Raw genomic sequence first — 72,089 nt, 5'->3', positions numbered from 1 at the left:
GAATGGAACAACATAGGTATTCATGGTTAACACTCTTTGCGTTATTTGTTCCCTAGCTGGGTTGTATCAGTGATCATACAAATTTATCTGGCTGAAGGTGTTGGCGTCTCAGGGTAAACATATATTTTCCTGACGTTCTTTGCTGTCTCACTCATGTCCTTTTATATTCTCCTGGAAAATCTATGATTATAATTATTTCCTTATTTAAAGGAGCTTGAAAGTCATTTCTTCATCTCATCAAGTCCATCATGGTTTTCAGTTCCTCTGGTTTGGAACGAGTGCATCAGATATCTCTCTTCTTATCACATTGACAGCACGTCATGGATAAAATATTACATACAATTATAACATGGTGTGAAAATGCAAATACATATTAACACGTCTTGTGTACAAGAAAACACTCATCATAACATGACACATCATATATCATGATTCCTCAGTAGGTTTAATTGTTAAAATTGCAATCAATTGGAGAGCCACATTAATTCTGGTCTTTTCAAACAGGATCGGTATAAATATTTAGCTACTGCAAATGTAGTTGCTGCATCTCTAGTACCGCTGCAGAGACTCTTCAAGGGTTCTAATCCCATAAAATAATACTCTAGATTTTAAATAGGCCTTTCTATAATCAAGATAAAACTGACACATCAAAAATGAGTGCCCTTTGCTTTTTCTCAGAGTTTTCCAATAACAACATTATCGCTAACTTTCCTGTCCCAGTTGTGTTGTCTGACAGCCAGTGGCCAAGCTTACATTTCATAATAATGACTGCAGATGTTTGGGTTTCACCACATCCAGATATCTTTCATAGCCAAGATCCAATTTCTTGCTCCAGTTAATAATGAGGGATGTTGTGTTCTGGATTTTGTTAGCCACTATTTGATCTTCTAGGGCATGCAATTTGGCTTTGATAGTTTTAGTGCCTGCAATGATCAGTTCATGATTTTGCCAAAATTCATCATTGCTCAGCACTTTTCATATATTTTTGATATGAATGTACCATGGCAGGGGAGTTGCTAGGTCTGTAAAAGACCCGGGGCTAAGCTGATGTCGGAACTGTTGGGACTGGGGGCTAGCTAGTCTTTTGGCTGTAGCTCCTGAGATTCTATTCGGGGCTACAACCAAAAGATCTGGGGCTATAGTCCCCTTAACCCCCCCAAGCAACGCCCCTGTACCATGGCATTTCCGCCCCTGTCGTGCCCCAGAACACCCTTGGCTGCTTCCCTGTATGTTATGAGAGTCGGCCTACTTCACAATTAAACCCAGTATAGTAGTGGTTTCATCTTAATTATACGGCATATGCTCTGCAGATCAACTTCTTGGAGTAAGGGTATCGTCAGGGTGGATGATGATATGAATCCATTTTCTATCACAGCTAATTCCTTGCTATTCATTTTACCGTACAGCTCTGCTGCACAAAGGACCGCTTGTCTAGTTTGTAGCGATAAGCCTCCATGGATATTGTTAGGCAGAATTCTCACAAATGGCTGTTTTCCCTTACCTAATGAGTCCCTCAGCAGCTTTGCTGGAGTTCTAGGATTTATTTTTTTCACCTTGTAAGAGTGTGAGCCTTTTTTCCCACTCTTACATGTGTTTTGCTGTGTGTGTTTTCACTTTTTGTGTGATCTTGAGCACTGGAGCCTCACCTACTCCATGGCCTCATATTTTCATGTGTGTTACACAGCACCTTCAGTGCAGTGACACAGGGTTGTCTTTTAGACTTCCCACCGACTCCATTTTCTGGGGCTGACTACTGTCCCCCAGAAAAGGGTAAAGTTGCCATTAACTTTACTTTAGTCACTTTAAACCACAGACCCAGTACACCCCATCTTACATGGAGTATTGGAAAGGGTTAACTCTTACCCCTTTTTGTCTGTGTCTCTTGGAGCACTGTTTCGCTCCCTTCACATTAAGACTTGGCTGGTGGCAGTGGTAACTACCCTAACTTTTCTACCGCAATTATCTTATAAAAACGTGGTACTGTTTTAGGCTATTATATTAGCCTCGAACATAAACCCGCTTGACCAAATACATTTTATTTTGGCTCCGGCTGGGTTTATTCGCCATTTCTTTTTGTTAAAGTCTTTCTCGTGTTTTTCTCTGCACACCAAACCGGGGATGATTCCTTTGTTCGCTGTCTTTTCGCGGGCTTCTGCACCGAAGCTCTCCTTAAGGCGCCTGAAAGTCTAGGTAGGCAGGATGTGATGGAGGGTCTTCGGACCCCTGCCACGGGTTCCCTTGGTAACCCAAGTCACACTCCTGTTTGATTGGCTAAGGGGACTGTCCTTGCCAGGACAGCCACCCTGCTGTGTGATTGACAGCCAGGCTGTATGAATGGGGGAAAACTGCATAAAAAGCAGGTCTCTGGGACTGGAAAGGCAGAGTCACCACTGGAATGAAAGAACCAACGAGGAACTGGAAGAAGAGGACCCCTCCAACTACTGAACCGCCCTGCTCCACGTCTGAATCTTCAGAATCCGACGACAGAGAAGATCCTCCAGGAAACTTCTTCCCTTGAGCTGGTGGGACCAACCAGTTCACCCAAACTGCAAGCCAGGACCCCTCCTCTGGTCGAATTCGCTTCACAGAGCTACAGTGGGTGGGATAGCCAGGAAGGTCGGACCCTGCTTGGGTTTTAAGGAGCGCACCTTTTATTTGTTGTTTTGCTCTGCTGCTGGCTTCTTCCCTGGGTGGCGCAGGTCCCTCCAGTCTTCCTACTTCGTGTCAGTCCGACAGTCGCTTCAGGAACCGTGAGCCTGCAGGAACCACCAGGAACGTCTGCCTCAGCTACAGCTCCCTCTCCGTTTTATGGTACTGTGCAAATCCGGTTGTCCGTTTCATTCAACCGCGGTGAAAGTGTTTGAAATCTATCTCCAATCCGAGGGCTTGTCCTTCTCTTCTCTTTGAACTAGCTTTTCTATCAACCAACCTCGTCCAGAATCAGTGCCACAAACTTTATTGCGAACTACCCTGAACTGTGTGATCTTGAGCAAAAGACATTTGACCCATTGACTTTGGCCTTAAGCCTTTTTCTAGCTGATCTCCTCTCTGAAGTTCCCCTTTTTCAAATGCCCTGAGTACTTACCTGTTGGTTTGATTTAATTTCAAATAACTCTGCCTTTCCCTCCCTTTTAAATTGCTGAAGTGCCATTTTGCTCCCACTTCATTTTGTGAGCTTAACTTATCTGGAATTTAAGGGAAGTTGTGTGGTGTATTTATGATTGTGATTTTTAACTTGCTTATAATAGTGAAATGTTATACAACTGTTGAGTAACTAAATATATATTCTTTTACTTAGAAACCTTGAATCAGTGTTTGCCTGAATCAAAGTAATTGCTGTCCTTTGTGTAACTATTTGATACTGCTCACTTACTCTTGAGATAAGTGTGGCTGCTCTGCTATTGCTACCACTTTAACTGTGTAGTACAGGCTTGTACCAAATGTGAAATGGTACTGTAACTTGTAGTCTTAATTGTGTGTGGTGTTCCCAAAGGGTACTGCATATAATTCTGCCTAACGCTGGTGTACAGCGGTGAGGATAAAAGTATAGTAATTACACTTAAGAGTGCTGCTAATACCTTGGATCAACTAACCACAAGGCTAACATCTCTAAAAAGCTAAATGAATCATATCTGATATGGAAAGCACAGTTCGGAGACCCTCCTGAGTTACACTGCTGATTATTTAAGAAACATGTGTAAAGAAAGGAAACTCTCTGCCAATGGCAAAAAGATTGAATTAGTTGAACAGTTGTTAAATGTCATGGGTATCAGGCAGGTAGTTGGAGCACGCTGGGTGGAGGCTTGGCAGGCCTGGCATAGGCACACAAAGAACCCATAACAAATCCCTCCGTTCATTCCTTTCTAATGTTTGTAGTAACTTCCTGGTTACCACTTCCTGTTGCCAAACAGGAAGTGCATGATAACTCATGAGCTCTCTAGTGTTTGGGTGTGGCTGGCTATATAAGCCACACCCAAGATTCTTCCAGTGCTTCGTGTTGCTTACTGTGAGCTGTAGCAGCAACACACTTGCCGTGCTCTGGATCAGCCAGCATCTGCTTACCTGCTCTGGATCATCCTGTTTCTCCTTCCCTGCTCCGGATCATCCTGCTTCTGCTTACCTGCTCCGGATCATCCTGTTTCTGCTTACCAACTCCGGATCATCTTGCTTCTGCTTACCTGCTCTGGATCATCCTGCTTCTGGTTACCAGCTCCGGATCATCCTACTTCTGGTTACCCGCTCCAGATCATTCAGCTTCAGCTTACCTGGTTCTTACTCCACGCCGCAGCTATCTCCAATCAAGAGGGGACTTCTACACCGGCACCTGTAAGAACAAAGAAGAACAGTGTTAACACGTGCACATCAGTAACGCTGCACATACTCACCGAATCTTCCCCTGACGCTGGAATCCAGGTTAGTTGCACGAGCGCACAAACCCCTGTAAGAAAGAAGAGACATTATTCATTGCGCTCGCTCTAATAATGCGGACACTTATTTCACTGCGCTCTCTCTCTCTCTCTCTCTCTACGCGGTGCATACTTACCAAAAGCCTCCGACCAAACTTACCTAACCACCAAGTCTCCAGTAGCGCTGAACCCGGACTCGAGGCGCCAATACCACATAATTTCTCCTGCAAGGGAAAGGGAGAGACATTACCAGGCGTGCTCGAATTGAAGGTGCTGCGCAAACCTACCAGCATCTAGCTTCTACACGCAGCGCTACTCACCCACAAAAATACTGGCAAACAAAGACAATACGGACAATTTTGGACACTCAACATTCTCCGCACAACGTTCACTTGTGGGAAAGAATTTCTTGCCAGTGAAGAAACTGGCGCCTTGAACTCTTGGCCTCTCTGTGAAGGCATAAAACTGCGTTTGGCATCTGAACTCAGCCTACAGACATTGGCACCAATCACATGAGTGAATCGCGCCCCTGCGAAATGCAGGATGGCGTGCACAGTCTAGTAAAGATCAAGGTAAGCCCATAGGGAGACATCACAGCACACAGTAAAGAGAAGGGAAGGGCCCAGGGGAATCGGGTGAATTCAGGTCTGAGTGTACACCTTGTATTTGACAGGTATTCCTCCAGGGGAAACAGGGGAAGTGAAGACTTGGGGTCAAGGGAGACTCGTCCATAGCTCCTGCAGAGACACAGGTGAGTGTGACAGAACACAAAGCCATTCTCAATACCTCTGCCCGAGCGATGGAAACCTCGTAGGTAGACCAGTTTTCCCTATTGTTAGGTGAACTACGTGCCGAGGTGCATGCAGCCTGCTCAGAGACAAATGCCTTAAGGCGCGAACTGGTAGTCAACAGGGACAAAACAGACGATTTGGCAAGACAGCTCCTACATACCCAAGCTGGTCTAGCACCCCTACCAGGTCGAGTTCCACAGGGTCAGCCTACCGTGGCACCTGTAGCCACACCCGTTCAGGTATTGCTTCCAGGCAACATCCCTTTAGCACCCCCGGAACGCTTCTCTGGGGATACCAAGAAATTTGGAGCGTTCATGAATCAATGCCGGCTACATTTCATATGCAAACCAGACACCTTTCTGAACGACCAAGCTAAAGTAGCTTTTGTCCCGTCCTATTTAGGAGGGCACGCGGCAGACTGGTCTGTCCCGTTAGTGCTTAGGGACGACCCTTTACTGAGAAATTACCCAGGTTTTCAGCGTGAAAACTATTTGCCCATCGGACTCGAGGTCAGGCCCTGGATGATGAGCTACTCTCTCTGCGACTGGGTGGTCAGGATCTTATCTCATATGTCACCACATTCAATCGCTTAATTGCCGAATCAGGTTGGCCAGGAGGAGAAACGAATAACGTTATTTTATCGAGGACTGAGAGGAGAATTAAAAGATGTCTTGGTGCAAGTAGTTAATCCTCCCGAAGATTGCAGTGAATACATCGACCTAACTATGCAACTAGACCACCGGTTACAGGATCGCAAGGCCTACTGAACCAGATCAGAGCATAGACCAGTGTATGTCCGACCAAAGGAAGCGTCCCACCGACAGGCCTCAGAAATACACTCAGAGCCCATGCAATTGGGTGTTCTCAGGGGACCACTCACCAAGGCAGAGAGAGAACGGAGGCGTCAGGAAAAACTTTGCTTATATTGCGGCCAGTCTGGTCACTTCCTCCGGAACTGCACAATTAAACTCCCACAGAAGACAATGGGGGTACTAGATAACACAGGGGAAGACACAGGTGCGGTAGCGGAAAACACCAACGCCCGGCTGATGTAGTGGTCGGTCTGTTGAACCAGGAACGGAGCACTCAGATCTCACATTTCAGTATTCCTGTGGTTTTGGTAGACCCTTCACAGCCCACCCGAATGCATGCCCTCAAGGCTTTCATAGACAGTGGGGCTATTGGGAACTACCTGGACATAAACACTGCAAAGACCTTAGGATTAGCATTCCACCGTAAGGACATCGCAGAAAGTGTGACAGCTGTGGATGGCACACAACTCCTTTCGGGACCAGTAACACAGTGTACTTCCACCATAACCTTAATCTGCCAAGATGGCCACAGAGAAATTATTAGATTATTAGATCGCTGCACCCCAATTCCAGCTGATTCTTGAGATACTGTGGCTAGAGACGCACACCCCAAAGATAGATTGGAGAGCTCAAACCTTACTCTTTTCCACAGAATGCGCCTCTTGTTACGACAACAAAGGGATCAAAGGAAGCCCATTGTTTGCTTCACAGGAAAAGTTAGCAGGTTTAGGCTTGGTGGGCACTTTACCAGAGGAATACCAGGAGTTCCAGGATGTGTTCGCGAAGCAGCAAGCTAATACACTACCACCACATCGAGTTTACGACTGCCAGATAGACCTGCACCCAGGGACACAAGTACTATGCAGCCGCATTTGTGCATTAACCGAGGAAGAAAACACTCATCTACGGACCTACTTGGATCCATACCTGGCCAATGGCTTCATTAGACCATCTAAGTCACCAGCCGTCTCCCCAATCTTCTTCGTACCGAAGAAAGAGGGGGACTTAAGAACGTGTATTGACTACCGGGCCCTAAATCAAGTCCCCATAAAAAATAAGTACCCGTTACCTCTGATACCAGTACTCATAGACCAGGTGAGACAAACGAAGATTTTCATCAAGCTAGACTTACGCGGCGCATATCACCTGGTACGCATGAAGAAAGAAGATGAGTGGAAGACTGCGTTCCGTACCCGCTATGGCTTGTACGAATACCAGGTCAAGCCCTTTGGGCTTTGCAATGCCCCGGCTGCGTTCCAGCATTTTATGAATGGTGTTACGGGAACTCCTTGATGTCTGCGCAGTCGTCTACATTGATGACATTCTGATCCACTCCACCACTCCACAAGAGCACGTAACCCACGTTCGAGCTGTACTCCACAAACTGCGTGAAAACCAACTGTACGCAAAGCTAGAAAAATGTTCCTTCCACGTCACCGAGGTGGAGTTCCTGGGATATATACTGACACCGCAGGGGATCAAGATGGTCAATAGAAAAGTGGAGGCAATCCTCAGTTGGTCCTCACCCACGTCTGTAAAGGGAGTACAGAGTTTCCTAGGGTTTGCAAACTTTGATCGATGCTTCATACCAGGATTCTCACATATTGTACATCCAATAACGTCCTTGCTGCGCAAACACCAAAAGTTCGAATGGACACCAGCGGCGTAAGAAGCTTTCCGAGCTCTCAAGGAAAAATTCACCTCAGCCCCAATTCTGCAACACCCACAGCCCGATTTACCGTACATCATGGAAACGGACGCTTCAAGCATTGCCATGGGGGCTGTATTGTCTCAACAAAATCCTGAAACCGGATGCCTTCACCCCACTGCCTTTTGGTCAAGGAAATTTTCCCCAGCAGAATTAAACTATGCAATTTATGAGAAAGAACTCCTAGCCATCAAAAGTGCACTGTGGGAATGGCGACATTACTTACTAGGAGCAAAACACATCATCGTAATAATAACAGATCATCGGAACGTGCAATACTTACGCTCAGCAAAAGCTCAGTCTTCTAAGCAGCTCAGTTGGGCCCCATCCTTAATGGAATACGACTTTGTAATCACCTACTGCCCCGGAGTTAAGAACGGGAAAGCGGATGCGTTATCCCGCATTGGCACAGGAGAGGAAGTCTACAATGCCACTAACCCGGTGGAGATTATACCCAGCCATAAAATTCTCGGCCTCTGCATCGGCCCATCTCCGTTAAATACTCTGCAGGAACCAATAAAAGAAAATATGTCTGAAGAAGGCGTACTGGCTTGGGACACGAAGGGAGATCAGTTCACCATTCAAGACAAAGTACCATACTACCAAAAACACCTCTACGTTCCAACTAAGGATCTTCAACAAGCAATCATATCAGACTACCACGGCTCGCTGTTAGAAGTCCATCCGGGTATAGCCAAAACCATGAAGAAAGTAAGCAAATCTTATTGGTGGCCAACTTGGCGAGAAGATATTGCCACCTACATAGGCACCGCGAGGTGTGTGCACAATACAAAACATCCAGGCAAAAACCAGCCGGCATCCTTCAGCCAATCACCATTCCGCCAGCATCCTGGCACACAGTATCAATGGACTTCGTCACTGATCTACCTTCTAACTCAGGTTATAATACCATCCTCGTAGCAGTGGACCTCTTCTCCAAAATGGCTCATTTCATAGCTCTAAAAGGTATTCCCTCAGCTCAGACCCTGGCGCAGGTTTTTCTAGACCGAATCGTCAAGTTACATGGAATCCCTACCATAATCGTTTCTGACAGAGGCAGCCAATTTGTATCTCGTTTTTGGAAAAAAGGTTGTACCCTGGCAAGAGTAGAAGTTCGTATGTCTTCTAGTCACCACCCTCAAACGGACGGCCAAAACGAGCGCACAAACCAGACCATGGAACAGTATTTGCACTGTCTATTACGCCAAACAAGCCAAAGCTGGACAGAAATTCAACATCTCGACACATTCATCAACCCAAGCAACACCCTTCTTTACTATATGTGGTCGAAACCCCAGAATGTCGGTCTATGATCTGCCAGAAAAGATTGAAATGCCTGCAGTAAAGAATCTACATGCCAGCATCATGAAAGCAGCTAGAGAAGCCAGCAGGGACCTACAGCAAGCCAAAGAAACACAGAAAAGAAACACTGATCGCTATCGACGAAAAGCCCCAGATTATCAAGTGGGAGACTCGGTCTGGCTGGCAACTAGACACATTGCTTTAAAGGGTCCCAAGAATTTTCAACCTAGATACATCGGCCCGTATACAATAGAAAAAGTAATTAATCCAGCAGCCATGAGACTGGCGTTACCTCAACATATGCGTATACATCCTGTATTTCACGTGTCACTATTAAAACCAGCACACCCAGGAACCCGAACTTCCACACCTCCCACACCCATACAAGTGGGTGAAGAAGCAGCACCAGAATATGAAGTAAAGAACATATTAGATTCCAAACAAGTACGAAAGACAGTGTATTATTTGATGGACTGGAAGGGGTACAGACCCCAGGAAAGATCATGGGAACCCAGCACGCACGTGCATGCCCCCCGATTCGTGTGGAAATTCCATCGGGACCATCCTGAGAAACCAAAGCCCTCATACACACCATTGGGAGGGGTCTTGAGGGGGAAGACTGTCATGGTATCAGGCAGGTAGTTGGGGCAAGCTGGGTGGAGGCTTGGCAGGCCTGGCAGAGGCACACAAAGAACCCATAACAAATCCCTCCTTTCATTCCTTCCTAGTGTTTGTAGTAGCTTCCTGGTTACCACTTCCTGTTGCCAAACAGGAAGTGCATGATAACTCATGAGCTCTCTAGTGTTTGGGTGTAGCTGGTTATATAAGCCACACCCAAGATTCTTCCAGTGCTTTGTGTTGCTTACTGTGAGCTGTATCAGCAACACACTTGCCGTGCTCTGGATCAGCCAGCATCTGCTTACCTGCTCCAGATCATCCTGTTTCTGCTTACCTGCTCCGGATCATCCTGTTTCTGCTTACCTGCTCCAGATCATTCAGCTTCAGTTTACCTGGTTCTTACTCTACGCCGCAGCTATCTCCAGTCAAGAGGGGACTTCTACATTGGCACCTTTAAGAACAAAGAAGAACAGTGTTAACACGCGCACATCAGTAACGCTGCGCATACTCACTGAATCTTCCCGCGACGCTGGAATCCAGGTTAGTTGCACGAGCGCACAAACGCCTGTAAGAAAGAAGAGACGTTATTCATTGCGCTCGCTCCAATAACGCGGACACTTATTTCATTGCGCTCTCTCTCTCTACGCAGTGCATACTTACCAAAAGCTTCCGTGCAAACTTACCTAACCACCAAGTCTCCAGTAGCGCTGAACCCGGACTTGAGGCGCTAATACCACATCATTTCTCCTGCAAGGGAAAGGGAGAGACATTACCGGGCACACTCAAATTGAAGGCGCTGCGCAAACCTACCAGCAGCTAGCTTCTACACGCAGCGCTACTCACCCACAAAAACACCGGCAAGCAAAGACAATACGGACAATTTTGGACACTCAACATTCTCCTCGCAACATTCACTTGAGGGAAGGACTTTCTAGCCAGTGAAGAAACTGGCGCCTTGAACTCTCGGCTTTGCTGTGAAGGCATAAAACAGTGTTTGGCATCTGAACTCAGCCTACAGACATTGCCACCAATCACATGAGTGAATCGCGCCCGTGCGAATGCAGGATGGAGTGCACACCCTACTAAAAATCAAGGTAAGCCCATAGGGGGACATCACAGCACACTGTAAAGAGAAGGGAAGGGCTCAGGGGAATCGGGTGAATTTAGGTCTGAGTGTTCACCTTGTATTTGACAGGTATTCCTCCGGGTGAAACAGGGGAAGTGAAAACTTGGGGTCAAGGGAGGCTCGTCCATCGCTCCTGCAGAGATACAGGTGAATATGACATTAAAGAACCAAAGTCTGGGGAGTGGGTCTGAAATACCTGACTCCCTAGCAAATGTGGAAAGTATTGAAGATGATAACATGTCTGTTGATGAGTTGGAAGAAGCTGATGTGTCTCCTAATGTAGGCTTCACTGCTCCCTTGCCCGCTCAGCAACCTAAACCCTTGTCCACTGGGACCCCCACAGGTCCTACACTTAGTCCTGAATTCATTGCTCTAGAGAAAATGAGGCTTGAACTGGAATTAAAAAGTTTAAATGCTCAAACTGATCAAAAACACCAAGAACTTAAACTCAGAGAAATGAAGTTGAATCATGAACTTGAAATGAAGAAATTGTCTCTTTAGAATGCTTCTCTACCAGAGTCTTCTAGGTCTTCCAGTCCTAAGAGACCTTGTATGCTTAAAGAATTTGCTGGTATGTATGAGGTTAAGCTTGATATGTTGGATTGGTTAGCAATGTTTGAATATAACCATGGTATTCATGGTCTTTCAGGGAATCAATTGCTTCCCTGGCTCTTCTCTAGTCTACCCACTGTTGCATCTGATGTTGTGATGGAGTTGGGGGAGGTGGATAGGATGGATTATGAGTGTGTGAAGCCACTTTAATTGCTAGGTTTGGGAAGACCGCTTTTCAATACCTTAAGAGGTTTAGGACCCTCAAAAAGCATAATGGTACCCCTTGGGCTACCTGGGTATGTGAGTGGTTGAAAAACTTAGATGGTTGGATTAAGGGTTACAGAGTAAACACTTATAAAGGAATGAGAAATCTTGTTATGTTGGAGTCTATTTTTGATGTCTGCTCTCCTGAGCTCAGACAGCACTTGGCTGATTCTAAGGAGATAGATCCAAAGAAGCTAGCTAAGGCTGCTGACTTGTGGGTTTCCAACAGGGCTACTCACAAGGATTGCACAACAACACAGGCTCCAGTTCGAACTGCAGGGGAGACGCTGCTGTAACGCGGAAACGCTACCTTATATTTTGTTGCACTGCAAGTGACAGCGGAGCACGTGAGAAATCGTTAATTAATCACTTACCATATTCTGGTTCTCAACTGAATCAAACTTCAGCCTCAGTGGAAGGGCAAGTGCCTGAAACACGTGTCAGGCTACTTCAGCTTTCATTAAAAATCACTATACCATTTTGGTCTTAATTAGTGTTGTTGCGCAGTGTGCTTGCAAAACTTGCTTTTTGTCTACTTACCTGGCGGAAGATTTGGCAAATCCCGCCCCCTGCATCCACCTGCAGCATCTTTCACCACACCCAATTTAACAGGTCCTTGCGCCGAACCTCGTCTCTTCCCCTCTTGCCAACCCAGCTTCTCTACTCACAAGGATGCTGGGGCTACTCAGAAAAAGGATGAGGGGAAACAGCCAAAGAAAGACAACAAAGAGAATTCTAATACCTCCAATCCAAAATAGGGCCACTAATAGCAACATAAGGGTAAACCCCAAGGGAAACCAAATCAGGCTAGTACACCATCTGACCCCAAACCAGATGGAGGTCAGAACAAACCCCCATTCATCAAAACATTTGGGAAATGCTATGTTTGTGGGTCAACTGACCATGTGAAAGGGGACCCAGATGTAAGAGTAAACCTTCAGGGGTCCACACTGTCTCCTTAGCCTTCTCCCCAGAGGAAGAAGTACCTATGGCAAGGGGAAACGTTCACCTACTGGCTGATGAACCAATGAGAGTCCCAGCTAGTGTTTCTTTAGTGTCCCTGGGCTTGCGGGAACAACATAATTTAGATGTCTATAATTCCATCCCAGATAATACTAAAGAGTATTATAAAGACAGTGTTCTTGTGAATGGTCAAGAAACCCCTGCCATCAGAGACATTGGAGCCAGCATAACTGTGGTGGATGAATCATTTTCCAAGGTGGAGGATGTTGCTAAGGCACCCAAACGCCTCACCAAGTTAGCTGGAGGCCCTGTGCAAATGCTTCCCCAGTTACCAGCTCTCATCCAGTGTAATGATATGACTGTCAAGATACCTGTTAGTGTGCAGAGTGAAGTCCCTGGGAGAGTCCTGTTGGGTAATGACCTTAAAACTCTTGGAGTTGTGTCAAGTACCCCCAGGCCTCCCAGTAAAAGGAAACAGGAGCTCACAAAGTCTGCAAGGGAGAGAACCTTGAGAGGCTCTCCAGAGGAGTTGATAGAGGAAACTATCACTCCCACTCCACAGGAGTTGCTCACTGCTATTTCTAGGAAAACAGAGGCAAAGGGGAAACCCAAGACCTCCAGGAAAATGTCAGACAGCACCCCTGTACTACCAACCAGGACATCCCCTAGATTGTCCAAAGTCACACTTGTGACTTCTCCACCTGCTGAGGCAGAGTGTGAGGTGCAACCTTGTGTGGTTGAGCCAGCATCTGAAGAGTCAGATCTGGAAGAAGACACTGTTTTAGTTGGAGATCTTGACCCTGCTGACCATCCTGAGCTGCATTCGTTACTGGCAGAAGGTGGCCCAACAGGGCAGCCTTTAGCAAAGGACAGAGAGAGTGTCCTACTCTCGAAGGTCTTCGACAACAGGCTGCTAACGAACTTGATGGGCAAGAAGTTGGGAAGCACAGGTTGAGCTGGGAAGATGAACTCTTCTACAGTGAACTGACTGAGTCTATCCCTGGGGACTGCAAAATAATTGTAGTGCCCCTTGCTAACAGACTCCAGTTCCTACAGTTAGCCCATGAGATACCTTTGGCTGGTCACTTGAGTTTCAAGAAGACCAAGGAAAGGCTCTCTCTCTCTACTTCTACTGGCCTAAGATGGGTTCAGAAGTGTACAAATTCTGTAAGAGCTGTCGCACTTGCCAAACCTCTGACAACAGTGGAGCCAAGAATGTGGCACCCCTGGTGCCTCTTGCAGTGGTGGGAGTTCCTTTTGAGAGGGTGGACATTGACATTGTCGGTCCCCTTGACCCTCCCACATCTTCAGGGAACAGGTTTATCCTGTTGTAGTAGACCATTCTATATGATACCCAGAAGCCATACCTATGAGAACTGTTACAGCTCAGGCTGTGGCTAAGGCTCTGCTTGGTATTTTTACCAGAGTAGGGTTTCCTAAGGAAGTGATATCCGACAGGGGATCCAACTTTATGTCCCACTACATGCAAGCCATGTGGAAAAACTGTGGTGTCACTTACAAGTTCTCTACAGCCTACCATCCACAGACAAATGGGCTGGTAGAGAGGTTTAATCATACTATAAAGAGCATGATAGGTGCTTTAGAAGAATACCTTAAAAGAAAGTGGGACCTTCTACTGCCATGACTTCTCTTTGCATATAGAGAAGTCCCTCAGGAGGGAGTTGGTTACAGTCCCTTTGAACTTCTCTATAGCCATCCAGTCAGAGGTCCTTGGCCCTGATCAAGGAGGGGTTGGAGAGTGCTCCTTCCCTCAAGCCAGTCAGAGTGACTGCCTATGTGATAGGTCTCCAAAGGAGAATGTCACACATGATGGCAGAAGCAAGTGATAACTTAAAAGCAGGTCAGGCTCTGGTCAAACATTGGCATGACCAGAAGGCCAACATGGTTGAGTTTACTCAAGACCAGCTGGTGTTAGTTATGGTGTCAACAAGGGAGAGGGCCTTGCAGGCAAATGGATAGGACCCTTCGAGTTTGTGGGCAAACATGGAGAGGTGAACTATTTTGTTGACTATGGCAGACCTAAGGAGGCTCCCAGAGTCTTTCACACCAACTGTTTAAAGTCGTATGTCTCGAGGCCAAAAGTAGGAGCTTTGCTTCTAGCTTCAGCTCAAGAGGAAGAGGGGAGTGAACCTCTACCTGACCTCCTAAGAGGCCAACCTTTAGATGAACAGATAGAATGAGTTAATCTCTCTTCTCAGCTGACTTCTGAACAACAGGAGGAGTGCAAAGTTCTGTTGTTTTCATTTGCCTCCCTGTTTTCACTAACACCAGGCTTGACCCCTTGGGGCCAGCATGATATTCTCACTGGTGACTATTTACCTGTGAAAAGCAGATGTTACAGAATGCCAGAACGTGTGAGATCCCACATCAAAGGAGAGGTCAACAAGATGATTGTTCTTGGGGTTATAGAGCCCTCTACAAGTCCATGGTCTAGTCCAGTTGTTCTAGTACCAAAGGCAGGATCCAAGGAGTTGAGATTCTGTGTGGGCTATAAATGTAGTCACTTAGACTGATGCCCATCCTTTGCCAAGGACAGATGAACTGGTGGATAGACTTGATTCAGCCAAGTACCTCAGTACGTTTGATCTGACGTCAGGCTATTGGCAAATAGCCCTGACAGACCATGCCAAGGAGAAAACTGCATTCTCCACCCCAGCAAACCTCTACCAATTTAAGGTAATGCCTTTTGGACTAAAGAATCCACCTGCTACATTTCAAAGGATGGTTAATCAAGTTCTGAATGGGATGGAGGACTTCTGCATGGCATACTTGGATGACATTGCAGTGTTCAGCCCTACATGGAAAGAACATATTGATCACCTGGGATATGTTTTGCAGGATCTTGAGCAGGCCCATCTGATCATAATGGCAAGCAAATGTCAAATTGGTCAGAGTAAAGTGGTCTACCTTGGTCATGACGTAGGAGGAGATGAAATCAGGCTATTGCCCAGCAAAGTACAAGCTGTGCAAAACTGGGCCACCCCTACTACTCAAACCCAAGTGAGAGCTTGAAATGAGGAATGCACTCAAGCCTTTGAAAGCCTGAAGAAAGCCCTTTGTCAAACTCCAGTCCTAAGAGCGCCTGATTATCACCAACCCTTCATTGTGCAGACAGATGCCTCCAATATAGGTATAGGTGCAGTCCTTAGTCAACTGGATGAGAAAGGTAGTGTGTCACAGGTTTCCCACTTTCTCACCTGAGTTTGCTGCTTGCTGGAGTTCTTGGGAGGAGTCTTCTTCCGTACGGTTAGGGTTTTGTACAACCCCGTACGGCCGTCTTCGGGTTCCAGCGTTCATTCAGCTTCTACATGAAGGGTCAATTGGAAACTCTAGGTAGTCCAGGATTCGAAGAAGGTGTACTCGGAGGCGGGTACACGGAGTCCGGGAAGCAAGACAGGATAAGGAGGAAGGAGGATAGTAGGAGGAAGTGGGGGGTCCGGGAACCAGGAAACAACAGAGTTCAGCAAAGGCGAACTACGGAGCACACGTCTAGCCACTGCAATCAGTAGCGTTGAGATGCGTGGGGTGGCCGGGGCGTGGCTTCTTTATAGAGCGTGCTACGTCATACGCGAAAGCTGGTAGGCAGCGTTCTGTGTTTAATGGCCATGTTGGAAGTACAGCAGAGTGTAAGCCCCGATGTGTCAAGGACCAGGAGTTCCAAAAAGGGCGTGTCCGACGGTTCATGACATAGTGTATTAAATCCTCCTGTCCCTTAGTCTGGGGGGGGGTGTTAGGGAGAATTCTCATAAATGGCTGATTTCCCTTACCTAATGAGTCCCTCAGCAGCTTTGCTGGATTTCTAGGATTTATTTTTTTCACCCGGTAAGAGTGTGAGGCTTTTTTCCCACTCTTACATGTGTTTTGATGTGTGTGTTTTCACTTTTTGTGTGATCTTGAGCACTGGAGCCTCACCTACTCCATGGCCTCATATTTTCATGTGTGTTACACAGCACCTTCAGTGCAGTGACACAGGGTTGTTTTTTAGACTTCCCACTGACTCCATTTTCTGAGGCCGACTACTGTCCCCCCAGAAAAGGGTAAAGTTGCCATTAATTTTACTTTAGTCACTTTAAACCACAGACCCAGTACACCCCATCGTACATGGAGTATTGGAAAGGGTTAACTCTTACCCCTTTTTGTCTGTGTCTCTTGGAGCACTGTTTCGCTCCTTTCACATTAAGACTTGGCTGGTGGCAGTGGTAACTACCCTAACTTTTCTACCGCGATTATCTTATATAGACGTGGTACTGTTTTAGGCTATTATATTAGCCTCAAACATGAACTCGCTTGACCAAATACATTTTATTTGACTCCGGCCGGGTTTATTCACCATTTCTTTTTGTTAAAGTCTTTCGCGTGTTTTTCTCTGCGCACCAAACTGGGGATGATTCCTTTGTTTGCTGTCTTTTCGCGGGCTTCTGCACAGAAGCCCTCCTTAAGGCGCCTGAAAGTCTAGGTAGGCAAGATGTGAGGGAGGGGTCTCCGGACCCCTGCCATGGGTTCCCTTGGTAACCCAAGTCGCACTCCTGTTTGATTGGCTAAGGCGACTGTCCTTGCCAGGACAGCCACCCTGCTGTGTGATTGACAGCCAGGCTGTATGAATGGGGTAAAAATGCATAAAAAGCAGGTCTCTGGGACTGGAAAGGCTGAGTCGCCACTGGAACGAAAGAACCAACGAGGAACTGGAAGAAGAGGACCCCTACAACGACTGAACCGCCCGGTGAAGGTCTGCTGCAGGTCCGAATCTTCAGAATCCGACGACAGATAAGATCCTCCAGGAAACTTCTTCCCTTGAGCTGGTGGGACCAACCAGTTCACCCAAACTGCAAGCCAGGACCCCTTCTCTGGTTGAATTCTCTGTACAGAGCTACAGTGGGCGGGATAGCCAGGAAGGTCGGACCCTGCTTGAGTTTTAAGGAGCGCACCTTTTATTTGTTGTTTTGCTCTGCTGCTGGCTTCTTCCCTGGGTGGCACAGGACCCTCAGTCTTCCTACTTTGTGTCAGTCCGGCAGTCGCTTCAGGAACTGTGAGCCTGCAGGAACCACCAGGAACGTCCGCCTCAGCTACAGCTCCCTCTCCGTTTTATGGTACTGTGCAAATCCGGTTGTCCTTTTCGTTCAACTGCGGTGAAAGTGTTTGAAATGTTTCTCCAATCTGAGGGCTTGCCCTTCTCTTCTCTTTGAACTAACTTTTCTATCAACCAACCTCGTCCGGAATCTGTGCCACAAACTTTACCGCGAACTACCCTGAACTGTGTCATTTTGAGTAAAAGACTTTTGACCCATTGACTTTGGCCTTAAGCCTTTTTCTAGCTGATTTCCTCTTTGAAGCTCCTCTTGTTCAAGTGCCCTGAGTACTTACCTGTTGGTTTGATTTAATTTCGAATAACTTTGTCTTTCCCTCCCTTTAAAATTGCTGATGTGCCATTTTGCTCCCACATCATTTTGTGAGCTTAACTTGTCTGGAATTTAAGGGAAGTGATGTGGTGTATTCATGATTGTGATTTTTAACTTGCTTATAATAGTGAAATGTTATACAACTGTTGAGTAAATAAATATATATTCTTTTACTTAGAAACCTTGAGTCAGTGTTGGCCTGAGTCATAGTAATTGCTGTCCTTTGTGTAAATATTTGATACTGCTCACTTACTCTTGATATAAGTCTGGCTGCTCTGCTACTGCTACCACTTTAACTGTGTAGTACAGGCTTGTACCAAAGGTGAAATTGTACTGTCACATGTAGTCTTAATTGTGTGTGGTGTTCCCAAAGGGTACTGCATATAATTCTGCCTAACAGACATATTTAGGGCCCCGTGAATTTTGGCATACCATACGATGGCCCCACTGTATCTTGATAGTTATCCCAGCTTGCTCTACTTGTTTCTTCCACGTTCCATTGGTAGTCACTCTCTTGCCAAGCTAATCATAGGTATTAACTTGTTCTTATCTTTCGCCATTTAATTTGTTTGTGATGGTGGGTTCTTTTTCCCGTCAGAACCATGGTCTTCGTCAATGGGCTGTTCATTTGAATCCCATTATTCAAACAAAACTGCTGAAATTCTTTTTCATGGTCAGGCGGAGTTAGTGAGAGGAGTGCTGTATCATCAGCTAACATTAGATTAGGGTATTCTTGCCTACATCGGGGCTTAGGTTGGTACAGCCAGCAAACTATTCATCACCTCATTAATAAATTAGAAGAAAAGGTTTGGGGCTAAAACCAATCCTTGGCGTACACCATTTTGGATCTTGAATGTGTCAGTGGTTTCTCCACCAAGTCCCCATTTTACTGTTGCTTCATTTCCACTATATAATAATAGAATAGCCGAAAGTAATGACATCAGGATTTCCAAATCATTGAAATGGTTCCATAGCTTGTTCCTAGGTACACAACCAAACGCCGTCCATAGGTCGATGAACATCAGACAGAGGTTAATTTTCCTAAAGGCCACACATTTCTCTATGATTAAGGTCAACCTCAGACATTGGTCAACTGTACTCACCCCTCTTTTAAAGCCTGCCTACAGATGATTGATCAGGCCCATCTCCTCCATTCAGGATTCCAGTTTACCCAATACTGCCCATGTAAAGTTCTTTCCACCTGAATCCAATGGTGAAATTGGGTGAAAAGGGGTCGTGCCCCCTTCAACCCCTTCTTATAAATTGCAACAATTTCAGTGTTTATACAGGACCTGGGTATTATACTGCATTGGGCTATTTTGTTTCAATAGCTTCATCAAGAGCGGGGCCTCGATTATGGGCTCAGACTCGAAGAAGCTTGTAGGCACCATGTGGGCCCAAGCAATTTATCAGATTTCTGGTTCCTAATGGCTTTGCATACCTCTTCCACTGTAAAAGTCATTGGTTCTCATACATTTCTAGGATGTGTAGTTTCAAATTGTTCATTACCAATGTTGACCTCACTATAAAGTTTACTAAAATGGTTTATTCACACCACTTCTGGGATATTACCATGCTAGATTGCTTTCTCTTTACTTCTGGCTCGAGCTTATCAAACGCCAGAATCTACAACTATCGTTATTATCGATAACCCTCACTGAGAAAACTATCCCATGTTTTGTCAGTGTATTCTCTCTTTTTCCTATTGATAATGTATTTATATTCTCTTCTTGCCAGTAAAATAGTTGTCGCTGGAATCCCTGGCATCCCTGCAACATTTGTGCAACCAGGTACAATTCTTTGTAGATGCCAGTTTAATATCTTTCCTGGGTCTGGTTACAAGGGGGGTAAATGCTGTCCATTGTTTTAGTATACATTTTGATTATTATTTCACTGCATATTTCCTCCATGTCACAATATTTACAGCTATAATGTGTAAGCAGGAGAACAAAAACACTCTAGGAGGATTCCTCTCTGCCTAGTGTTTAAGTTGTAAGACACGTTTAAAAGGCCTCTACCCTTAACTAGTAAACAGGGTTTCCCTTAAGTTCTCCTGACCTTTTTACTGGTACACGAGGCACAGCAACCCCAGCTAAAGTTTGAGAAGGTTATGAAGGTGGTGATAGGAAGTGCTATGCCTTTCCCTTGACTGATGTCATCTCATGGAGTGGCAGGGGCGGACACCTTCACAAGGTAGTGGATGATGGGCTTGGGGGTGTTATGGTGAGAATCTTTCCGTCACTCCCACTTAGTCGCCATTTCAGGATAGGGAACAATCACATGAAGCCAGTTAAGGCCATAGATGACAGATATGGAATTTAAAAGAAGTCTCTACAAGTGCCCAAAAAGGCACACTTTTTGTGTTCCTGCCTCAGGTAAGTTCAATGACAGCCCCTCTTTAAAAAGGATGAACCCTGCAAGAGATGACATTTGGTGAAGAAAACATGGATTGATGCTACAGCACCTGGCACAGTCTCATGATATATCTCATGTTGTCATAGCAGTTGCCTAATATCTTGAGCAGCCACCACTGTTCGGCCCACTGTTCCCCTTCCTGCTCTCTGGGCTTATCCCATTGGCCACCCTCTCACAGGAGGGTCCAACATATGTTCCCTGCCCCTCTGTGATACAGCACTGCATCGTTCTTTCGCCTGTCATTAATGTCTGCTCTGGACCAATTCTGGCCACAAAAAAAAGGTGATGGCGGGAAGGTTTTTTATTAATCACAACCACAGGCACAGCTCTGGGCAACCCTCCAGACCATCGTTTTTCAGCCTGCCAAGCCATTACAGAAGGGGAAAAGCCATATGCAAATCAGGCTTGGTCCTACCCCAGAAGGGGCAGTCCAGCTCGAACTGCTAGGTCACATCCCTTCTGCACGAGACCACAAGCATCCCCAGACAGAGCTACTCCTCACCGATGAGGCCCAACAAGGCCGAAACATGTTTGGGGATGCTTGTGGTCTCGTGCAGAAGGGATGTGACCTAGCAGTTCGGGCTGGACTGCCCCTTTTGGGGTGTGACCAAGCCTGATTTGCATATGGTCTTTCCCCTTTTATAATGGCTTGGCAGGCGAAGAACTATGATCTGCAGGGTTGCCCAGAGCAATGCCAGTGGTTAAGATTCATTCTAAACCTTCCAGCCATCACCTTTGTTTTTGCCTCTGCCTATTCACAAGAGAAAAGAAAGGTTTGTCTGATTTCCACCCTCCTCACGTTTGTTGAAAGTATCTACAGCTCCTGCTGCTTTTTTGCTGCCCTAGCTCCCTCTTAGGGCTCGACTTTAGCTAGCACTGTCAACATTCCACCAAACAACCTCCTCTTAAACAGTACACCTCCTACTACAGCGCATCCAGTTCCTCCAACCTCTAACTTTCCCCTGTAACCTCCTGCCTTCTCAGTATGCCTATATCTCACCACTCTCCACCAAACACGCCTCTCCTGCTCCTACTTGAGCCATCCACACCTGAAAACGGTCTGGGGCTGCCTTTATAACCCAATTCCTCCTTCTCTAAGGTGGAGTCTAGGGAACATTGCTGTGCATGGATGTGTGGGCTGACTTGTTTTTGGATTGGCTCATGTATTTAGAGTCAGCTGGTCTGTGAATGTCTGGGCCAAGGGTTATTTAAAGGTCAGTCATCATTTTGGATTTCAAACTGCGGCTGACTACGTAAAGGTGAAGTACCCCAAGACAATCCAAGAAATAAGGCAAAAGTAATCAAAAATGTAACGCACAGCTTGAAAGAAAAACTGCGTTTTATTTGCAAATATGGCCCGGAGAATGTCAGACATCTCAGTGGAATTGAACTGAAAACCCAACTCAACACGCTCATTCCGGGCTACAATATTTATGGTGGAAAACAGCAAATTAGCATATTCTCTAAAGGAAACATTCATTCTAATTCTAACATTTCAATTGGCTGTTCATCACCAAGCTCCTAAAGAACACTTTGCACTTAACATTGTGATTTGAGGTTTCCTTTCTCATGACCCTTGAAATTAACACCCCCAAACATGACATCATTTAGTAGTCAGCTGAAAATGTCACACTCCAATTGGTTGGCACTCTTTATGGTACCATTGATAAGAAAGCTCTGCCCGGATTGGACTGTGACACCTCAGACAACTCGGGCTGTAGCATCCCACAGAGACAGACCAATCATATAGTAAATGGAAGTCAGTGAGGTCATAACATTGTTGCATCTCATGGAACACCACAATCCCTTCCACATAATAGATGCTTTGGCCTTCTGGACCTTGCACCTGTGACTCCTGTCTCGAGACATGTTGCCAGCTCTGGATCTTACTTTCTAGTTATCTTCTCACAAAGAATAGCTGTATAAAAAATACATGTGTGCGGCCCTACTCCTGGAAATTAATTCTTCCTATTTGTTCATTTCACCAAGGCACTTTAACCTCCAAACCAAATGCCCTGCTCTTAGTGGGAGCACTGTTCTCACATCCTAGTCCTTCAATTTCGCAATCCCACTCTGTGTTGTGTTTCTTGTGTGTCTCACTGTGTCCTTAACAACCATTATGTATTCATTAGACTATTGTGTGGGAAGGCACCTGCTGTCTTGAGTCTCATTTCAGGCTCCTGAGATCTTTCTCCCTAGCAAAAATGTGCTGAACACCGTTCTGCATGTCTTGCCATCCTGACCTTGGTTGCTTGGAGATTTCTGTTCAATAGCAGAAATAAACCTTCAATTAAATGACCATCGCTTGAACATTCGGCCCTAGCACACTAGAATAGGAAAATCTAAAGCCTTTAGCATGGGTGAAATTTAACAATGCAGACATCTTGCTCAGTACTTCATCGAACAACTACCCTTTACTAAAACTCAACCTACACAATTCAAATAAATACAAACTACATAACCTTGTCCAATACTATAAGTGTCATAAAAAGAATATAAAGGAATACTTTTTCTGCATGTGTTTTTTTCTATGCAGCTTTCTGAAGTGTGGCAAAACTACATCTAATCTGACTGCAATGTCACACCACAGGAAACATGTGACACCTACGTCCCTACCAGGGCTCTGAGGCTTTGCTAAAAGAGTTTTGTTATCTTGTACTTGGGCACACCTTTAGGACATTAGACTTGCATGTTTACCCTCCCATTTAGTTAATTAATTAACTAATAACGCCTCCTCCTTCCTATCACAACCATCCTTTGGAATCCATATCTTTCATACACCATGTAAGCTTTCTATCTGTGCTGTGCACCCCTCAGTTGTACAAGTCATAAAAGCACAATCTCCACCGGCATTACAATCAGTGTAATTCTCCGGATCTGGAGGTGGATTAGTCAGTGTCGCCGGAGGTCCAATGGGATTCCCTATCTGGATCATACAGTGTTTATTTTCTCCATTCCACTTATCTGTCTCTGTATGAACATGCCTGGAGAGGGGTGTGGCAACATCATAAGGATTCTCAATGTAACTGACATCATTGCTGTCCCCCTAGTCCAACCTTCCTTGCAGCAACCCAGAACAATTTTAAATGCAGAAAGAGCAACAAGCACCACTGCGAGGAGAGGAGGAACTAGCCCTTTTATGATATTACTCAACCAAGTGGGCACCCAAGAATCTTTTTTCGAATGTCAGTCATGTTTGACCACCCTGCTGCTTTTCTTTTCCATAGTGACATGGAGTGTGTGCAGTGCATTGATGGCTTCAGTCAGGCTTCCATTCTTGGTGTCATTTGAGGGCCCAAAAGTGCAGCAGGGGCTGCCAATCTTTGCACACACTCCTCCTCTCATAGCTGTAATGAGGTTGAGGGCATAACGATTCTACAGGGTGGTCAATCTTACGGCTCTCAGTTCTTCCATTATTGCCTATAAACCACACTTGGTACCTTTCACTAGCTGCAACAACTCCCACCTAGTGATTTGCAGTCATTTAGCATTGGGTGCAGTCTGGTTGCCAGGTGCAACGAGTGACATAAAAAAGGTTGCAGTCTTGATGAAAAGTTAGATCTCTGCAGGTATTTCTGCCATTCTACCAGAGGATTCCTGTGAAAAAAATGTGCTGTTGCAACAGCTTCTTTCTAAGTTCGGGGACTGCCTGGTCCTCTTATGGTACACATTTATAATAGCAGGATGTTCAGCAAAAGGCACAAGATCGTAATGCGGTACTGTCAGTGCTGGTAAGTGCTGGGTAACAAGGGAGCAAAAGCTGGCGCAATGTGGTGGCTAGTGGGCATACCCTGTTGGTGTCCTTTAGTGCAGCTGTTCCTTGTTGTAGACTCGAGAGCTCCATTGTTCTTGTGCATTTTCTGTTCATGCCCAGTTTAACGCTACCCCTGGATCTGAAACACAAGGAATATTGGTAAGTGCCTGTATTTTAACTGGTTGCTTATTTTCAGGATAGTGTTTGTACATTACGTTCCCATAAAATAAAAGAAGTTTTGTACATATGCCTAGCTACGTCTTCTGAAAATCCAACCAGTCCCTCAGCCCTACATCCAATTAGCCCTTCCACTCATCCTGAGAGAAAACAGCACCCTCTATATGCAATTGTGGTCTCCCCTAGACCAGGGAAACACATGTCCTGTTCCATTTTCGCAAGAAAGTATGTGTTGTGTTGTATATGACAGCTCCTCTCTCCTTGGTTGCTTTGTTATTAATGTAGTACAATATCCTTGGTCTCTTCCTTTTCTGCCATTTTCTTTAGTTTGATGTAACTATCTTCATAAACAACATCATTCGCTTCCACCAACTGTACCCAAACCCTGTGTCCCTGGAACAACCCCCTATCCCTGCATAAGGCCAGGTGGAACAAACAGTGTGCTGTCTGTGCTGTTACTTCCTGTGGAATAAAGAGTTTGCATGTTTCTGTCATATGTGGAATCAGGGTGCAGACATAGCATGTTTCATTTGCTCTCTCTCTTCCCACTGTCCTCATGTGGTTATACAACATATTGTTGGTGTCTGTTTGATGCTCATCCCTAGTGCTGCTCAAGACCAATTCTGAATCAAACATATCCCGTTTGTTTCTGGCCATGGACACATTATTGTCCTCTAATACATCTTCATCATTAATACCATATCTAACAATACCACCCCATGCATTTTTTGAACAAAAGGAAAGGAAGAAAAAAAAGAAAAAAGACAACAATTAAACATAAAATATATTTTGTGATTCCTCCAGTGATATTCTGCTGTGAGGCTGGGAAAAAAAGTCTGGTCGCCTAAAAACTCAAAAGAAGCTAGCTAAAAAGGTCACAGCTAACTGGCCAAAACTTCTGTTGTATACTCCCCTTGTCTTCTCCTGGAAGGGGAGGGTGTTGCCTTTGTCATTCTGGACATCGAAGAGGTGGCACCATGGTCGGAAACCAGCAACCTTGACTGCAGCTGGTGTAACGTATGTCACCTTGAAGGGCCTGATACAGTATGGTTGGTGCCACTTGCGTGTGCAATTGCGGATACAAATCTTGTCTCTGGGGTAAAGTTGAGGTTGCTGTCATTTTTTCTTGTGGGATTGGTGCTTCTGTTTTTGATGCAGGTAACCAACTTCAACAGGGTTAAACCTGCCGGGATATGAATTTAGGAGAATGGGTAAGTTCCCTAGGAAACCCTGAAACTCCTCCCCCAATATTTCTGCTGAATTGTGAGCATCTCAGGCTGTACAGACAGGAGTAAGCAGTGCTTGCCTCATGCCCATGACGATCTTATGTGGGGTCAGGTGATGATCGGAACCAGGTTGGTTCCGTAAGACAAGCGAAGCTAAAGGCAAGCAGCGGAGCCAGCTCTCGTGAAGTTTTTCACACAACTTGGCAAGGCATTCTTTTAGTAAGCCATTGAGGCACTCCACTATCTTTGGAGGTGCTATGCTGAATGCCCAATAGGGATGTGATTTATTTGAAGACGTTGTTGAAAAAATGTGTCCCATTGTTGTACCAGAATGCCTCGCAAATGTCCCATTGTGGACACACCTTGCACACGAGAAATTTAGCTGCAGATTTGGCATCAGGTTGGACACAGGGACCCACTTCAAGTCAACGGGAGAATGGGCACATCACAACAATCAAATAGTAAGAGTTATTGCATCTGGTAAGCATATCTACAAAAGCTATGTGGAGGTGTCGAAAAGGCCATGAATGGGGGATCAATGTTGCCTTAATTGTTTTCAACATGTGACCGGAGGTATAACATTTGCGAGTGGCACAATTAGTAAAGAACACTGCCACGTGTTCTTACAAATTTGGAATAAAACAATCCTCTTGGAGATCTGCTGCAATGTACTCTTTGGAGGTGTGTGCTGGGTAATGCAATTGTTCAAGGGCAATTTGAAGTATTCCTGGGGTATGACTAGCTTCCCTGAAAAATTGTGTCTCCATACTAAATCTGTGGGAGATAGAGAACACCCTCTCTTTGTCCATAGTTCTTGCTTTTGCTGAGGGGCATGTGCCTGTAACTCTATTATCTGTGCCACAAATGAGGCATTGTAGGGTTGAGTAATTTGTGCGTGCTGTCGTGGAATGTTTGTAAATGTGGGAACATTTTCTGCAACACATGGTAAATATGCTGCCTAATTTGCTGCTATGTCTGCTACATCATTGCCTTGAGATGTAAAGTCAGTGCCTTTGGTACGGGCTGCACACTTTACAACTGCTAATGCTGAAGGAAGGGGCAGTACTTATATTAATCTGTTACAAAGGAGTGTGGGAGCCCCTCTACTGAGAATGAAAATGGGTAAAACACCCTGGTCTATGGAATTTCTTCCACTCAGGTGGGTCTACAACCATGTTTTAGCTCACTGAACCCTTTACAGAGGAGACATATCCATCTGTCCATCTGCATATCAGTCTGGTCCCACCCACAAGGGCAGTCCAGCCCTCTTCTCTTCCATATGGACATCCCTGAATGCAACGTTGATGTGATCATATGCAGAATCTGAATAAATGGTGGCACAACATCCTTTTGCTAGTTCTACTGCTGTTAATAATAAGCTTGTTTGCTAGTGCTGAATAATAATAATAAAATAATAATAAAGTGTAGTGCAGTGGTCATCTCATTTTTGACACAACCTCAAACTCCCTATCCTCATATCTTACCCCTGCTGCCCTGTATGTCGATAGCCAGTGTTCTGATCGATCATTGAAGACCTGTCAACGAAAAGTATCTCTCCGTCCTCCAAAGGGTCTTCCTTAACATGGTGGATATTATCTCGAACATCCTGACATGTAGCACAATCGTGTAGATACTCAGCTTGATCTACTGGTTCTGCGAGAAATGTTGCTGGATTAACATTGTGGCACGTTACTGTATTATTTGAGGCATTTGACAATATCACCTTATACCCTAAAGCTCGTGGAGTGGTAAGGGCATACTTGGATTTTTCCAAAATAGCAAACACTGTGTGCTCTACATAAAATGTTACTGGGCAGCCCATTGTAATAGTGGATTCTTTTTAACAGCAAATGCTCCTGCTACAACTGCTTGCTCACATGGAAAATGTTCCTGCATAACTGGGTCCAAAAGATCACTGTAATAAGCCAAAGGCTTGTGTCCCTGTGAAGCTTTCTGGGTGAGGACAGCCGTCATCACTTGATCATTAGAATGTGAAAAAAGGAACATGTTTTATTGTAATCTGGGGTTGCTAAAACAGATGCATTGTAAGTGCATTCTTTAGTTCCTTGAATGATTCGAGGATCTGAGGTGTCCAAAGTATGGAGCCCTTTACTTTCTGTGCTTCCTTTAACCCTTGTATGAGAGGCCTGCTTTAAGTAGAATAATCAACAATCCAAGACCGACAATAATTACATAGTCCCAAAAACAGTTGCATCTCCTTCACAGTGTTCAGCTGGGATATGCCTTGCACTGCTGATACTCTCTCTGGGGATAGTCTCGCCCTGCTGAAGATGTTATTTGCACTAAATACACTACCTCTTTCTGGCAGTACTGTAACTTCTCCTTATCTACATTGTACCCCTTTTCTGCCAATATTGTCAGGAGAGACCCTGAATCATTTTTGTATTGCTCTATTCTGTGGTATTACACACCAGGAGGTCATCAACATACTGTATCACTGTGCTTTCGGTTTGAAGGTTCCCTAGGTCCATTTGTAACACTCTGTTAAAAATGCTTGGGGATTCACAGTACATCTGTGGTAAACAAGTGTGGTGGAACCTTTGTCCACGTTAGGTAAATGGCATGAGATTTTGTGACTCTGGGTGCAATGGAATGTGAAATAATGCATTCTTTAGATAAATTACTGTAAAGTAAGTTGCTCCTGTGGGTATATTACAGAAAGTGGTGGCTGGATTTGGCACCACCTGGAATGCTGCTTCTACAATGTTGTTTAAATGACAGAGGTCCTGCACCACCCCCCAAGACTCCCCTTTTGCTTTTTTCACTCTGTATATGGCTGTGTTATAGTAGGATTGTGATGGCTGTATAATGCCCTGTCGCCACAAAGCTACAATGGTGTCATACATTCCCTCATCTGCTACCCGTGAGATGGGGTACTGTTTGACCCTGGGCAAAATTGCCCCTGGTTTCAGTTTGATGCGGATGGCCCCAATTTCTTTCAAGAGACCCACATCATATGAGGATCCCTGGTCCATATTTTCTTTAGGTACCCTGTTCAATTCCTCATTTAAGTGTGCTGATAATATCTTTGTAAGAAGTATTTTCAGGGGAACCTCTCTGTGTGTACAACCACCTGACATGGTATGCAAATCTCAAACACCATCTCCTCAACATTATCGTCATCTGTGAAAAGCTGTCTGTCAGTCAGGTCCGTCAATTGCTGAGTTGGCTGAATGCATAGAACAGTGCGCTACTCAATGCCATTGTCATCTGTACCATACAAAATCACGTTGTCTTCCTTTGTTATTAATGCTTCAAATTGTATGGTAATAGTGGTGCATGGTGCTACTTCCTTGTGTACTGCTGGTCTGAATAACAATTCTGTGGATAATCGGAATGTGTGGTCCTTAATTCTGAGCAGCCATCTAGGTTTTTGCACACTGTAGAGGTATAACTCTGTGTGAAATAGTGCACCTCGCAGAGTGCTCTAAGCGCAGAATGCTTGTGTGATTGCAGTGACACATTAGAATGTTTTTATAAAACTACTGAGTATTGACATGCTGGTCTTCTGATGACAATAGAAACAGTGGACCTGGCAAGGTGCAATGAGTAAGGGTGAAGCAGAGCTGTGGGGTTGTATACAATTGTCTGGGCTACAATATAACACTGCACTGTCTGAGTAACAGGCAGAACACTACAACAGTACTGCACTTACTTTGTTGGATGTGAAGAGTAGGTTTCTTCTGGGTTTTATCTTCCAGCAGAGACGTCACAAGCTTTTAACAGGCGGTTCTTCACTGCAATTGCAAAAGAAGGACGTTAGTTGGTATGTGTGCTAATAGTACTGTAATAGCAGTAGGAGAAGACATTGTTTTAGACTGTAGGAGGATTTGTTGGCAGGAAGAGTTAGTGTGCGTGTGCAATTGTACAGCACTGCATATGAGTGGGGACTTGGGAGTATTAGCATTGTTAGTATGGGGGCTAGTGCTGCAGTGATAACTGTGCACTATGGGGCTGGAGTTTTGAAGTGTGTGAGATGTTTTTGAACTATTTCTTTTGGAGATTGATTAGTGGAAGTCATAGTAGAGTGAGAAAAAGGGCAGAAAGATGTAGAGATTGAAAAGGAGAATGTTACTGTGTGTGGAATTTTGTTAAGTTTCTCAAACATAGATGCTCAGCTACATGAGTGGAGACATTCTTTTCAGTTGTTTCATTTATTTATCCAAATTTGCAGATAGAATTGTTTGCAATGTACACATGCATTTCTTTGCTTTCCTTCCAATGGTGCATTTTGTCAATTGTGCAATGCATGTATTTGCCATGCTTTCCTAATATACATGCAGTTTCCCGTTTTTGTGTGCATTCTGGGCATTTCACATAGGATATGTCACTTGCATGTGCTGTGCAAATGTTCCAAATGTGTTTTTTTTATAAAACAAACAATCACAGGCAGTGGTGCTGAAATTGAAATATATGGTTTGCAGCTGTTATTCTAGGGGGTAGTACAAGACAACTGTGAAAGCAAACAGCATTGTAAGTAACTGTCAGTTGATGTGAGGAGATGGTACAAATGACAGTAGGATAATTGAGTAGGTTATGGAGGGCAAGTGGCAGGCACCATGCAATCTATGTACTTGCTATGCGTTGGTAAAATACATGCAGTTTTCATTTTCTGTGTGTAGTTTGTGTTCATGGAAATAGATGTGGATGAATCTGGAAGTAGAAATCTTGGAGAGTTTTACAGTACTTTTGGATGCAGGTGCTTGGGAATCATAGGAGACCTGTGCTCTGAGTGTTGAACAGTACATCTGCAGTGTTGTACTGAGTTGGTAGAGTTAAATGTAGACATCCTGGATGTGATTGGTGAATGGTTGTGGGACTGCTTACCAGTAGCCAATGAGAGAGATCTGCAAAATGTGAAGTGGAAAAGGAAGAAGGGCTGCCCCTGTGTTATGGGGTCCGTGGACACCGCAGTTGTTCGCGTATCACACTACATCCCGGTGCTTATCAGAATGCCTGGCATGGAAATGGGAGTGTACTGTGGGGATTAGCAAATCAGGTGTTAAGGGTGTGCTTTACAGGAAGGGAGGGTAATACTTGTTTTCATTGCTGTGTTGGTTGTGTGCAGTGAAGATGACTGGACTTATTGTATGGATAGTGGGAGATTCCTTTTTTTGTGATCTGGAGAGGTATGTAAAGGCAAGATGTGTTTCTGCAGATTGTGGTTTTCCAGGCTTAGAGGCTTAATGGTACAGTGTGCCTGGCTGCAATTTGCAGGCACTGCTTGCTCTTTGTAGATACATGGCTACTTTTGGTAGCCTGATGTTTCGGTGTTAGGGAGAATTCTCTGTTTAGGCTGGATTTCCTAACCTAGTGAGTCCCCCAGCAGCTTTGCTGGATTTCTGGAGTTTGTTTTTTCCATCCTGCCAAGAGTGAGACTCTTTTCCTCCCACTCTTGGACATGTATGTGTGTAATTCCTTCGAATGTCAATGTGTTCTATGGGCTATGGGGTCTTTTACTCCATAGGGTCTCATATGTTTTTCTATGTGTGTTACACCGCACCCTATGTGCCGTAACACGGGGGCGTCCTAGCGGACCCCCACCATAGACTCCATACCGGGCACTGACTACCGTCTCCCCGGGCATGTAAAGTCACCATTGGCTTTATTAGACCTAAATTTACTAACAGAACTAGTACAAACCATCTTATTGTGGACGTACTATTAGGGGTACTTCGATTACTCCTGGATCTGTTACTCGAGGGGACGCTGTCCCGTCCCCCCTCGTCGAGTTTTGGCTGGTGGCAGTGGAAACTACTTGTTATGTTCGACCCCGGACATAACCCTATGGGATTCGTCCCATTGTTGGAGATTAATACTTTTCCTCGTTAATCTCCAACGTACCACCGGCCTACTTATCTTAAATAAGTTTATCGGATGGTATTTTCTGCCAGAACTCGGTTTGTAAAATGGCGTCTGTGTTTGTCTCTGTAACTCCTAAACCAAAGGTCGAGCCCTTTGTTCCACTTTTGGCGGGCTCTGTGAAGAGACCCTCCAAAGTGGTGCCATTCTGTCTGGGTTACCACAGGGGTATGGGAGGGGGATTAGGCACTCTGGACCGAGTTGCCTTGCCAACTCCGGTCGCACTCTGGAGTGATTGGCCCAAATGGTGAGCCTCCCCGCTCACCACTTAGCATGTGTTGATTGACAGCTAGGCTGAATGAATGGGGGTTTTCTGCATAAAAGCAGGGCTTTTGGGACTGGATCTTCAGAAGTCGCCACAGGACCTAAGAATCCGACGAGGGTAACGCTGAGCCGACCTGCACGACGACACCGGTGGAGCCCCGCGGAACCGACTCACCACTTCCCGACGACAGAGGCGATCTCCCTGCCAGAGAGTCTCTTCCCCTGACTGGTGGGAACAACCAGTCCCCTTTGCTTTTTATTCGCCTCACGACGCAGTTGTCGAATTGCCCGTGCAGAGCACCTCGGCAACCGGATAGCCACTACCTCTGTACCGCTACCAAAAGGTGGTGCCTTGTGACAGAGCACTCCGCGGCTGGTCTCTTCCCTGGAGGTGCACCGGACTTCACTTTTCTTCGACGACGAGATCATCTCTACTCTTGGCAGAGACCCGACGTGCATCCACCACCAGGAACAACTGCCCCCGCCGGAGCTGCCCTCCACAACAAGGTACCGTGTCCGCCTGGCTCCCCTTTCGATTGGTTCGAGTGAGGTGTCTTAATCCTCTCCTTTCCGTTGGGTCACCTCCAAGCTTTTCTCATTTATTGTTCTGAACTGGTTCAATCTGCAGATAACAATTTGCTACAAAGACTTGAATGCATCTCCACTAGAGACTTTTTGGGACATATCGCCTTGCCTCTCTCCGAGTGGGCCTGGCCTCTGAACTTTATGCTCTATTGTGATTCCTGCCTTCATGCCTTGCATTTTACCCGTGAAGTATTGAACCGTGTTGATTTCGTAACCTGCCTATCTTTTTCTCTGCCGTCCTAACTAATATTAGAGTGCCATCTCGGTTGAGGTATACACCTCTGTCTGTAAATAAGTGATGCCGGTAGAGCCTAGACTTGTCGAAATATTACTAGGGGGATTGATCGTATCTTCTTCGTAGAGTAATTGTGTTTGATTTGTTTGCCGTGAAAGTGCCATAGTGTTTTTGATAGATGTTTCGTTATAAATAAATACCTTAATATCTTTGCACTAAGACTCGTTGCGTGTTTGCTTGTCTTGCTGTGAAGAATTGTCCTATTTTGTATACTCCACATACTGCTCAACTCTTCTTGAGGGAAGTCTGACTGCTCAGCCACAGCTACCAAGTGAATCTGTGTGGTGCAGACTGCTACCAAGTGGGTTCACCGCCAAACACCTGTAGTCCTAAATCTTTTGCAGTGGTCCCAGAGGGAACTGCACAGGTTTCCGCCTAACACTGGTGTACAGCGGTGGGATTTGTATCGAGTATACAGTTTAGAGTGCTTTTCGACACTGTAGGATAACTAACCACAAAACCTTACACAAAAAGCAACTTTCAAAAAAACATGTCTACGATGGAAACTTACAGTCAAGAGTCTTTGTCAGGTGAAAATACCGAGAGTTTGCAAGCTCTCTGTAGGCAAGAGAATCTTTCTGTAAGAGGCAAGAAGTTAGAACTAATAGAGAGATTGCTGGCGAACCAAAGTCTGGGTACTGGTTCAGAGGAACCAATCTCTCCAGCAAATGTAGATGACAGTGATGGTGTTGATCTGAATCGTAATTCTGATAATAGCGATGAAGAGGCTGACGAGGACGGAGAGGCGAATGAAACTGTCTCCCCTGCTCCTCTACCTGCCTTACCAGCTGTGCCTACGGGGCCCATACCAGGTACCACAAGTAACCCTGCTTATTTTGAACTTGAAAAAATGAAGCTCGAACTAGAATACAAACGGTTCTTGGCTCAATCCGAACGAAACCAAGAGCTCGAGTTCAGACGGATGAATGCCCAGGCTGAGCAGAAGCAAGCTGAGTTAAGACTCAGAGAAATAGAACTTAATCACGAGTTAGAGATGAAAAAGTTGTCTATGGAAAATGCTTCTCTCTCCTCTGGTTCCTCTAGGAGCTCCAGTCCCAAAAGACCCCGGATGCCGAAGGAATTAGTGGGTATGTATGAACCGAGATTGGATGTGTTGGATTGGTTGAAACTGTTTGAATACAATCCTGGGCTGCAGGACATCACCGGGAATGCTTTGCTCCCCTGGTTGTTCTCTAGGCTCCCTCCTGTTGCGACTGATGTGGTAATGGAGTTGGGGGTGCCGGATAAGATGGATTACGAAAGTGTGAAACTAGCTTTAATAGCTAGATTCAGGAAGACCCCTTCCCAGTATCTTAAGAGGTTTAGAACCCTCAAAAAGCATGATGGTACCCCTTGGGCTACCTGGGTGAGTGAAGGGTTGAAAAACTTAGAGGGATGGATTAAGGGTTACAAAGTGAACACTTATGAGGGTATGAGGAATCATTTTATGTTGGAGTCTATTTATGATGCCTGTTCTCCTGAGCTCAGACAGCACTTGGCTGATTCAAAGGAATTGGATTCCAGGGAGATAGCTAAGGCTGCTGACTTGTGGGTTGCCAACAGGGCTACTCATAAGGATTCTGGGGCAACTCAGAAAAAGGATGAGGGAAAACAGCCTAAAAAAGACTCAAAAGAGAATTCTAATAACTCAAATTCCAAAGAGGGCCCCAAACAAAACCAGGGTAATCCCCCGGGTAAACCACAACAGAATAGTGTTCCTTCTGGCCACAAACCAGAAGGAGGTCAGAATTCCAGAGGGCATTTGGAACATGCTATCTCTGTGGGGCAACTGACCATATCAAAGGAGATCCAAAATGTAAGGGTAAACCTACGGGGATCAGCACAGTCTCCTTAGCCTTCACTCCTGAGGAGGAAGTCCAAATGACTAGTGCTCACTTTGAAGTCTTTGCTGAAGAACCGTGGGTTCTTCAAGCCAGTGTATCAGTAGAGTCAATGGATCTGGTTAGTAATCAGAATAGGGGTGTGTATGACTCTATACCAGAAAACTCTAAATGTTATTATGTGGACAGTGTTCTTGTCAATGGCCAGGATACCCCTGCCAGGCGAGACTCTGGGGCCAGCAGAACAGTAGTGGACGAAAGCTTTTTCAGGCCTGAGGATGTTGCTAAGGCACCCAAAGGTCCCGCTAAGATGTCTGGAGGCCCTGTCCAAATGGTTCCAATTCTACCAGCCCTCATTCAGTGTAATGACATGACAGTGTTGATTCCTGTCAGTGTTCAGACCGAGGTGCCTGGGAGAGTCCTGTTGGGGAATGATCTAAAAACTCTAGGAGTAGTATCCAGTACCCCCGTGCCTCCCTGTATGGAGAAACAGAACCAAACCAAATTGGCTAGGGAGGCCACCTTAAGGAGCCACTCTAAGCCTGTGGGAACCTCTACTGAGAACCCCACTACAAGCCCTGGTGTTGGTAAGTTGACCTCTGACCCAGGCAAATTTCAGGCTAACATGTTAGGGAAATGGAAGCCCCAACCAAGCTCCATCATTGTTCCCCCAGTTACAGAGTCTGTGACTCCCCCTGCTTCTGAGGAAGAGGTGGATAGACCTACTGGAACCCTAACCAGGCCTCAGAGAACTGGTAATTCTCAGTGTTGGTGGAAAACCAGAAAAGAAAAGTCTAAAGCCAAAAACCTTCAGACTGTTGGACCTTCCACAGAAGACTCCAACCCAATTCCTAGACTTAAGGGGGAAACTCCTAAAGTAGGGAAGGTAAGATCTCAGAGGAAGGAGAAGCATGGACCTTGCTTATCTCCATCCCCTCCAACCAAGAGGCCTAAAACTCAACCTTCTCTCAACAGAGAGGTAGGGAAGACCTCTGGAGGCCCCTCTAGATCTAAGGGAATCCTTTATAAGGACCCCTTGAAAAAGCCTAACACAGGTTCAGCAGTTGTAACAACTTCTGAGGGACTGGTCAACCAGATCCCCTATAAACCTAAAAAGACTGATGTTCCTAGGAAAGTTTGTAGGTCATATAGCTTACAAAGGACAACCTGGAAACCCATTGAACATAGGTCAAGGTGTCACCACCAAAATGCTGATGGTCTCTCTAGGATGTATGTCATCGACTAGAGGTATGAGATTCATCCAGGGGTGGATTAAATCCTCCTGTCCCTTAGTCTGGGGGGAGCAAGTGTTAGGGAGAATTCTCTGTTTAGGTTTCTGCCTAACATTCGGTAATGCACTGTGGAGGAGAACATTTGGGCTACATCAGTACCCCAAGTTTGATTCCTGTATTGAAGTTGTTGGTGGAAGAACTAATTCTGCTTTTCCCTGCAAAGGTGTTTTTTTTTCTGAAATACTACCAAGTGCACAATGAAACAACCCCAATGTCTTCAATCCCCAGCAAAATGTTGGAAGGTGCATTGTTAATAGAGGTATGGGTATAGTTTTATAGTGTGCTGAGATGTCTGTTTTCTCCAAAGACAACATTAACTCCCTTAGTGTGAACTATTTTACCGCAGATGGCGTTTCGCTGTCCATTCTTGGAAATGCTTGTTTCTTTCGGAATCTAAGGGATGCTTTGCAGAGGTTGATGTAAGGCAGTAAGGAGGAAAAGAAGAGAACCCCGCCACAAATACAAAATAAAAGGTGTTTGTTTACAAGCACCTATAAAAAAAGAAACACAGCTAAAGAGGAAATCTCCTACCCTGGATAACCTTTATTTCCCCACCCCCATGAATTGCACGATACACTGCAGCAGTACGCGGACTGCACGCACGTGCCACATCCAGGGCTTTTGAGGATGGCAGGCATAGAAATGGGACTGTGGCGGCCAGGGGATTGGTCAATAAGGTTCACTGGGTGTGGTTTTCAAAGAGAGACTGTGGCAGAAGGTCTGTTTTCTGAGAGGAGTGCAGATGGCTATGTCTTTCAGGAGGCAGAGTGTGTGGATTTTGGAGGACTTGTGGTTACATTGGTTGCAGGTGTATGCAGAGCACTGTGGAGTGGCTGCACATCTTGGATTCCCTCATGTGAATGTGCACTGGTATGGAGTGCGTGGCATGAAGGGGCTGGATTTGCTTCCCCTTTGTGCCAGTTTGGTGACGCAGCATCATCCAGCCATTATTATTGTTCATTGTGGAGGGAACCGTTTAGGCCATGTTACTGGAATCTCTTGTCAGTTTGCGATGAAGGAGGCACTTGGGAAAACCATGGACATGTTTCCAAACTCTCAAGTAATTCTTTCTCGCATTTCCCAGAGACAGATGTGGCTGCGCTCTTCCTCATTTGGTCCACAAATGGCAAAAGCCAGGCGCAATGTCAACAAGGCTGTTTGCACATTTTTGCGCAAAGTTGGTATGTCTTCCATCCACAATGAAAACATTACGTTTCTTAGCACCAACATTTTCCGCATAGATGGCATCCATCTTACTAATGCTGGCAATCACCTTTTTTGGCGCAATATCCAAAATGCTTTGCAGCCATTTTTGCAAGCATAGCAAGCGTGTGTGTAGTAGGTGTTGGCCACTTCAAAACTTGCAAGAGAAAAAATAAAAATGAAAGGAGCCTCCACTTTCTCCTGGAAAAGAATGCAATGGTTACATGCTGGCACCGCCTGCATGCCTTGGAAGTCCGTGGACTACCGCGCTGTCTGCGGACTTCTCGGAATGCTCAGAGGCCTGCACCATTTCATGGGCACTTCTATTTTTAAACTGTGAAAGGTAGCCACTGAAAAGAGCCTTTTTATTTGTTGATTTTTCAGTTTTGGGAATTTTGTGGAATTCTTTAAACACAACACACAATGGAGGCAAGGGCAGGGAGCGTAGGGAAGGGGCACCAACCACAGGGATTAGAAAGGGCAGATGGAGAGAGGAAGATGTTGGGTGCACCTCATCAAGGTAGGGGGCACTTTCCTTCATGGTCCCGGACCGTGGCCTCAAAACCACTCCAGAACTGTTCACCCCTGCAGAGTACTGTGTCGCAGTACACACACAAAACAGTGACCTTTGAAAGGTAAGGATCTACTGAGGTGCGTATGGCCTGCGAGGCTGCTGGAGAAATCCACTGCACCACAGAAGTGTCCCTTGTGGTGACAGGAGCAGATGTCGAGGATGAGATATATATATATATATATATATATATAAGATACATGAGGTATATAATAGGTTATTTATAACGGGCTTAATACCCAGAAGTTTCTAAGCGCGGACCCGGGGATCGAACCTGTGGTGCTCCATGTCGTCTTGCTTCCAGGGTGAACACATTGCCGCTGAGCTATCCTCTCAAGGCTGCACTGGAACTCAACCTACTACCCTGTTCGAAGGGGACAACCCTCCGAACTGCTGCTTTGTGGTTGGATCTCAGGTGTCGCTGCATGGAGGTAGTCCCATAACTGTACAGCCCAAGTTTGCGGTGACATAGTACCGTGCCACACTCATTGCAGCAACCCTTGGTTGCACTAGCCTTGGGCTTACCACCAATGGTGGTAAAAAGCCTCCACACCCAAGACTCACGTGGGCAGTTGGTAGTGGGGACTGCCACTATCTCATTCTCTTCTTCCTCTTCTTCCTCCTCTGCATCGTCATGCCTGTTCCCCTCTCCAGGCCTTTGGGGAGGTGATGGTGGTGTTGGTGGGGGCAGGGGTACTGCTGAGGCAGAGGTAGCCATGGATGCCATTGTCCAACAAAAGGTAGTCTGGAACCAGGAACAGACCAATCTGCAAAACAGCAGGAGCTCAGCATCGTGCCAAAAAGCTGAACAGCAACCAGCAGCAGTAGTCTTGGTCAGCCAGAAACATCAGCAATGCCAATTACAGCCAAGTAATCCAGCAATAGAATGCCAATGATAGCCAAGTGCTCTGTCCTGGCAATCCAAAAACAGAATGAGGAGCAGCACTGGTGTGTGGCCTTTTATAGGGGTGCTGGGAGGCGCTTCACGGACAGTTGCCCTCTCTGCAGACACTTTGAACACCACGTTGGGCTCAAAATGTACCAGAAAGTGTCCAGATCACCAGGGGCATGGTCTGGGACCTCTGCAAGGGTAATGTTTCACAGTAAAAGACCTTGGCTTGCTCAAAAAAGCACCTTTTTGCGGTTTGGGGGCCCAGACCCTGGCCGCGAATAAGGACCGATGCTCAGCATGGGTGCGGTCACATGGTGACGTTGCGGACGTCCATGAATGGGACGGCTGTCTGTAGGAAACGTATTGCGCAGGATCCGTTGTGCACATGCGCATAGGTGTCCTACAGACAGGGTTGGGCTCCCCAAACTAATTAAAAGAGTGACACACGTGCAGCGGACAGTTCTGAACAGGCGCTGTGTTCGTAAGACCCAGGGGATGAGATGCGCCCAGTTGCCCGCCGGACATGGGTAGGGTCCTAGAACTAATTAAAGTACATCACCCCTTTGCGGACATGCTGTATAGGCACGGTGTCCGTAGAACTCTGGGGAGAGAAGCGCATGCCCCCAAGTGTCTGCCGGACAGGGTTGGAGTCCCCGAACTAATTGAAAGTGTGCCATAGCTTTGCGGAGATGTGGACAGGAGCGGAGTCCTACGGACACCGACATTTTGAATGCGGTCTTCCCGGACATGCACAGTGTCTGTGGGACACCTCCATTTTGATTAATTACGGACATCAAAGACAGTTCCACGCTCCGCTGACTCCTAACAGGGCTTTTAAAAAAGAAAACTCACACACACACAGCAACAGTATACATGTAGAACTTTATTTACACACATAAATACACACAATTAGGAAAGGAAAAGGGTAGCAGAAATGGATACATATACAGGGGACTTGGGGTTTACCACAGGTTGGTTATCAGGGGAGGAAGGGATTGAGGTCTCATCATAACGTCTTTGCAAACAGGGAATTGGTGGGATGGTTGGCTGGGACAGGGGGAGGGGTCCAGGTGCAAGTGGGGCAGTGGTATTTAATATTGTCCATTATATGTCTGTATAAATTCTTTCAATTCACCAAAACTGTTCATCAATTGGTCCATTTTTGCCTCCAGGCGCACTAGTTTATTTTGCACACCTCTTGGTTTGGTTTTCTATGTGCCCATGCACTTGTGGAGGAGCTGCTGCTTCTGGCCCATTCCCTTTGTTTCCCGTATGTACTGTTAAAGAAAAAAACATGTCTCAGGTACATGTGAAACAATGTGTATTCTCTTACTTTTCAAACTGCACTGTGTACCACTGGAGTCACTGTCTTCACTCATTTCATCACGAGGGAAATTCTCTTCAAGCCACTCCAGGGTGCTTGCCATTTCTGTGTAAAAAAAGAAAAATAATTTTAACTGGAATTGTCGACAGAACAAACTGCACCGTTATAGGAAAGAAAAAATATAGTGTACTTACCAGTTTGTAGTACAGTTCTGCTGTCACTACTTTGCACTTGTCCCGCTGACAGTTGCTTCTCAGTTTGTATGTAAAGCAGCATTGATGTAATACTGTTGGAAGCACAGGTTATTTTCCTGCTTGGTGCATTCCATTATGTTGCACACTCTATGCAATTGCATTGCTGCTTTTATAAGTACAGAGTTTGTAGACCTATTTCATTTTTCCTTACAATTCACTTATGTGTTGGTCTTTAAAGATGTTCAGTTTCTTTGCTGTATGCTACCATAATGTGAAACAACCCCCGCGCTATTGGGCAGTGTGGATGCTACCCGAGGTCTGCAGACCCTAATGTTATCAGCATGGGTCCAGGGGGTTCAGCATATTCTATGGTACATCTCTACAAATTAAGGGTACCCTGGTAAAAACCTATGAAACTCAGTGAAAAAACGTTATTAAAGGGACGTTATGGTTACTTTGCACTAATAACAACCTATCCATATTATGATTACAAGTAAAGTCGAAAACCCCCAGAAATTCCCCAGTTATTGTAAGCATGACATCACTGGTAACATTTTTTTGAAATCGGGATAAGTTTGAATGGGAAACAAATTCTACTTGTGGCTACAGTCCGAAGTGCTGGACAGGACTGCAGCAAACGTTTGCGAGGAGCATCAGCTAGGACCTCAAAGAATGGTTTTGCAAATCTGTCCTGTTTTTTAAATTTTTTTCTAAAGTGTTAAAATGTAAGTACACAACATTGTGATATAACTTTGGTGCCTGGGCAATGGGCCTGGCCCTGAGCAAGGACAAATGTGTACTCTGATTTGCTTATTGGGGCATGTGACATGGCCGAAGCCCTAGGTTTGAATCAGAAAATATATTCTGCTTGCGGCTACAGCCTGAGGTGTTGTACTGGATTACAACAAGCCTGCGCGAGGAGCATCAGCAAGGACCTGAAATCATGCTTTTGCAAATCTGTCTTGTTTTATTTTTCAAAAGTGTCTAATTGTCAGTACAAAAAATAGTAATATAACTTTGGTGCATGGACAGTGGGCCTGGCCCTCGGCAAGGACGAATGCCCACTCTGATTTACTGCAGCCAGTAGTGTTGGACGGGAATGCAGCAACCTTTGCGCAAGGAGCATCAGCAAGGACCTGAAAGCATGATTTCGCAAATCTCTCTGGTGTTTTACTTTTTTGAAAGTGTCAAAAAGTAAGTACAAAAAATAGAGATATAACTTTGCTGTCTCGGTAGTTGGCCTGGCCCTCGGCAAGGACAAATATCTACTCTGATTTGCCTAGCACTGGCCATTGGTCACATTATGAGGGTATAGTGGACACTTAACTAGAATGCAGAGTATGTACAGTGGATAACGGGGGTGGTTTGGTATTGCTGGGGTCATGGTCGAGCCTCATGCCATAGGCAATTCAACCATGACTTGCATCCCCAGCATGCGCTGCTGATAACGACACACATCAGTATTCGTTGCAAAAAATATGTTTGTTAAAGGATGTTTACAGTTCTTTCACATGTTAAAAGAGGAATTATTAATAACTTATATACAGTGATGTAACATCATGAAACATTTTCACTCATAAAAACCTATGAAATTCACAGAACAAACGTTATTAAAGGGACGTTATGGTTAAGTTGCACTAATAAAAACCTATGAAATGCTGTAAAAAAACTTTGTTAAAGAGATGTTATGTTTAATTTTCACTATTAGAAACCTATGAAATTCAGTGTAAACACTTTGTTAAAGGGAGGTTATGGCTACAAGTAAAACCAACAAAAACAAAAAACTCTGATACGGTAGCATCCATTATTTTACTATCCAAAAATACCAGATTGAAAATATTGTACCTATATGGTGCATGCTGCAGCCATTGCCTATATGTATGTATGATTAGGTTCCTGTATTAACAGCCCTCCAATATAATGGTTTGTTTAGATTAGTACATTGTTTAAAACATTAAATAGTTCATAATAGGTCTCATAATCGCCCCTTAAATCTTGTTACCAACATTATAAACACAACCCCTTGTAGTGACTTTTCATCAAAATGAATTTCATTATGTGATGTCATCAGTGATGTCATCAATGACATTTGTGATGTCATCTTTGGTGTCCTGCGTGTTAGTCTTAGCAGTGCAGCGTGGTGCCGCAAGTTATGTTTAGTTAGCTTACCATAACTAGAGAATATCTGGGGTTTTACGGTTTTACTTGTAACAATAATGTCCCTTTAACAAAAAATGTTCGCTGAGTTTCATAGTTTTTATTAGTGCAAACTAACCATTATGTCTCTTTAACAAAGTTGTTTTCACTGAATATAAACACACACATATATATTAAGTTGCTCAACCCATACCCATACGAAGAGTACTTTTTGGGCAGTTTATAACTTTGGCCCCGTCAGATTGATTGCGAAGTTTGGTGAGGTTTCGTCAAAGGAGGGCAAAGTTATAGGAGGGGGTCACAACATTTTTGTGTTAGGCTCAATGGAAATAAAATTTTGCTCACATCTACAGCCCAAATTGCTGGATGGATTGTTACCAAATTTGAGGCAGGAGCAGCGGCTTGGTCCCAAAAGCATGCTTTTGTACATTTGGTGTAAATCTGTCTGGTTGTTTTTTTTTAACGGCCCAAGAGTAGGTAAAAAAATATTAGTGATATCAGGGTTTCGGTCTGCAGACCCACTTCCCTGTTTGTTCCATGGATGGGCCTCCGATTGGTCCAGGGAGATGTCTGCGGACATCAGACACACCCACTGATTGGATGGTGAAAAGCATGAGGTGTGTCATATTTTCCAAAATGCTTGCCATGTTGGATCCGCGGACAGCCACAGCTGGGGAAAAAGTCTGGAAAATACATTTTGGCTCATTTAGTGTTGGAAAGATGGGCTGGGAAAAAGATAATATATGGCTCTTGGTTTAGGTGGAAGAAGAGCGTATGGGTGGCGCAGTATTCTGTGGACACTGCGGTAGTCCACCGACACCGCAGTAGTGCACGGGCAGAGTCTTGGCCGGACAGCTTGAGACACACATTTGGGGTCATTTGGTGACTGAAGGAACATTCGGGTGGACAGCTTGGATTTTTTGGTGACTGAAAGAGGGCTTGGGTGGATAGCTTCAGACACACATTTGGGGCATTATGTGACTGTGGTCAGGGTAGGGGAGTGGAATCTAGATGATATGGGGATATTTTGATAGGTGAAAAATAGGGTTGGCGGGCCATTTGGATGTCTGCAGACATCATTTGAATTGGGAGATTCAGGGCGAGTTGTGGTGTGGTGGTTGTGGCCAGTGGCCAGATTCTTGGGTGCATTGCCGTAAGCCATGCACCCAGGAATCTACTCACTGGCTACAACCACCACAACATAATACGGCCATGAACCCAAGAATCTGGCCACTGGCCACAACCATTATGATATGTGTACAGAAATTGAATCTGGCACTGGATACAACCATTATAATAATATGTGTATAGTAATTATAGATAGAGTGTGGGCAGTAAACAGTATTTTTAACATGGTGACATAAAACAATTGAAGTGCAAATAGTACTTATGATTGCTATACCACTGGGGGTACAGGGTGAGTTTGGTGTACATGGTAATGAAAGAGACATATTTGCTACTTTCTCTGCAAACAAAACACAGTATAATATGTTAGGCAGGATAGTTGACAATGTCTCATTGCATACAGTCTCACATATTCATGTACTTATTATACCCTCATAAACAGTAAATTATAAGTACTATGTTTGAAACAACATTACTGTATTTTCTGCACAGTTGCTGTTTCTGTTTGCATAATCATTGGGAATAAAATCCTTACAGGATTTTTAAAAAATGACTACATTTATGTGAGTTTAAGTTTCACAGTATGTTTGTTTGAAGTGTGCAGTACTTAAGGGAATTTTAAAGTGCACAAATAAGTGTATTTGTTGTTACAAGCATTGTTGCAGTAGGAAGGATTTTAATGGTGTATTTGCAATGAAGTGTAATGAAGGTTATTTTTGAAGTAGGTAGATACCTGATTTCTTCCTATAGGTGGAATTGCGGCCCGGCAGCGGCCTTGGAGCACAAGGCAAAGCCGGATGGAAGAGGAGAGGATCCACGATGGTCCGACAACAGGTTAATGGTGGTTTAAGGTTAAGCGCAAGGTTAGAAAGCTGCGCGACCTTAAACTGAATGTCTAACCTTGTCTTTCGTATTTCCTTCAGGTGCCATCTCCGTGAATGAGGAGCGCGTTGTGCTGCGGTGTCAAGGTCAAGATTTTGGCTTTTCCGGAGGGGCTGAAGCTAGAATGCTGGATGCCAGGTTTGACGAGAGGTGCATGCAGGCGAGAACAGGTACGTAAGTATGAAGCTGAAGTCCAAGAGGTGAGTCTGCAGTCAGGCGGCGATGAGCGTTCCGCTACATGCAAGTGCAGAATAACCAGCAACCCAGATCCCCAGCATCCGTGCCCAAACCAAATGCACGTGAAAGTTCCTGTGTTCATGAATAAAGCACTCCTGCACCAAATAAACGTCTCTGTTTACATTTGTTCATGAGCCTGGCACCAAAGGCGCCAGGTCTGAGTCCAGCTGGGCCCCCTGTGCTTGATTGTCCCAAAGGGACGAATAAGAGCTGTGTTACTCCTTGCCCCATCCACTGATGGTGCGGGATCTATGTTCTTGGGCAAGTGACCATGACTTAATGCTTCAAACCATGTTCAATTTCTTTAGTCAATTCTAGGTAAATGGTAAGTTGCTCATCATTTAACTGTGATTTCAGCACTGGCAAGTTTTCTTCTGATTGTTCATTTTGATACATGGGGCCTCATTACGACCTCGGCGTAAGCCATGCCACTATTGGCGGCATGGCTGCCACCGAAATCGCGTCCGGTTCTGGGTCCTCAGAACAAGGAATAACCAGGCCATTCCGAGTTCGGAAGGCCCGGTAATTACTCACTCCAAGGACCCAGACCCGGTCCTTCCCCATTCCCATTTCAGCCCCCATAGGGCTGAATGGGAATGGGAGAGGGAGCAAACAACGGGTCATTACGAGTTGGCCCGTTGTTTGCTCCCTCTTCCCCTCGCAGGACCCGGTAAGCACGCCTGGTTTGGCCAGGCGTTACTTCCTGGGTCCCGCGAGGGGACCTCGTAAAGAGGCGGTACGGGGTAAACGGCGCTGGCACCTTTTACGGCGCCGTTTACCCCGTACCGCCAGGGTCGTAATGAGGCCCATGGTGTTTTATACTTCAGTCAGGACTATTTCGGCTTAATTTAGAATGAGTGGCTCTCCTGTAATAGAAGGTTGACTGCCCTCTTCATTTATTTGTGCTTGAATTTCTTCATCTTGTTTGCGTTCATTGTCCAACATTTTATTGTATTGCCTGAAATTGACATTTGTTATACTGCTTTCATTTGCATTGAATGCAACTTCAAATGAGTCGTGGTTACCTAATAAATCCTCTTCTTTTCTCCATGGTTTAAAATGTTGCAGTTGGCCATGTAGTAAAGCTGTCTATGTTGAGGAGTTTTAAATGATAATGCTATATGATTAATTTGGCGGGGTTTGGTAAGTTTGGTGAGGCTTCCTTCACAAGCTGAGACCATGTATTTTCCACATTTTTCATCTGGTTTCAAATTATTTTTGTAGGAAAGATTTTGGGCTATGTAGTACAGGCACATGTTTTCCAAAGCAGTACTTCTGTTTGCATAGCATGTGTCTAATAAATTGTTATTTAAAATGTCTTGGCTGTTGGGATCCTTTCTGGCTATTGTTTCTATGTCTTGGTAGGATTTCAGCACTCTTTTTCTGGATGCAGCTGCACCAAGGCGTAGCCAGACTGTGTTCAGATTTGCCATACAAGGCTTTGCCTGTTAAATGGTTGGCAGCTTAGTATCATCCACATTCTCTATGGGACAGCATTGTTATGCCAAAGCTGTACAATTTTTGTGACAGTTTTTTGTCAGATGATATGTCATCCAAGAGGTCTTTAAGCTCTGTTTTCTCAGCTTTGGTTAGATAGGCTGTGATATATCTTGTAACAGCAGTGGAATTGTCTGCAATATATTCCAGATCTACATTTGCATTCCACACGAGGGCAATGATTGTAATCATTGATGTACTTTGAAGCTTTGTTTCTTTTAATGCTCTATGTGTTTTTAGGCGATTTGCGTTTCACACTGTGTCTAACAGAAGACATCAAGCTGTTCACTTGTCCTTTTGCACAACTTAAAGTAACAAACCATGTGAGTGGGCCGAGGTTTTTTACATACACCGTACATCAGCATGAAGTCAGAACCAGTATTCTTTTGTACGACGCATGCTTGCCAAGAGATTTGTGATGCTTGACTGCAAAACTTCATCGTTGTCTTATGTTGTGAAGTAGTTGTGTAGCAGACATGTTTAAAAAATTAGAGCCTGTTTTTAATGTGTGGGCAACTCCGTAACAGTCCACTTTGGAATAGGTGGAATATGTAGTCTACATTTTGTCTGAATCTGGAGTCTTCAGAATACATTCATAAAGAGCGATATTCTGATGCTGTTATTTGTGTGGATCTTACATCATATCTTCCTCCTAGGCAAGAGTAGAGGAAAGGCATGTGCTTCTACACTTTTCTCCCATATGTTGATTGGAGATCCTTTGCCTTGACGCATTTCATATGTTTCTAATGAATCGTCTATGGTGTCTTTGGAGTGTAGTGGGTGAATTGTATACTGGTCCAAAATATTGGTTGCAGTAATAGGATCTACACATTCAAATTGGCCAGTTGGTGATGAATCCCAAATTGTTTGGGTGGTTTCTCTTAAGTTCCCTTCATTGTTTATATCTCTGTAGTACTCATTGTTTTCTTTTAGATATTGTAGGGCTTTTGTTTAACTTTGTTTAAGTCTACTAATTGTTGCAAAATTGTTTTGTCTTTTGTTGGTACACCATTAACTAGGATAATCAAAGATTGATCTATTGGCCGTTGCACTCCTAAAGTTTCTACATTTTCGTTAAGATCTAATGGCAAATATACTACTTTGCCACAAATGCCTTTTAATAATTCAGAAGGAGGCAATTTGGCTGTTTTTGGTTTAAGGCATATTATAGCTTGAAATGGGTGTACTGTTTGGATTATAATGCTCTCATAGAAAATTAAGCTGTGGAGAGGTTTTGGAAGTGGGAATATTTCCAAGTTATTAGTGACAGCACATGATGGCATTTGGTTATTATCAAGCTTTGTATTGCAGCATGTGCAAAGTATTGAGGGGTCACTTATTTTGGATTTATTTTCTTTTATAAGATATAAAGCTAATTGGAACCATTGGGATTCCTCATTGTCCTCTATTTTGTAAGTTATATCTATAATTTTTGTGCTCTTTTTATAAAAATGTCTGCAACAACACACACATACTTGGTTTGGTACTTCAGCAGATGCATTTTTAAACTTTGCTATTTCTTTTTCGTATGTTTTTGTTAGAAGATTAGTGTTTATAAGGTTGGCGCTAATGTTCTCTAAACTTACTGAATTTTCTAATGCATCTTCACTTCCAAAATATTTACTTTGGATGAGTTCTATTTGTTGAAGGAGTTCTTTGGATGTTCCATGTAGGAGAATGTCATTAAAATGTCGCAGTTGTAAAGCAAGACATTTTGCATAGTACAGTGCCTGCAGAATATTCTGTATACTGTAATGATGTGTTCCTAACATTTTGATGTGGTGGAAGGTGCTTTTACAAGCAGTTCCTGAAATGCAGCCTAATGTATGTCCTTGCAGTCCAGTGTACTTGCGCACTGGACAGGAGTCCATGGTTTGTAAAGTTTGTATTCTAATTTTGTCTTTTACTTTCACATAGTTATTGAGGAATTGTCGTAATGATTTGAAGGATTGTTGCTGTATGTTACACATTGAGCTGCATGGCCATTTGTAGACTGGACGGATTGGTTGGGTGAAAAGAACAGTTGATTGAAAGTTTGTTGGGGATGTTTTTTTGATAAGGCTTTCTTGTGCCATAATGGTGCTTTCTAACATTTCATACCCTGTGCCATTACTATGTATGGCAATTGGGTTTTTCTGTTCTTGTTCATAAGCCTCTTCATTAAAATATGATTCTGTGCTGCAGAAGTTTGAAAAGGTATCTATGTTGATATTGCGCATGTTTCCAAGTACTTTTTGTAATTTACTGATGAATTTTGTTAGTGGTTTCATTCTGTTTGAAATTAATATAAGCAATTTTCTTTTCAGCAGAATTGTGCTGTCAATTAGAGCTTCCAGGATTAGTCTTCTGCAGTAATTTTGAACGGTAGAGCGTGACTTTTCAGCTGTTTTCATAAGATTGTGAAGTACTCTACAGTGGAAAATTGTTTGTAAAATTATTTTTTTGGAATGCTTATCTGTTGCTACATTAACATTGTTAGATATAGTGGCAGGGTCATTAGCAGTTTTCTTCTTCTTGATACATTTTATTTATTTTTAGGAAAACGGGCACTCGTTTTTTTAGTGGTCGCTGGTTTATTTTTGTAGACTGATTGTATTAGCAGTTTTGTTTGAATATTTGTTATAAATGCTGCTAGAGGTGGATGAGTATTTGGCATGCTTTTATTTTTATCTGCTCTATTTTATCTTTGTTTTCTACAGAGTTGCTTTTTAGTAGGCATTCTGTTCTGTATGTTGGAAAAAAAAGGAAATTGTAGGTTTGAAAGTTGTGGAATATATTTGCGTGTATTGTGAATGAGTGTGTGAATATGATGGCATACATACATTGAGGGCTGTCTGATTGCAGTGGGCTGCTAGTTGTGGTTGTAAAGGTTTTAAGAGTAGCTGTGTGTGTAGATGTGTGAAGAGCTTGGGTTAGAGCATAAGAGTACGGTAGTATGAATGAATAAGTAAGGACATTACTATGTTTTCAGGATAATAGTGGGTGTTATCATAATGGTGTTTAGGTGAGAATACAAAGAGTGTACATGTTGAGGTGTAATGAATAAGAGCAAAATAAATGTAGTTGATTTGAAAGGAATTTTGTAGGCTACTATGCAGCTAAACTTTACTGTATGAGCAACAGAAAGAATACTACTACACTAATGCACTTACTTTGTAGGATGTGAAGAGTAGTTTTCTTCAGGTTGTTGTCTTCCAGGAGGTTGTTCTTCACTGCAATTGTAAAAGAAGAAAATGAGTGGGAATATATGTTAATGGTGAAGTAATTTTAGTACAATAAGACATTTTTTATGAATGTTAGAGAGTGTTGGGAAGAAGAGTTAATAACATTGACCTCATTGCGAGTATGGTGGTACCCCTGCCTGTGCTGCAGATGGGTTGCCACCAGATTCCTAATAGTTTTTTGGCACCTAGCTTCCTGGTGCAACCAGGACATTACAAGTCCCATTGGCCTGGAAAGTCAGGTGCCGGAAAATGTTAGTCCCTATTCTCGTGGAGTCGCATAGGACTCTACGGGAATGGGAACACGGGAGCACTGCCACTGTTGCTAATGGGGTCGGTGTGTGTATACAAGTGGATAGGGTTCCAGTGGATGGTTTGTGTTTGGGTTGTGCCCATTGGCCAGATGACAGAGTACTTTACTGTATTATGATATATTGGTTGTCAGTACTTAATACAGTCTTGGGTGCAGGGGTAAAGCTCTGAAGATTTTGTGCTTTGGTTGGAAGAAGTACAATAGTATGTGAACGGAAGTGGGTAGGGCTGTCAGAGGCTGTGTTATGTTTGTGGTTCTGGTAACTGGCTTGATGTTTGTTTGCATGTATGTATTATGTTGCAGGGGTTCGGTTGGGGTGCCGGTGGCTGTGTTATGTTTGTGGGTTGTGGTAAGTGGCCACATGTTCACATGCATGGCTGCATTGCATTGCGGTGGTTGTCGCCAAGCCTTAGCCTCTTGGGTGCAAGGCATCTGCATGCACCCAAGAGGCTAGGCCTTGGCCAGCCACACCCACTGCAACGTAATGCAGCCATGCATGTGAACACTGTGATACTGGTATATGGAGTCCACCAATATGTTTATGGAGTGCATTTTATTTTCCTTTACTCGTTTGGGTAAGTTGTTATAACCATACGTTGCTCCATCATACACCCTTTCAAATATGCATCTCTCCTAGGGTGGTCACTATTAATGAATGGTTGTGGAGGACATTATAGACTTGGTAGAGCACTAGAGGTGACCTGAAATGTGTGGAATTGCATGTGGTGTACTTCATTACACTTGTTGGCCTTTATGGAGTGACATGCCACCAGTTGCGTTTGCTATGGTTTGCCCCTGATCGCACCCTTTGCTTAGGGAATGAAGTAAGATATTGCGACATGAAGCGACTTCCTTAGCATCACACATTTAAAATATGGATAATGTATGCAGCTACCCACATAATTGAAGGTCTACTTCACATACGTATGTATGAAATGTTTTCCTTATAGAAATGCTTTGGAAAGAAACCATATCCCATTACTAGAAAAGGAGCATTTCACAATGACATAACCTTGCACTATATAAGTGGACATAGAAATATGTTCAGCAAAGTCAGTATGCTGTTATTCTTTTCTCCCCCATCCAGCATGGAAGGTAGAGCAGTACTAGACACACTACTGTGGGAGAAAAAATGTACACTTCACTCTGAAAATTACAGTCTTAATTGACAGACAAGATGCTGCACTGCCGCTTGTAATTTCTCCGAGTGCACATTTCTTAAGGGAGAACCGTCCTTGCTAATATCACCCTCTGGCCCCTCTATTAATGTTTTTCTGCTGCCGTTGCAGTGCTCTGTTTACACAGAGAAACATCTTCAAATTGCCGCAAATCCTCAGAGACTTCCCCTACCGCCTTTCTGCGCTGGTGTTCAATTATCACACAGAAGTGTGAGCTCAAGGCACAAAAGGTTTTACTGGGGTAGGAGGTGAAGGCAAATTCGCCATGTTTACAGGTCTGCAGAGAATGCCAGCAAATCCCTGTACAAAACTATTGCAGGTAAATCCCACAAAATACAGGACGGTTGGCCATCTCACTATTAACTTTTTTTTGTGTACTTTTTGAGATGCGCAAAGAACACACTCGGCTTTGCCATTCTGCGATATTGTTATGTGTGCATCGCTTGCACTAACTTAACGTGAGGGCGCAGCACAACATCACAACACTCGCCTCCATAGCTGACAGTAGTTGCTCAAACCGTGCACTCCAGGTATTCTCATAACGTGCGTGCCCAGCGTAGCCCAATGTGTCACGTGAGGAGCTAGGTCTGATAAACAGGAACATAAACAGAAGCTAAGCAGACATGCGCACACAGAGCGTACAGTCACGGTCTTGTTGTACACAGTAGTTGCTCAGAGAATATTTGAATGATTTACGAACAACACTGTGCACTGTTGCAAGTGTTTTTTTTTTTCTTAGAATGTTCACAAGAAAGTGTAAACTGCCTGAAACTACAGCTTTTTTCATTTTGCAGGTAAATTGCAGCATAGAATGCCATCTGTGCTTTTCTGTACTTCTTTTGTCGTCTGGCAAAGTAGCAAAAGGATGAATTTATGGTCCTTGGTGGTTCGTGTGGGAGAACACACTTTCTTTGTAAGTTTGGAAAGGGGACAGCTGTTGTCTCTGTGATGCCTTACATCATAACGTTTTGCCGGTTGCTTCTTATTGCCGGAAACACAAATGGACATACAGGGCCATAGCGGTCATCCCAGATAACAATCAGCGAAAACACACCCCTTATGATAATCTTGTAATGATTGCTCCACCATCCGTCTGTTGGGATGTGGAAGGGATGACACGGGCAGTAAGGTGCAAGGTATTTGCGAACAAAGAGGAATAAGAATACATTTAAGCAGCCATTATCAGTGGCAGCGTAAAGGACAAGGGTCTGCCTTGTCCAGGCCCTAGGTGGCCCGGTCATGGACCATTGGGTGAACTACTGTGTGTTATTGAATAGCGTTGGATGTTCACCCACTGCCTTGCTCTGTGTTTTGTAGGTACCACTCTTCTTCTACGGCCACGCAAATCGTCTTTCTAACTTTGCCTACACACCCTGCTTTCATGTGTTTGCTTTTCACAAAAGATGTCAGTGCCAGCGAGTGTCGTCAGACCCACGGCACATTCTCTCTGTGTGTGTCCAAACAAACATACAAAAAAAAAATCCTCATGGTGGTCCCCTCCGATTTCTTTTAAAATTTGTTTATTGGCATTTCTAGTTACAATCACTATTCAGGTTGACCAACGTGGTCAACGGACAAATGAACAACAACATTTACATAACAAAAACATCAAACATTAACTATCTCCGGTCCGAGGGCAAGCGATGGTTGATTGGGTCGCAAGCGGGGGGAGTGGCTGGGCGCCACGGGCGTGGGTTTGGGCTTTCCAAGAATGATGATGATGGGGGGGGTCAGGTATCGAGTGTTCTAGTCAACCTTAAGGTCCTATGATAGGGCCGGGGAGATGTTCAGGGGGGCTTATCATCAGAGGAATGGAACAGTTTGGACATGGTGTCTTTCCATGCAGCAAGGGCCATGCTCGACTCGTCCGTGGATCTGGCCACACTGTCCTCCCAAGCTCTTGTTTCGGCAGTCACCCATCTTTCGAATTCTTTGCACCATGCTCTATGATTCGGCCCTGCCGGCCGTTTCCATGCCATGGCGATAGTCCTCTTGGCTGTTATGCATAGCAAGTCCATCAGCTTAACCACATATTTGAGTTTGGCCAATCTGGGGTAGCAGCCTAGGAGGCATTCAGCTGGGGTCCATTTATACCTAGTGACTTCCGCATCTTCGCAGGTTTTTTTCACCATTGACCAGAGGCTACGTGTTTTGGTGCAGTTCCATAACATGTGGACTAGATCTGCTCCCTCTGTCCCACACCAGGTGCACTGTGTCTGAGCGGTTTTATTGAACTTCGCAATCCTGCTTGGGGTTAAGTATGTGCGGTAAAGTATATTTAATTGGATTAGTCGAAATCACTGGTTTCTAGAGACCTCTTTCGGAAAGGACAACGCTCTACTCCATTCTACCTCGGACAGCTCTTGCCCCATATCTGATTCCCAGCGGATCTTTAGTGCCTCACTGCGGGGATTGGGGTTGTCGGTGAGAAGACTGCAGATTTGGGATATTGCCCTTCCCCCCTCGCTCAGGATGTATAGTAGTGTCAGAAAGGGGGTTACCTCTGGCCAGGTGTCCCATTTCGCGCGTGCTATCTTGCAGACCACAGGATTGGCCAGAGTGAATGCCCTCTCCCTCCTGCAACTCGTTGAAGTCCCTGAATATGCCTTCGGAGTATAGATCGCCCCAAGTATATACACCTTTGTCTTCCCAGAGCCTGATAGTGTAAAGGGTGGTGACAGACTTATCGAGTCCCGAGAGTATTGGTACTTCTTGGAAGTATGGTTGCTTCCAGTGCAGTATCGTCTCGGTTCTACGCCATATTTTCCTGCCCAGAGTTGCCAGAAAAGGCAGATCATGTAGCAAAGTCTGTGGGGCCCAGATCAATTCCTTCAGACGGATTGGGGAGATCATGGCCTGCAGCAGGGGGGTCTCTGAAGTAGTCCCGTCTGCTAACCATTTGGTTACATGGCTTAACTGGGCTGCAAGGTAGTACCTCTCGAGGCTCGGTAATTGGATCCCTCCCTGCCTGTGTGGTAGTACTAAGGTAGACAGTGCCACCCTATGTCTGCCCCTCCCCCATAGAAACGCCCTAAGTATTGTGTCCAGAAGCTGGAAGAAGGGTTTGGTGATATAGAATTGCACATTCTGGAACCCGTACAGGAATCTTGGTAGGATGATCATCTTGGCTATAGAGGCCCTACCCAGCATGTACAGTGGGAGCTTAGTCCAGAAAGCTATGGACTTGCGCAGTTTGGGTATCGCAGCTCTGGTGTTTTGTGTGTGCATCTGTTCTGGGGTGTGCATTATTTGGATCCCAAGGTAACGGAAGGATTCAGGAAGCTCTTCTGCGGTTTTATTTCTCAGGGCTGCTAATGGAAACATGCAGGATTTCGTCTTGCTAAATTGTATGCCTGAGACTTTGGCGTAGTTGTCAAGGACCTCTAGAATGGTTGGAACATTGAGGTGGGGGTTGTTGACATATATCAGTACATCGTCTGCATACAGTGAGACAATGTGATCTATCCCGCCCAGCCCGATTCCTGCATCGAAAAATTGATGCCTGAGGAAGATTGCGATGTGTTCAAGGCCCAGGATGTAGAGCATGGGGGAGAGTGGGCAGCCCTGCCTGGTGCCCCTGCGAATATCCCACACATCTGACACATACTTCCCAGATTTTAGTCGGGCCCTTGGTTCATTATACAGGATCAATACCCATCTGATAAATCGTTGGCCAATTCCAAAAACCTCCAAAACCGCCACCAGCCACTCCCAATAAATGGAATCGAATGCTTTAATAGCATCCAGGGACAGTAATGCGAGTTGTTTTTCGCTTGTATTGGTCTCCGCTATGATGTGTTGAAGCCTGCGTAAATTATGGGACGTGTTACGCCCAGGTACAAAACCATTCTGGTCTTCGTGTACTATGTCACCTATCACTCTAGATAGTCGCTTAGCCAGTATCTTCGTTAATATTTTAACATCATAGTTAAGCATGGCAAGCGGACGATAGGAGTCGCATTTATCGGAGGGTTTATTAGGTTTGAGCATCGGGACTAATAAGGTTTCCCTCATGCTGTCTGGTAGGATACCGGTTTCGAATGTCTCAGAGAAGACCTGGTGCAATACGGGTGTCAGGGTGGGTTCATATGCCTTGTAGAATTCTGGGGGGAGCCCGTCGCACCCTGGGGCCTTACAAGTGGCGAGAGACGTAATAGCCTCTGTTGTGTCTTCAGGCGTGATGTCGGAGTCTAGGGCTTCGGACTGTGTCGGCGACAATTTAGGCAGGCCGATTTCTTCCAGGGTGTCTAGTATCTGGTCTTGTGGGACTTTGTGTGTGTGGGCGTACAGTTGTGCGTAAAAGCTCTGAAAGGTGTTGTTTATGCTCTGTTGGGTTCTGTGTACTGTGCCTTGTTCATCCTGTAGTGCTGTAGTTGTGTGCCTAGGGTGTTCTCTTTTACAGAGCCATGCTAGGAGCCGACCCGGCCTATCGGCCTCTGCATGTGTCCTGCTAGTTCTGACGTTAAAGCCGAACTTAGCCAGTCTGTCCCATGCTTTAGAGCAGTCCTCATTGAGAGAACTTAGTTCCTCCTCCCTCCCGGGTGTGTCGATAGGGGTGGACTCTAGCCGCTGCACGGCCAACTCTTTCTGATTCAGTTCCTCCCGAAGTGTTCTCCTGATGCCCCCTGCCTTTGCAATTGCTTCTCCCTGTATCACCACCTTTAGGGCGTCCCATAGCGTACTTATCTGGTCTACACTGCCTGCATTTTCCATTACATAATTCTCTATGGACTCCTGGAGCTCCTCTCTGAAGGTCAGATCCTTCAGGGCCTCGGCGGACATTCTCCACATCGGAATGGGCGGTCTGGGGCTGTTGTATTGCCAGTCTAAAAGGAGCAGGGAGTGGTCAGAGATGGTCCTCCCCAGGTACTGCCTACTGCCTATCTGAGGCATATGTTCTCTACTTCTGAAAAAGTAATCTAACCTCTTGTGAAGTTTGTGTGGGGATGAGTAGTATGAGTATGCCCTTTCGCCTGGGTGAAGGTCCCGCCAAGCATGAATCAGATCAAGTTCCTTGGTCAAGACGTTCAGGGATGAGGTGGCGACGGGGAAGCCATTTTCCGGTGGATAAGACCTGTCTAATTCAGGATTGTCGACTCAGTTGAAGTCGCCTCCCCACAAGAAGAAGCTGTCCCGGTATTGTGACATCTGGGTGCTAAGTACCCTTAGATGGGCTGGGATATTGTTGTTGGGGAAGTATGAGTTTACTATACATATTTCTCTTTGTTCTACCGTTCCCCAAATGATCAGATATCTACCTACTGGGTCTTTGTAACGCTCACCTGATTCCCACGGAGGCGCTGGTCTAGGCAGGAAGGTGTCTGTGACTCAAAAAGTGATGTGCAGGACTCGATTGGCTTCTGGGGCTGAGCCTCTTCGCACTGTGTGTCGAACTCGAAGGGTGAGATTTCTGCAGGTGAAAGAATATTTGGGGGTTAATGATCTGGGCTGTTGAGTGTCCTTCTCTCTCTCTCTCTCTCTCTCCCTAGCTTCTCCGTAGAGCCCCCAGGTCAACGTGCTCACCTTAGATAGGTGAATGCTGGACTCTCCATCTGCGTCTGGTGCAGGGTGCCGTTGCCAGTTCCTTCACTGGGTGAAACGTAGGCCTCTTAACTTCAGAGGATCGCTACCGCTGTTAACTGCACGAGCGGTGAGTTTCCGGACACCTTTTATGTCCTTTTAGTCTTTAGGTGCGTGGGCACGTAAGTATTGAAGGGCTCGGTATAATGCTTTCTCCTATTTGTTTTGCAGGGCTCTTGTGATAGAAGATGGAGTGAAGAGAGCCGAAGCTGGAGCCAGAGCCTTGGAAAGAAGCGCTTGGAAATGCGTAAGTAAATGCAAGCGCTCTAACTGTCTCTTTTCCTTTACAGCTGTGAGTTCGTGCTGAAGAGATGCTGGAAAACGCCAGAGTATTTGCAGGCGCTCTATTGTGGCGAGCGCGATGGGCGTAAGTAAATACCTGTCTAATGTCTCTTCTTTTGTCTTTCAGATGCTGGGTTGCAGCGTTGAAAACATCCGGAATTCGCGGAGTGCCGGTAAGTAATAACTATGCTTTTGTCTCCACAGGCGGAGGTGCAGCGTGAAGAAATGGTCGCTGCCGATGGATCAGGTAAGGAATGCGCTGCATGTGAAGGTTGCTGTGCTAACCTGTTGCTTCTTGTCTTTACAGGTGCTGCTGAAGACTGGATACTGGAATGGTAAGTATTGTTCTTGCAGGTACAGGATCGGAAGAAGAAAGCTGGAACAGACTTGGTGAGCGTTCTGCTGCAAATGCAGAATAACGCGAAGCACGCTTCATCAATCGGGTGTGGTTTAAATAGCCTTGGAGTGATGAGGCGTCTTCCTCCACGGCCCCGCCTAGGTAAGAAAAGAGTTCCTGTTCCAGAAGAGTTCCAGTGTTGCATCCAGGGCGTGGAGCTTGCCCCACCCAGGTAAGAAAGTAGTTCCGGCTCACAGAGGATTCCTATGTAACTGGTAAGTAAGCAGCATGGTCTGCTGCAGGTAAGTCCACCCAAGCATCTTCATAAATATTATGAGCCCGGCGCTTCCAGTGCCGGGACCGATGGCTTTGATGAGCCTGGTGCCACCGGCGCCAGGACAAGGTCCAAAAGGTCCCAGTGGGGACCGGCTGGTGCCTAGGATTAAGGTTAGGGGCCTGCTTCCAAGGACGTTGGGCTTGTCCTGGCTCCTTGGAAGCAGTGATCATGACAGCACCCCCCCTCAAGGCCCCTCCTAAGCGCGTCTTCTCCGGGGTTTTGGCTTGTCGGGGTGATTCAGATGGAATTTCTTGACCAGACGAGGTGCGTGGACATATTCTGAGGGTTCCCAAGACCTTTCCTGGGGGCCGTATCCTTTCCAATCAACCAGATAATATAATTTAGATTTGGAGATTTTGGAGTCTAGGATGTTCTTTACTTCGAATTCAAGTTCTCCATCTACTAAAACAGGTTCTGGGAGTTCAGTCAATCGGGTTTCTGGCTGTACTGGTTTTAGTAAGGAGACATGGAATACTGGATGTATTTTCATATGCGCAGGTAATTCCAATTTGACAGCCACCGGATTAACTATGGCAGAGATGAGATAGGGTCCAAGGTATCTCGGGATGAAGGTGCGGGGTCCTTTTAGAGGCAGGTGCTTAGTGGATAACCAGACCTGATCTCCTACTGCGTAGTGAGGGGCCTCTTTACGGTGTCGATCTGCTCCTTTTTTGAATTGAGCTTTAGCTCTTGCAGATGGGCAGTGGCTTCCTTAAAAGCACGAGTGATCTCCGAGTGCAAGTGATCCACAGCAGGTGTTTCGAATTCTTGGGGAGGATCCAGGTTAGAGGTTCTAGGATGATGTCCGTATAATAGGAAGAAGGGAGTCTTCCCGGTTCCAGAATGAGTTGAATTGTTATAAGCGTATTCAGCCATCCACAGAATGTCCTTCCAAGGGTTTTCAGTTTGTTGGAGCATGCAACGTAGATATTGCTCTAGAGTCTGATTTGTCCTCTCGGTTTGTCTGTCAGTTTGGGGATGGTGACTGGTTGAAAGTCTCACATCAATTTGGGCTAAACGACAGCAACTTCGCCAAAAGTGGGAGATGAATTGACTTCCCCTATCAGAGACCAAAACCGAGGGAAAACCGTGTAACCGAACGATGTTTTCTAAGAATTCTCAGGCCAATACTGAAGCTGAAGGTAGGCCCTTCAGGGGAATGAAGTGAGCCATCTTGGAGAATAGATCCACGACTACTAAAATGTTATTATACCCTGAGCATGGAGGTAAGTCCGTGATGAAATCCATGGACAGGGTATGCCATGGACAGGGAGGGATGTCTAGTGGGTGTAAGAGGCCGGCTGGTTTCTCCTGACTTTTATTCTGGGCACACACACCGCAGGAGATTACAAAGTCTCTAATATCCTTCTTCCATGATGGCCACCAGAAATGTCTTTTGACCTTTTCCATGGTTTTGGTAATGCCAGGGAGACCCTCCATTAGAGAGTCGTGATAACAGGAGATTACTTGTTTTTGTATTTTCTCACAGGGCAAGTACAATCGTCCTCGGAAATATGGTAGGTCTTGATCCACTGAGAATTCTTTTCCCTTTAATTGCCAGTCCTGCAAATCGGCCGGAGTTAGGAGTGATTTGACTGTAGTCTTGATGTCTTCAAAGGATTGAGCGCTGAACAAACCCAAAATCCTTTGCTCTGGGATTATGGGTATTGGTTCTGGATTGGTTAAATGTTCATCTATTCCCATCCGGGAGAGGGCATCTGCTTTTCCGTTTTTACTGCCTGGTCGATAAGTAATTATAAAGTCAAACTCAGCCAAAAACAGAGCCCAGTGAAGCTGTCTGGAAGACTGAGCTTTGGCCCTCTTCAGATATTGTAAATTGCGGTGATCAGTCATTACGGTGACTGTGTGTCTGGCTCCCAAAAGATAATGCCGCCAGGCTTTAAAGGCCGATCTGATAGCTAAAAGTTCCTTGTCTGTAATTGAATAGTTGATCTCGGGAGCCGAAAAGTTGCGGGACCAAAAGGCTACAGGATGTAATTGGTGTGTGACCGGATCTCTTTGTGATAAAACTGCCCCCATAGCAAGACTAGAAGCATCCGTTTCCACGATGTAGGGGAGTTCTGGGCGAGGATGTTTTAGAACAGGTGCAGAAATGAATTTAGCTTTTAAGTCCTGAAAAGCTTGTTCTGCTTCAGTAGACCACTCAAAACGTTTGTTCTTCTTTAACAGAGCGGTGATGGGCTGGACTATCCGAGACAATTCAGGAATGAATCTGCTGTAAAAGTTAGCGAAGCCTAACATGCTTTGAACTCCTTTTACAGAGGTTGGCGATGGCCACTTGATGATTGCATCAACTTTCTTTGAATCCATATGGACTCCGTTAGGTGACAATATGAATCCCAGGAACTCAACTTCAGTTACGTTGAAAACGCATTTTTCAAGCTTAGCAAAAAGGTTATGTTGACGCAATCTATCGAGGACCTTTTTAACGTGTTTCTGATGTTCCTCTTCAGATGATGAATAGACGAGGATGTCATCAATGTAGACAACAACACACACATCTATGAGTTCTCTAAGGACATTGTTCATAAAATACTGGAAGGCGGCAGGAGCGTTACAAAGTCCAAAGGGCATAACTTGATATTCGAATAGCCCATACTTGGTGCGGAAGGCTGTCTTCCATTCATCGCCCTCTTTTATTCGTACCAAGTGGTAGGCTCCTCTGAGATCTAACTTTGTATATATACATGCGTCTTTGACTTGGTCCAGGAGTTCAGGGATCAAAGGTAACGGGTATCTGTTTTTAACGTTGATTTGATTCAGGGCGCGGTAATCAATGCAAGTCCTAAGGTCTCCTTCCTTTTTCGGAACGAAGAACAAAGCCTAGGAAGCAGGAGATTTTGAAGGACGGATAAACCCGTTAGCTAGGTATTGGTCCAGATATTGTCTGAGGTGAAGATTCTCTGGCTCGGTGAGGGCATAAATCCTACTGCAAGGAGGAGTTGTTCCGGGTATCAGATCTATTTGACAGTCGTAAGACCTATGAGGAGGCAGGGTGTTAGCTTGGTGCTTCCGAAAGACGTCTTGGAATTCCTGGTATTCGGGAGGTAATTTGGGAACCTCTGAAGAGATTGCTGCCAGTGAAACATCAGGCCGAGGATAACAAGTGGTAAAACATTCTGGAAACTGAACCGTCTTTGCTCGCCAATCGATCTGAGGATTGTGCTTCTCTAACCAAGGCATTCCCAGAATGATCTGGAACTGAGAGGCCTTGATCACATCGAACACGATTTTCTCCCGGTGTCCATCTTGGCTCACTAACGTCACTTCTTGGGTGGCGTGCGTTACTGGTCCAGAGGACATCTCCGTGCCATCTACTGTAGTAATGACGTCTTTTACTGCCTTAGGGACAAGAGGTAGATTCATCCTTGATACCATTTCACGGTCCACATAATTACTGATTGCTCCGCTGTCGATGTAAGCTTCAATTGCATGCAAACGATCCGGACGTTCTGGGCTAATGAGGACCATAGGCACCACGAAATGCGAGGTCACGGGACAGATTTTAACGCTCGGCAAGAGGACCTCTACACTTGTCGGGCTAGGTCGTTTCCCTGCTCAGAATTTGTGGTACAGGTATCTGCGGCTCCTACAGCCTTCTTAGCTGGTTTCACTGGGCAGTCTCGAAGAAAGTGCCCCGAGTTTCCGCAATAGAGGCATAATTGCAGCTGTCTTCTTCTTTCCCGCTCCTTTTGAGTTAAAGGTCCTTTCATGCCCCCTATTTGCATGGGTTCCACGGTGTCAGCTCCCTTAGTAGAGGTCTGTGGTTTAGAAAATACTCGGGTATCAAATTTGGAACGATCAGCCTTCCTGTTCTGTAATCTGTGGTCCAATTGGACAACTAAGTCAATATAGTCCGAGCATTCTTGTGGAGGATTCACAACTTGAGCTAACACATCCTTGAGCTCTCCACGCAGGCCTCTGTAGAAAAGCGTTATTCTTTTATCCTCAGGCCATTGAGTTTCCACTATAAGTCTGTTGAATGAGGCAATATAAGTCAAGAGATCTTGATTACCCTGTCGTAACGAAAGGAGTTCATTGTCCAAGGCCTGCCCTTGTGCATGTCTTGCGAACAGTTTCTCCATGCTGGACTGGAAGGCCTGGAAATCATGATGGACCGGATCAACCTGAGTGACTAAAGGAATCGACCAATCTGCGGCACTGCCACTGAGATAAGAAAGCACGAAAGCCACCTTGGTCTGGTCTGTTGGGAAGGCAGCTGGGCGACATAAGAAGTGTAGGCGGCACTGGTTAATAAACACTGCAAATTTCTTTGGGTCACCAGAAAAGCGTTCGGGTGGAGCCAAAGGCACATTACCGGGTAGATTGATTTGCACTGGATTTGAGGATGCTGAAGGATAACTTCCTCCTGGAGCGGGCAAGGGTGTCTGTCCTGCCTGCGTTTGTAGCAATTGCCTAGCGAGGTCCTCTGTTCGCTCCTTCTTAGAGAGTTTGTTTCCTGACGAGCTGCATGTACTTCTGCTCTTAGTTCCCCAAGCAATTGGGCCAATTGATCAGTGTCCGAGGTTTCCATTGCGCCTGGGTAGGAGTTTTGTGGTGGGCTTCGCGTTCTGTAACGCTCACCTGAGGTGCTGGTCTAGGCAGGAAGGTGTCTGTGACTCGAAAAGTGATGTGCAGGACTCGATTGGCTTCTGGGGCTGAGCCTCTTCGCACTGTGTGTCGAACTCGAAGGGTGAGATTTCTGCAGGTGAAAGAATATATGGGGGTTAATGATCTGGGCTGTTGAGTGTCTTCTCTCTCTCTCTCTCTCTCTCTCTCTCTCTCTCCCTAGCTTCTCCGTAGAGCCCCCAGGTCAACGTGCTCACCTTAGATAGGTGAATGCTGGACTCTCCATCTGCGTCTGGTGCAGGGTGCCGTTGCCAGTTCCTTCACTGGGTGAAACATAGCCCTCTTTACTTCAGAGGATCGCTACCGCTGTTAACTGCACGAGCGGTGAGTTTCCGGACACCTTTTATGTCCTTATAGTCTTTAGGTGCGTGGGCACGTAAGTATTGAAGGGCTCGGTATAATGCTTTCTCCTATTTGTTTTGCAGGGCTCTTGTGATAGAAGATGGAGTGAAGAGAGCCGGAGCTGGAGCCAGAGCCTTGGAAAGAAGCGCTTGGAAATGCGTAAGTAAATGCAAGCGCTCTAACTGTCTCTTTTCCTTTACAGCTGTGAGTTTGTGCTGAAGAGATGCTGGAAAACGCCGGAGTATTTGCAGACGCTCTATTGTGGCGAGCGCGATGGGCGTAAGTAAATACCTGTCTAATGTCTCTTCTTTTGTCTTTCAGATGCTGGGTTGCAGCGTTGAAAACATCCGGAATTCGCGGAGTGCCGGTAAGTAATAACTATGCTTTTGTCTCCACAGGCGGAGGTGCAGCGTGAAGAAATGGTCGCTGCCGATGGATCAGGTAAGGAATGCGCTGCATGTGAAGGTTGCCGTGCTAACCTGTTGCTTCTTGTCTTTACAGGTGCTGCTGAAGACTGGATACTGGAATGGTAAGTATTGTTCTTGCAGGTACAGGATTGAAAGAAAAAAGCTGGAACAGACTCGGTGAGCGTTCTGCTGCAGATGCAGAATAACGCGAAGCACGCTTCATCAATCGGGTGTGGTTTAAATAGCCTTGGAGTGATGAGGCGTCTTCCTCCACGGCCCCGCCTAGGTAAGAAAAGAGTTCCTGTTCCAGAAGAGTTCCAGTGTTGCATCCAGGGCGTGGAGCTTGCCCCACCCAGGTAAGAAAGTAGTTCCGGCTCACAGAGGATTCCTATGTAACTGGTAAGTAAGCAGCATGGTCTGCTGCAGGTAAGTCCACCCAAGCATCTTCATAAATATTATGAGCCCGGCGCTTCCAGTGCCGGGACCGATGGCTTTGATGAGCCTGGTGCCACCGGCGCAAGGACAAGGTCCAAAAGGTCCCAGTGGGGACCCGCTGGTGCCTAGGATTAAGGTTAGGGGCCTGCTTCCAAGGACGTTGGGCTTGTCCTGGCTCCTTGGAAGCAGTGATCATGACAGTCTTTCACCATCCTGTGTAGGAGGAATGGTACCTGGGGGCTGAACCAGATGAACACTCCTCTGGCGAATTTCGAGTAAGGGGCTCCGTAGCCTTGTCCCTCCCCAGTGTTCTCTGAGCTTCTCGTCGGCTTCAGCGGTGCAGTGAGTCTCTTGTAGGAGGGCGATGTCCACTCTCTTTCTGCATAGGTAGGATTTAATCCTGTTCCTACGGAGGTAGGTGCCCAGGCCTCTTACATACCAAGTCAGTAGTCTAATGTACGTGGCCATCTCGGTTTCGCAAAACGCTTAGGGAACCCCCTTTTCTAACAGCAGTGCAGATGGCGACATCTGGTTTCGTCGATTCGGCACTGTTTTGCAAGGTCCAGCCCATCTCGGCCCTCAAGCAAGCCCCCCATCCCGCCAGTTGTGTTATTGCCTTCGGAGATTTACCAACTCGAACAACTTCAATCCCATGGAATGGATCAACAGAAAAGAACAACAGTAAACTGCCCCCAGCAGTTGATACAAACACTCGATGCTCGGGGGCCCCCGGGCCTTCCAGTCCTCTCCAGGTCTTCCGGCTCGGGTGGTGTGCAGGCATTTTACCTGCACCGCTTCGGTTGGGGTGGGTCTTCGCCAGTTTTGTATGTGGCCCTTCGAGCTCCTGCCCGATTGCATCGCCTTCCTGGTGTGGCGATGTAGTTCATTCCGAGGTTGTAATCATGGTTGATATGCCGTTTAGCTTGTCGTGTGGTCTTTGGCCCTGCCCAGGTGTTTATTGCTTCTCGCCGTTCCTTCCGCGTCCTCTGCCAGGTTGTTGTGTTCAAACCATAGATTTGCTGCCTCTGGGGTTTCCAGAAAGATTGCATTCCCATTGTGAAGCACCTTGAGTCTTGCTGGATATAGCAGCATGTATTTAAGGTTGAGTTTCCTTAGAGTGGCCTTCACTGGTATGAAAGAGTTTCTTGCTCGTTGTACCACAGGGGTGTAATCGGGGTACATGACTATTGACGCCCCGCCTCTTCTAATCTCGCCACCTTCCCTCGAGAACCTCAATATGGCCTCCCGATCCCTAAAGTTAAGGATTTTTGCTATTATTGGTCTCGGATGTGATCCGGGGGGTGGGCGCTTTTGAAGGGATCGGTGAGCTCTCTCCACGGAAAAACCTTGGGTGAGTTTGCCTGCCCCGATTTCTTGCAGGAACAACGATTCAATGTATTCGGTGGGGTCAGGGCCCTCTGAATCCTCCGGTATCCCTAGTATCCGGACATTGTTGCGGCGGGCTCGGCCTTCCGCATCTTCTGAGCGTGTTTCCAGTCGAGCTACTGTAGATTCCAGCTCTTTGACCTTCGCTTTGAGTTCCTGTGTGGTCTCCACGTTGTCCTGCAGGGAGGCTTCCGCCGTGACCATCCTGTCGGTTAGGTTTCGCGCATCTTGTCTCATCAATTGAATGTCCGATTTTATTTCACCAATCTTGTCTTCCATGGATGTTCTCAGGGCTGCTATCGCCTGCAGGATTTGGGAGTCCCGGGGATCTATTGCCTGAGTCGGAAGTTCTTCGGCGGAACTTGTCTCCTGTGGCATCTGTTGTCTTGGTCTGACTGAGGTGAAGGAATCCATTGTGACGAGTTTGGGTTTTTGTCTTGGAGGCGACATTCTTTTTAAGGGGGGTTTCTGGTGGGATGCTGTGTGACGTCCGCTGAAGGCTCTGGGTCGGCGTGAAGTAACCTCGGAACCCCGTGAGTCGCCCTTTCACCAGGGCTTATGGGTTATTACCGAGGGTAGTCCACCCTCTCGGTGCTGTGCGGTTTTCCCCAATTAGGTGTGCATCATTCATGCAGGAGGTGGGGGAGTGTTCGCAGGAGTAAAGCCCCTCTTGGCCGTTGGTGCAGGGTGATATTTTGTGCTGGGGCCAGGCCCTCCTGGTCTATGCGAGTTTCTGTCCTCCGGCTGCACTGCGTGGGTAGGCCATGTGGTGGGCCCGGCCACGGGGCAAGTAGGATTGGGTTGTGTTTTTGGCTAGAACCGGGTGTCCTGGGGAACTCCTGTCCCGTAGGGTCGTCTGCACCAAATCGTGTGGTCGCCGCCCGCGGGGCCCACCGGCGTCTGCCAAAGTTCAGTGGTGGTCTGGATTGGCCGGGACAGAGCTGAACCGTCTGCCGAGGATGATTTTTTCACCAGCCGCCGGGTCCCAAGAAGGGGCCTAGTGTCCCTGGAAGGCCGCAGCCTGGGCCAACGGCCTCCGCCCTCCCCTCCTCACCTCACAGTGGTGGTGCGCACTGGGCGGCAGATGCCCCTCGATGAGCTCGGCGCAGGGATGGGGGCGCCGGTGGTCAGCGACTCTGTGTCTCCCCTAGTTGTCTGTTGCTCCTCGTGAGCGGGATCAAGGCGTCAAAGCACCGCAGACCGAATTGTCCGCCGAGGATGAGTGTATCCCGGCGGCGGGGTCCTCCACGAAGGGGCTTGGAGTTTGTGCATCACCCCTCGCGGCACTCACTGTTCACTTAGGGGCCTGCAACGTCCCGGGCCCCCAGCCGCTGCCTTCTCCTCCTCGCCCCTCGGTGGCGGGGCGCCCCTGGTGGCAGGCGCCCTGCGGTAGTCTCGGCACCGGGATGGGGGCGCACATATCCGAGCACCGACAGTAGCGCGGGTGGTCAGCGACTCTGTACCCACCGGTTGTCGGGCACTCCCCCTCCGCGGGCTCAAGACAGAGTCGCGGCCGCCATCTTGGATTCCTGGGGGCTGGAGCGCGGAGGTCGCGTTTTAAGTATTGCCGGCTCCGTTTTTTACGAATTTCACCTTCAAGTGGTGCAGGATCGGATGAGGCAGTTGGGCATATAAATATTTCCGACCTCGGAAAAGATTGGAAACTCTTTCAAGGATCGGTCTCAGGATCGGGGCAGGAGCTCGAGAGAAGTGCGTCCTCACTCCATGGATCTAGGCCACGCCCCGGTGGTCCCCTCCGATTGCAGGACAACGCAGGAGCTGTTTTGCCAAAACATGCAACACTGCAATATTACCTGTCAAGGATTATGTGCTGGCCGAATGGTATATGGGCCTCTGGCCGTTATTAATTTTAATTTCTTTCTTTAGTCTTTGAAAGGTCATTGTGAGGACACTACAGGCAATCTAGCAGCACACGATTGAACATACAGTGTTCTGTTTCAGTGCACGAGTTGTGTTCACTTTCAGTGTTGTGCTTTATGTATATGTTTTCATGGGCTGAAGAAGCATGTCAACAAAACCAACAATAATCATAGCTGTCATTTACGCTGAATGTTACAAACCCCAGTACAGTGTACATGGACATAATCTATGGGATGGTACCTTCATAATTATGCATACAGAATTGTATCCTACTAAATTTGATTGCCTATAAACATATAATGTAAAGTCGTACTTACATAACCTCTGCAAATTCCATGGTTATACTGTGTGTACAGGAAATTGGTCTGTACGGCGCATTGAACAGTTGCAGACTACCTTTGCAGAACATGTGCGCAGCGACTATACTGTAAGTTATCTTTTATTTTTTATTTTTTTTATTTCATACAATGTCTGCCCTTGGAGCAATTCATGCGTACCACTCAAGGCTGCTTTACAATGAACTTTTGTCCTGTTGAAAGAGAGGTATGTTAGGTTTCGCTTTCCGGCGACCATGCGGCTAAAACAAAAGATTCAGGCAGCAACGTGTTACAAATTCACTGTGCACTTCCGAATGTCAGTAGTGTAGTTACGTAGAAGTTAGTATTACGTACATGGAGAGATGATGGTACCTTATACATGCTGCACTGAATGCACAGATGACACAATACATAAATGTACATGTACAGCCCCTATGTACTATTTATATGTGCAGTGTCTTACGAAGCAATGGTGTACGTTGGCAGACTGTGTGTGCAATGGCTCCGCATACGTGGGTGGCAGGGCCATTTTACGCAGTTCAGTGTCTTTCAGCACAGAGATATTTGGGGCTCTCGTTCATCAAACAAAAGGAATTACTTAACACCTTCTTCACACATTGTGAGGGGGGTATGGTTTTCATATTGTGTCTCCATTACATATTAAAAAAGAGAAGCAGAAGTTTGACATTTTAAGGAGTCCAGCAGAGTTTCAAATATGGTTGCAGAGTTGTGCACCATGTGCTCCACTCTATTGTATGTTCTATACCTTACAGTCAAATGATGTACATAACAAAACAGATTAAATAATGCCCTAAACGGTGCCAGTGGCATGCGAGTAGGCAAATCTTACAGCACATAGGACAGTTACGTAAGACATATGGATGCATTTTTGTGTTTGAGTTGTTGTGATTGTTCAGATTATTGGGTAGGTTACTCTACTATAGTGCATTGAATGTGTCCACTTATTACAGGCTTGGGTGAAGAGGGCATTCAGCAAAGAGGTTGTCCATTGTGTGGTAGTAATGTAATACAAATGTGAACCGAAGTGGCTAAGGGGTAGGTGTCGGGTTTGTGGTAAGTGGATAGATGCTTCTATGGGTGTTACCCAAATTGGTAGTTTACAATTGTTCGAATGAACAATTGACCGAATTTAAAGGGTCACAATTGACCTTTTCACAATTGACCGAATGTATATGTATATGTATATATATATATATATATCGGTTTGGTAATATATATATATATATATATATATATATATATATATATATATATATATATATATATATGGGTTTTGGGGGGAAAGCGTTGGGTGGGGGGATGTGGGGGGTTTCCCCCGACATATATGGTACAATTGACCTTCAAAATTCGGTCAATTGTGAAAAGGTCAATTGTCATTCGAGCAGTTGTTAAACGATCAATTCGTATACAACCGCTTCTATGCATGGTTGCACTGTGCTGTGGTAGTTGTGGCCAGGGTCTACAATATTGAGTGCATGGCTGGAGCCTGTACACTGTACGGTGTGTAGTGAAGCGTCTAGGCCGGGGCCACAAGCAGCACAGTGTAATATAGCTGTATATTGAACATTGTGCCATTGGTATGTGGATTGCAGAAATATGTGGACCTATTACACTTTGCAGATTACAAAGAAGTATGCCACCAATAATTTCATACTTACTGTTTCTATTGTGGAGGGCCAGTGCAGTTTTTGTGTATGGGATGTGAAATGTTGTAGTAATCGTTGCTTGATTATTTGTGGAAAAAGAGAACATTTAGTTATTTTGCAGTTCATTACTTTGCAGATATTTTTACACTTTGTGGACCCTCATAATTAGTACTTCATAGGTACTATGCTTTAAACAAGTGTACGGTGCAATGTGCACAATTCCTGTGTTTCTTTACATAATCCTTCGTTTGGGGGGGAAAATAAATCCATGCTGGATTAAAAAAAAAAAAATTTGAATGTATTTGATGGTACGTTGCACTGTCCATTACAGTAACATTTGCACTGATTATAGCAATGTTTAAGGCGCACTGTTGCAGTAGGAGGAATTGCAATGGTGTACGATTTCTGTGTTATGCATGTTGGTAGTATGGTTGCAGTTATATAGCAGTTGGTGTACTCTAACTGTTTAGCTGCTTCCTTTTTTTAGCACTATTTCTTTATACGTTTGGTTGCTGCTGATGTTTTGCAAGTATTGTGCCATTGCACTGTGCTGCTGCAGAATTGTGAGGGCAGTTACGTACCTGTTGGCGTACTGTAACTGTTCATAGTTTGGAACTGTTTGAGGATATCTTTGTAGCACAGTGGTTGCTGAAGTTAGAGTTGGGCAGTTTCAATGCTGCAAACAATATTGAAGTATTCTGGTTGCAGTTAGATACCAGTTGGCGTATTCTAACTGTTTACAGTTTCCCATTTGTATAGGGTACGTTTAGAAGCTTGTGCATTCCTGTTGGTAGTTTCACATCTTTCCACATTCTGAAGTGGTGGTGCACTATTATGGGTGTATGTAATGATATTTGCATATGTATTGAATTTGTATGATAGAAACACAGAAGGCAGACTGACTCCCCCTCTCTCTAAGTCTGGCAACACAACAGGTACAGGTGCTGAGAAGCTGGCATATAAATCTACAGCTATTGTCTTATAAGAGAGACAGTTGGTATACAGAAACCGTAATACAAATATCAATAAATCTCTTTAATAGTTAAAAATACAATTTCGTAGAAAAATATACACTTAATAGGCTTTATCATATCTCACTCATTCCATTCATACCAATACACTCATTCTGTGACATCCGGGTTCGGCAGTTAGCATTTTCTTAGCACATATTAGTGATTATTAATATGTATGACAATTGGAAAACACACAATTGGATTTTCTATAGGTCGACATATGTTTCGGCCCCTTTTCCATAGTCCCATCGTTGTCTACGATGGTCTAGATAGTCAATGTTGGGCCATCTTCAGGACAGTGATGATTTAGTAAAAGCTTAACGTCTTCACCCTTTTTCCATATGAAAAGCCAAATCTATAAACATAAGTTAAAAACAAATTACAATGTATACTGGTCTGGTCTCTTTTAATTGGTCTCACGATGATGGCTAGATAGCTATGCCAGAGAATATGCACCTACCTGTGGCCGAGAACGTAGTTGTGGACCACGGAGAAGAAATAAGAAATTGGAGGGTATTTTCTGTATTACCCTAGTCTATGACCCTAACAAAAGGAGAAAAGACAACGTGGCAAACTACTCCCTTGTAAGTTTAATATATTGCTATATGGCTGCAGAACATTTTATTTTAAATTGGCATAGAAGAGCAACCTAACAGATACCTTTTCGCAAGTGGGTGGAGCTTCAAATCTCTTTATCTCCATCTCATTTCATGGGCAAGTTTCAAGAGGGACTTGCTTCCTTCGACACTTGAACACGTAGTGTCTGTAAAAGAAAGGTGTTCAATAAATTACCTTATTCAAGTCTAATTTCAACCACATTGCGTTGAGAAGAATTTCTCATTTAAATGTGGTGGGAAAGCATGGGCTAGTCGCGGGGCTACACTCTCTATCGGAGCTAAGATCTAAATCAGGAGAAAGACATGTTTGTATTTGTGTCTATCTATCACACGGCAGCCTAGAGCATCAGTTACCTGTTAAACAACGCAGATTAACTTGGACGCTACGTGTGATGTAACTGGTAGTGCTGGCGCACGTACCGGGCGGTTCTCTTTGCTGCATAGTGGAGTCTGTGCATGGACTTCTAATAGCGACTCTGTAAGAGAGTACTGTACCTCACTTTTATGGTTCATTGGAACGAAACAGTGGAATAGCTCGGACAGCGTCTGCTGACTTGTGAGTGGGTTGCATGGACTTCTGTTCGCAGCTTTATGAACAAGCGCTGTTCCTCACCTTTATAGTTAGTTGGAACGAAGCAGCGAGGTTGCTCGAGCGGCGTCTGCTGGCTTGTAAGTGAGTCGCGTTAGAGAAGGGGAGGGGCTGAGGCTATTTAAAGATCACGTGTTGCCAAAGAAAACGTGCAACTACGCGGTGCTGACAAAGCGAGTTATTTGTAGGTTACGTTTCCCAGCAAGCCTGGAACGAACCATGGACGCTTACGGGGACTTCAATGAAACTTGTCTTTCAACAGGTGTCTTAATTTTAAATAGCAGGAGCTACGCAGTGTCTTTGTGATATTGAATCGACTTCGCAATAATCTCAATTATGACAAATGAGTGCATCGTAGTTGTGTAAGATCACAGACAAAAGTGTTTAGTGGTTACAATTGTCAGAAGAACGACAGCACGGTATAATGTAAAATAAACCGTATAGGTTTATTTTATTTACTGATGTATCACCACATATTACGGAATGCAAACCAGGGTCCCAATGCCCTTTGGTATAAGGGTCATGTTAATATATTATGAGTATATCCCCTCGCACTGCTGTGGAAATAGCGGACTCAAAATTGGAGCTATTCAGAGAAAAGCACTCCATTCGATGGCTATATTTAATCCATTTTGGACTGTTTTCAGATTGTAGATCCATTTTTGTTCCGCTTGGGTCAGGATTTTATCTTTGTCCCCATTGCGGCGAGAGATTTGTATAACTTGGATGACACACCAGAGAAAATCTGTGCATTTGTGTTGTTTTTTGGCAAAATGGGCCACTAGTGGTTTATTTTCAACTGCGTTGCGAATGCAGGATTTGTGCTCATTTATCCGTTGGCGGACTGGTCGTTTGGTTTTGCCTATATATACCATATCACATGGACATATAATGGCATATACCACCCATGGTGTGAGACAGTTAGTGAACTCTTTCAGCTGGATAGTATGGTGACATAAAGTGATTTGTTTCAGAGTGGTTGTCTGTGCACAAACGGAACAATGTCCACACAGATGATGGCCAGTTAAAGGCGGTAGGCCCCACAATGTTGTTTGTGCAAATTTCTTGGATTTAACAGGTAGGTACGAGTGTACCAAATTATCTTTAATGTTGGATTGCCTTTTAAAGGCAAACCTTGGAGCTGAAGGGGTAAAGTCTTCTGTGTAGATCATCTTCCAATGTTTACGTATGATCTTTCTGAAGGTGTTGCTAATCGGACTATAGGTACTTACACAGGTGATCTTATCTTCATGGTGTTTTAGTGCAGGTTCTAAAGTACTCGAGCGATTTATGTGCAACACACGTTTGTATGCTTGTTGTATCGTTTTGTGGGGGTAGCCTCTCTCTTTGAGTCTCGACTTCAGACTTTTGGCATGTATTTTGTATTGTTGTACATCTGTACAGTTTCTGCGGATGCGCAGGAACTGACCATAAGGTAAACCCTCTTTCAAGCTAAGCGGATGAAAGCTAGTGTAGTTCAACAGAGTATTTTTGTCAGTGGGTTTTCTATAGAGAACTGTTTCAATAGAGCCTCCTGTGGTTTTTTGAATTTCCAAATCTAAAAACGGTATTTTGTTTGGATCAATGTGAATTGTAAATTGAATGTGAGAATTTTGAAGGTTCAACCACTAATGAAACAAGGTTAGTTGCTCTAGGGTGCCACTCCAGATTAGGCAGATATCGTCAATGTATCGTAGCCAATTTTTAATGAGATTTTGAAAAGGATTGCGAGAGCTGTAGATGGATTGTTGTTCTAAATTATCC

General features: G+C 45.3%; 1 long non-coding RNA gene across 1 annotated transcript; it reads right to left on the bottom strand.

Moving 5' to 3' along the window:
• Window positions 1-21,695: 21,695 nt before the first annotated feature.
• Window positions 21,696-48,973, bottom strand: LOC138467413 (uncharacterized). Its single transcript, XR_011268096.1, has 3 exons — window positions 48,926-48,973; window positions 29,208-29,289; window positions 21,696-24,267 (listed from the first exon to the last, which is right to left on the bottom strand). It is a non-coding gene; the product is annotated as an uncharacterized lncRNA (long non-coding RNA).
• Between the last annotated feature and the right edge of the window lie 23,116 nt (window positions 48,974-72,089).

Source organism: Ambystoma mexicanum, chromosome 4q (genome assembly GCF_040938575.1).
Source record: "Ambystoma mexicanum isolate Mex_15411 chromosome 4q, UKY_AmexF1_1, whole genome shotgun sequence".
Taxonomy (NCBI): Eukaryota; Metazoa; Chordata; class Amphibia; order Caudata; family Ambystomatidae; genus Ambystoma; species Ambystoma mexicanum.
Note: the sequence above shows the minus strand (reverse complement) of the source record. Positions and strands in the feature narration are given on the sequence as shown.